Here is a 72,089-nt window from a genome sequence, read left to right on the forward strand (position 1 = left end):
CATTTATTACATAAGACAATTACATATGAGATGGTGGCTATATAAGAAACAAATGATAATGGGACAAAGGCTCATCAAATTGATAAGTCATTAGATCCCTCATGGAGCTCATTTTCAATGTAAGTGTGTCATTCCCTGAACTCCGCTGAGACGACTTTGACCCAAAATAGCAAGTCCCCTATGTAACACATCTTCATCTCCAATGCCTCTATCAATATGGTCATGGATTTTGACTGTACATTATTCCATAGCCATGAATGTTTCATATGAGCTTTGGCCGTTATGCTAGCGTAATGTAGAATAATGTCTTCGGTGACTTCCAAGCCTTCCTATTATGTTTCTTGCCTGATATGCTCATTGTATTGTATGATCTCCTGGAAGATGATTTATTTGCCTCTTATTCCTTCAAGTGTCCCTATTGAAGGCATCCCATGCTTTTTTTCTAGAGACTTGAAACCATTATGTAGTCGATTATGAGCAGTAATTCTACTAATCGATATTTCTCCAAGACACATGTAGTTCTGATGGCGGAGTCTCAACTGAACTCTGTCTATCTCGATGTAAATATTGTCTTTCCTTTGCAAATTTTGCAGAGCATCTAGATACGTGGCAACCCACTCCTGAAGATGTTTAACTAAATTTTTTGCTAATTTTAGAAGTTTTACCACTTCTTGTGCTTTCTACTAAATGCCAATGAGAGGAGCCACCAATTTTTGTAGAAGTATCATCTCATCATATAACCGTGCCATGGTATATTCCATTGGCCCTAGTTCATCTTGCATGGATGACTATCATTCTATGGTGTTGAAGCTCTGTGATGATAACCATTTATTTTCCGCTACAAGATGTTCCACTTGTTGCCGATTTGTAACAAGTTCTTTCCTAAATATAGCATTCTCATTCAACAAATATTCATAGTTGTATTTTTCCGCTATGGAAAAAGAAACATTTGTCACCATGATCGCTCTGTGACTCCTCCTGGTGTTGGAAGTTATCAAGTTCTTTATAGAAACTGAGACTGGATTCTGAGGATCATTCAAAAAATATTTATGCCTCTACTACATTATCCTCTTCTTAAGATGATCAAACGTTACATTGCACGCATCCATGACTCTATCTGTGGGTGGAGGTGTGATTTCCATTTCTATTAATGGAAGATGACCACTTGTGAGGTGAGGTTCTTATGGAAAACTTGGTTCATCATCCATGGGTTGGATGCTATCTTCTTCCTCCAACTCATCCTTTTCTATTTCTTGATTCATTTTTTCTCCTTCTAGTCTTGGTGTTACTTCTTCCTCCTAGGACTACCTTTGCTATTCTTCTTCTATTATTCTCCTCCTCCTCCTATTCTTCTTCTTGCTTCTTAAGAAAATCACCTTGTTTCCTCTTCTCCTCTTCTTCTGCTTCTCTCGTCTCCTGTTCTACTCGAATATATCATGTGTTCAAAGGATCAAATTTCCATCTCATTTTGCTTTCTCCTGTTGAATCATACTTGATCCTCTTACTAGGAGAACTATTTACTTGAGGGGTCATTTGTTCTGCCTCCTACACCTGCATGTCTTGAGCTCATGGATCTTTGCATGAACCAGTCTCCATCCTTAGATGAGCCTTTGTGTTTGCATTGTACCAATTCTTTACCTTCTCATATTCTATTGTAGATATCGATGGATAACCCTTATTGAAATTGTTCATTTCACAATGCTTCCTACACACTCTTTTGGGATCATATACATGAAATTATTTAGTTTAGAAGTGGAAGCAATCCAACTCTTATATTTTTGTTGTTGTCTCCTTGTGGCTCTTTAACTCATATAATTCGATCCTTAAAGGAAAGGTGGGCCAAGGGGCTTTCTTCCTCCCGTGAAGAACTCTTGACAATCCCTTGTCCAATTGATTTGCTACTTCCTGTATGAACACCTTATTGGTCACATATCACAACATGAGATTAGGGGATATATAACAACCAAACATAAAATGTATGTACCCTAAGGAGGTGCAAACAAATCAACGATATCTCGTAGTGACTCTTTCACCTGATTGGTCATGCAAGGAGGATCGATCTCGAATATCATGTGATAGATAACTACAAAGAAGTTCTCAATCAATTTGTCATATGTGCCTCTGAAGCTTGATTATGATAACACCCTACAATGGAAGTACATTGGAAACTTGTCCTCAAGGGTCTAGTTCTAATATAATGCTAGGAGAGCATATTGTGCGCATATTCCATCTAAACGAAACATACATATAGACCTTTGGGGCCTAGTTCTCCCTCAAAGATGCTTTTTCATTCCCCACATGTCGCTGCAAATCAAATGACAATATATCTACCAAAATGAAGAATTTTCCATGGGATATCACCATATTTAGCATATATATCCAGTTTTCCTCAAACACCTCAGCGTTCTTATGCCCATGCAACCAACAAGACATGGATATCACATACTGATATACATCTCTAAGAATATTAGTCAGATAGACTGTGGATGGGTGATGGCAAAACTTAACAGGCTCTTGACACCATGATTTTATGATGTCACTTGTGTTGAAGTCGGCCCATTTGTTGTAAAATTCAGTGTTTTCATATTCTATGGGCCTAAGAATGTTGTAGTATGCATGCGTATCTTCTCCATAATTGGCGGTGAGCTGGACGCCACTCTCACTATGAAGCACAAGATGAGATTCATCCATGTGTATGATAATCCACTCAATCACCTCTGCACAAGGGGTGACTGGGAATCTGCATGTGATTCTATGCATTCTAGACCTCTTAATGTTGATGTACTCTTGCACATCTTCCAAGTTATCAAAAAACCTCTTTTGCATGAATGTGTCTTTTATAATGCACCATATGACCTCAGTAGACTTATCAATGAAGCATTGTGTGTCTGCATAAATGGGAATGGCCTGCTTTGTTACTTCAATTTATTCCTTCATGTTTGCCTTTGAAGTTTCTTTGGAGGCCACTTTACGTGTAGAGGGAGGCATGGCTCCAAAAGATGATGAGGGGGTGAAAATATTTGTAGCTTGAACACCTATTTTTGGTAGCGCACTCATAATGAAAATATTATCTTAATACATCCTAACTATGCAACAATATCTTCATAAATCATGTACAAAGAGCCATTAAATGTATCTAAACATGAAAATATATCAATGATAGTGCATAATGACTAACATGTGTAAGAAAATCTACATGCAACAAGGAGGATGCACTTTTAAAGCATGAAATAGGGTCAAGGGTCATTTGAGGCTTTGTAGTGTGCTCATGCACTCAAGCAAGAGAAGAAAACCAATAAGGGTGCACCAGCACACTCCAAAGGGACAAAGGAGTGGGTTTTTTGGCCTTCAGGCCTTCATAGTGCACTCATATGCTCAAGGAGATAGAGAGGGTTCATTGGTGTGTGTTAACGGGAAAAGTGTCTATTCAGAACGACCCTATCCCACTAAGGTGTGACAGTGACCTTAGAAACAAACAGAGAAAACTACTTTTGTATTCTTCTTTATGAACTATAAACGAAGAGAAATAGGATGAACCAACCTGTGTCTTGCGCTAGTCCTTTGATCCAATCTCTCTCCTCTTTGACAGCTTCTAGCTACCTGCTCCCTTACTTGCCCGGCTTCACCAAATACCTGCAAGATCACAGAAGAAGGAAACTATACAAAGACATGGGTTTATATTCATAAAAAGCTTAGGATCAGATTTAAGCTAAACATACAAATGTAACAAACATCAATGATACACAAGCATGTAGGAGAAACTCAAATAGTTTTATTGATATAACAAGAAGATCCAGGAGGAGTTACAACTGATGATTCTTGATCCAGCATCAACCTCCCAGCAAAGAAGCCCCTCTTCACCTCCAACAAAGCATAAATCACCCAATACTCTGATATCTATCTCAAAACCAACAACAATTCTTTGCAATGTCCAAAATTCCAGCCTCTGGATCTCTGGGATGAGGGATCCATATATAGATGTATGCAAGGAGGATGAGTCAACTTATGATTTGACTAGTGGCTTCTCTCTGTCAGTTCTTGCTTCCACTTGGAGACTGAGAGCCTCTTACTCATCCTTGGTCGAACTGAGTGAGGCAAGTGTCATTGGAGAAGATTTTGGAAGCTTCCATTGTCTTTCCACCTCGCGGAATGGCACTACCATTCGTAATTTCCCGCTCAACGCACCCTGGTAGTGCATTTAGGTGCGTTGCAACGCACCTAGCTAGTGTATTTGGGTGCTATGCAACGCAGCTAGCCAGTGGAGGAGCTGAAATGATCCTGATTTGACTGATTCTGAGCAGTTTCTGGTGGAGAACTTCTGGGAGAAGCCGTAATTTGTTGACCTTGTTCCTTTAGGGGCCAGAACAACACTTTTAGGGACTTAGGATCCCTTGGTTTATGGACATTTCATGCTTAGAGCTGTAAGGCACAAAAATGTCTATAACAGTTGCCCCCTAAAGTATGAGGCCGTTTATCGGGTGAAATGCTTTATTAGGAGGATCCGAAGTTCTTTCACTGCTGGGAGGAGACCTGTAATAAGATACAATACAATACATTATCTTCATACTGTTTTCATGATCTAGTTGAGGCGGGCATTCCCATGCTCAGCTTTATAAATTCATTTTCATGTACATAAGACAGACAATCGTTTGATGGTAGACTGATGATTCTGATAGAGCCATCATCCTTTTGGTAGGATGATTATCTGTGCTGCAATACTATACATTTCAATGTCTTTATTTTCCTGAATATATATCGCAGCCCGGATGGATGAAACTAGATCCGGGTCCTTCAATCTCGTCCAATCTTCACTCAAAGTACAAGTCAATCCATGTGAGAAATGTTTTGAAGTCGAACATGGAAAGACATCGCTTGATTACCAGTCAATGATGTAAACTGTTAACAAGCGCGAGAGGAATCACCGATAATGATGATGACCCTCAAGGTACTACAGTACAATTCACGTGGTGTGAATAAAGGATTTGGCATCGAACACCACGCAAAATATTTCGGTCAAAGGTCATTGATGTATACCTATCGCCGGAAGTGAGAAACTTGCCATTGAGGCATGCAAGCTTCAAAGTACTGAATGGGGTGTTCCTAGATCAACTTCTTGGATAATGAGCTGATGTCGAAAAGAAGCGATCCGTCAAAGGAGGGCCTTAATGAATCCCACATCAATGACACGGAACGGAGCAAATGATTTTGATGGAGGTGAAAACGATCTGATGATATATGGTTCAGGATGGCAGTCATGAAAGAATGAAGTATAATGTATGGTAGTGGATGGGACACAGGTGACTTCTCTGGATGACTTCTCTTGAACATGTCGGCGACACTTATGTGATGGATTGGTAGCATTTACCCCAAATGTGGATGGTATGGCGTGACCATGGTGATGCGACCAGTGAATGAAACAACCCAACCCAACTCGGACACGGAGTGGAAGTGTCATGTTCAAGAGCGACTTGCTACCAATAAAGGTTCTTTGAGTTTTCTTCCCAATTTTTCCCCAGTCATTGCTGACCAGTACCTCTTTATTTTTGTCAAGCTTGAGGAGGATAACATATGCTTGTTTTATAATTTTCCCTTTGGGCAAACCCATCGCTATGTTTTAACGAGCCTAGCGATAGTGAAACTCGTTCTCGTCTAAAGACAAGTTTGTCGCTATTAATCTTTTTAACGAGTTTAACGACAAAGATAACTCGGTCCTTTTCATTTTTAGAGAGTCTGAAAAGGTACGTAAAGGTAACTCCAAAATTCCTTTTTCATCATCTAATCCATTAAGTCCGAAAAAGTATAAAACAATACAGAAGGGATGAATTTTCGATAGTTTTAACGAGCCGAACAAAACAAGCGCTCGATCTTTTTGTGCAATAATCCCTCAGGTCCAAAAAGATTAAAATCTAGAGGAGGGATAGCACTTCCGGTTGCTTTAACGAGCTGGAAGGCCAAAACTCGGCAATCTTTTCATATTTTACGAGTCAGTTGAAAAGAGCTTAAAGAAGACTCGTCTTTTGAGGAACGAGTGATAAAATGGGTAGCAGCTGATTCCAGGTAAGGTTTGGAATTTTCCAATCACGGCAGTGTCACAAGGATGGCTAGTGAAATCACTCTTCGCAGCTGTCCCTCAAAATGGGTAAACAATCAAATGGAGGTGAATGATCGGTTAATGGAAAAGTGGAGGTGACGGTGCAAACACGACCAAGGCTTTAATGGCTGAAATGCTACATTCACGGTGGTTATTTACCAGGGAATAGTTCATTTTTTAACGAGCTTAAATGCGGGTGGAAACATTTGCTCATGTCTTATGTTTATTTTTTAACGAGCTTGAACTATGTGCTAAAACTGCTCGATCAGATGGTCTTGTTTTGATTTTTTACCATAAATAGCTTCGTCCTTCCAAAGATCGTACTGTATTTTCAACTGCTTCATCAAACTAGTTAGAAATGAACAATATTTGCTTGAAAACGAGATTAAAACGCTAATATTTTACTTTGAACTACGTAAAAGTAATCAAAAAGTGTTTTTACCTCTCATTTTACCATTTCATTTGAACTTGTTTTGTTAGATCTTTGGAGGTGCTTTTCCCCCTCGATTTCCATCAGTTGATTTCGGGAGATTCTGTGGACGATTCTCGGCGCCGTCTGGACCAGGTAGGAGCTAAACCTGAGCTCTTTCATTTCATGGTTTCCATTTTGCTTTTTGACCCTGATTCCCTGCTTTCCTGAGCCCCTAGGGTTTGAGGGATTCGTTCTGCCATCAACGCACCCCCAATGTATCGAAACCTGTGTTGAATGTTGGCTTGTATGAAGGCAGTTTGACATTCAACGCACCTAGAACACTGCTGCAGGTGCGTTGGGCGCAGAAAGGGAATTTGTTGCACAATTTTTGATGGAAATTTTGCCTGTTTCTCACCAAAATCAGGATCTAACTCCTCTCTTGTTTGTTTTTTCAGAGATTTGGGAGCAAAATGACCCTTACATGGCGAGAACGTGAGCATGAAGAGGAGGACATGATTGCCCTACATGATCCGGTTACCGTGAACGCGCTGCGGAATTGTGTCTTGCTGAAGTTCTTCCGCATTTCTAGCATGAGACAGCAGATCAACTTACTGCAGTATTTTCTCGATGCTTGGGATCCTATCAATCAAGTTTTCCAGATTAGGGGAAAATCTATCCCCTTGACTGCAGTAGACATCTATTTCTTGACTGGCTTGTCGAGGCGGGGTGCCCCCATCTCTTTGTCAAGTTCGGTCCGAGGAGGCGATTCTGTGAGAGATTATGTCCGCGGGTATTGCAGAGAAGGATCTAAGCCGAGTAAAGATGGCAAGATCATCATCCGTGATGTCACTGACAGGTCCCTTAGGGCTATCGTGTTTACTTTTGGTAGGATGGCCGGTAGTGCGTCTCTTCATGTAGCCAACAAATCCTATATGCAGCATGCCTTGGAATGCCTCCAACCAAAGGTGTTCAACTGGTGCGACGCAGTACTCCTTGTGATGAAAGAACAATTGACCACGATAAAGAACGGGAGGTTGAAGAACTTTGGGTTCGGTTTTATTTTGACCGCCTTTGCCTTGGAGAAGATACCACTGATGCAGCCGCAGTACATTGCACTCGATTTACCTTCTCCTACTGAACCACGTATGCAGAGATGGGTTGACCATATGTCTAGGCATGCTGGCCAGTCTCAGATTTCATTTTTTGATACCTTCTTCAGGTGGTTTGATCGTCAGGAGATGGTTTATTCCGAGTATCCATATGCTGGCATGGATTTCCGGGGTGATCCAGATTTAGTACTGCCAGATGGTGAGCAGTGGGGTGCTATTGGTAAAATCTCTGACCATATTGTTGTTTATTGTTTTTGTTTATAATGTCCTTGTGCTTTATTCTATCAAGACTTTAATCAAACTCATGTGTACATGCAGATGTTGGTCCTGTTCGTCTAGTAGTTCGCCTGAGAGTACCAGCTGTTGCCCCAGCAGGAGAGGCCGCCAGAAGGGCTATTCTTTGCGACCTCGATGTGGCCGAGACTCTCTCAGCTTTACAGGAGTAGGTTGAGGGCCTCACTCTCGGTATACCAGATGTGAGGACTGACGAGCTACCTTTGCAGTTACAGCGGCATACTACTGGTGTGCCCAGACGATGGACTCGTCTGTTACGCATGATCGCACAGGCTGTGACTTGCTATCACAAGCATCATTAGACTAGGGTGCCCCCTAGCATTTCGAGTTTTTGGGTCGTGTGACCGATTTTGTCTTGGTTACAGAACATTATGTGTAAACCATAAACAGCTATATATATTTTTGATTTTCGGGGTTTTATTTTGGTTGAGCTATATGATCCACATGTAAAACATTGATGATGTGTTTCTTTTTATAAATGTTGCAAATTTCTATCTAACACATAGTTTGCTAATGAGTCGGTTAATGTGTTTGAGTTTCTGGAAATATGTTGGTATTGAATAAGATCAAATTGTCTTTCCAAAATCTTAACCCTTAGGAACATGCGATAAATAGCTGGGTTTCAGACGGAACATATACCATTGAGTTGTAGTATTACGAGTTGTGAGTCTAGCTTGACAATTAGTCGGCGTATACCATGAGTGATGGCATCAGAGAGAAGTTCTATCAATGCGCTATACTCAGCGATGTTATTCGTTGATTGACCAATACATACACCTCTGAAACTTACTAACTCGCCGCTTGGATCAAAAATGGCCCAGGCTTTGGAGGACAGGTTCTGCGAACTACGACTCGCTCCGTCGGCATATCCAACACATGGCTCCAATAGGTTTGACATCTGCAATAAGTGTAAAAAGTGGATTACTCGACCAAAACAAACACTTTAGCGAAAACAAAAATATAACAAAAGCATATTGGTTACTATTTATGCATAGTAACGCTTGAGGTACAACCCATTACGAGGTTGCGCCAGTGGAATTCCGTCATAATCCATTAACTCGTAGGTTCCTTTCACTAACACTCGTTTAAAAATATAGGGGCCCATCCATAAAGACTTAAATTTACCTGCTCCCAATTTATCGGATTCTTGGTCGTAAAGTAAGACCAAGTCACCTTCCGAGAAGACACGGGGTTTGACATTTTTGTCGAACTGCGCCTTGAATCGTTTCTTATGCACTTCGTTAGCCAAAGCAACGTCACGACGGGTTTCATCCAATTGGATTAATTCCAAGAAACGAGCCTCTTCTTCTGAAGTTCCGGGGAGGAGATCAATTGCGAGTTTGAGAGACGAGATTTCACACTGGACTGGTAAGACTGCTTCCAGGCTATATACCAGTTGGAAGGGTGTGAACCCGGTTGCATTCCTTACCGATGTTCGGTAAGCCCACAAGGCTGAGTACAGCATTAGGTGCCACCTTCTTTTGTGAACTCTGATCATCCTTTGCAACATGCGCTTCAGGACCTTGTTGATCGCCTCAACTTGTCCGTTGGCTTGCGGATAATACGGAGTAGAGCTGTCGTGAGACAACCCTAGTTTGGCAGCTAATTCGACCATCATGTGATTGCGAAAATGCGATCCATGATCTGTGACTATCGCCTACGATATGCCGAATCTGGCGACGACATGATTGAAAAAGAAAAGGGCAGCTGTTTCACCAGTATTATCTAATGTAGGCATCGCCTCGGCCCGTTTGGTAAAATAGTCAACTGCGACTATGATATACCCATGCCCCCCGGTCGAGGTGGGGTTACATGTCATGAAATCGATGCCCCATTTGGCGAACGGCCCAACAGCAACTATTGGCTGTAGAGGTGTGGGTGGTCTTCTGGTTTTGCTATCAAAAATTTGACAAGCATGGCAACTTCTGACTGCGATTATGCAATCTTTGAACATTGTCGGCCAGAAGTATCCTGCTCGTAAGATTTTTTGTGCTGTAGCATATCCAGATTGATGCCCCCCACACGCGCCTGAATGACACTCATTTAGGGCTTTTTCGGCCTCCTCATGGGTGAGGCACCTTCTCAGAACTGTATCGATACCACGACGGTAAAGTGTATCACCGACGATCATGTAGTCTTTTGCTTGGTATCGAATACGTTTTTGTTCAGAGTGGGAGGTGTTTGGCCTAAATTTTTGGGTTTGGAGATAAATGATTATATCTCCATACCACTCATTGCTTGTAGATATCAGAAACAAATTCTCATCCACGATTTATTCTTCGGATGTTTCATCGTTGGACGACGATGGGAGATCGCATAATAATTCTGCAAAAACTAGAGCTTTCTTTGACTTGGATTTTACAAATTCCAGATCAAACTCTTGAAGGATCGCTATGCATTTTGAATATTTTCCCCCCAGCAACTGTCGCGACAATATATAAGTCATGGGGTTGCAATTTGACAGAATGGTAGTTTTTCGAAAGAGGACATAGTGTCGAAATCTTTGTATTGCTTGAACAGCTGCAAGCGCTAGTTTTTCAACATAAGAATATTTGCTTTCTGTATCATTTAAGTTCTTACTTAAATAATATATAGGATGTTCAATTCCATCGACTTCTTGAACTAAAACCATTGCGATGGTCGTATCTGCTGCAGCCAGATACAAGTTAAAGTCTCTTTGATAATCAGGGGCGTACATTAATGATGCTTTCATCAGGGAATCTTTCAAAGCATCAAAGGAAGCTTGCGCAACCTGATCCTAGACAAAGGGTACCTCCTTTTTCAAAAGACGGGTGTAACCTTTAGCAAGTTCGGCGTAATTTGGAATGAACCTCCTCAGAAAGTTTGCTTTCCCTTGGAGTTTCTGAATCTGAAGCAAATTTGAAGGTGGAGGCAAATTTATGATTGCCTGGACCTTACACGGGTCGAGACGAATCCCATACTTGGAGACTACAAAGCCAAGTAAATGACCAGAACTGATGCAAAATACACATTTGTGCGGATTGAGTCGTATCTTGTAGTGTCGGCAACGTAGAAATATTGCTCTTAAATGCTATGGATGATCAGTCCGTTTTCGCGAATGAGCCGGAAGGTCGTCGAGGTATGGTTGAACGATGTTTTTTTTGTCATGGAAGGCATAATTCATTGCCCTCTGAAATGTCGCCCCTGCGTTCTTTAAGCCAAAGGGTAATTTTCGATATGCGAATGTGCCCCATGGAAAAATGAATGCAGTCTTTGACTGGTCCTGTGGGCGGATATTTATTTGATTATACTTGGAGAATCCATCCATGAATGAAAAGATTTCGCATCCGGCGCATTCATCAATTATCTGGTCAATGAAGGGTGTAGGGTAGTTGTCTTTTGGACAAGCTTGATTTACATCCCTATAATCGACGCACACTCTAATTGTCCCTTGTTTTTTCATAACAAGGACAATGTTCGATACCCAATCGGTTAGAGGAACCGGGTAGATGAAACTAGCATGGAGAAGTTTTTCAACTTCTGCCTTAATGGCAGCGGCTTTCTTGTGGTGCACCTGCCTTAGCCGTTGTCATACTGGTTTGACATCTGGATACATCTTAATTTCAACGATACTCGAGTCAATGCCTGGCATTTCATTGTATGACCAAGCAAAGACATCTCTGAATTCGCGAAAAAGAGCGTTATATATTTCCAGTTCTGAAGGAGAACAACATTTTCCAACATAAATATTCTCTACAACATCTGTTTTGGTCGAGATATTTATGGCTATAGTCTCTTCAATGTTGGATAAGTTTCGTTCGGATCCACCGTATTTACAGTATTTGACAAAAAGTCAAAGACTGAAGGATGATAAAGGTCATTTTGAGTATCTTCTTCACAATCCGGAAGAAGGGAACGATGGTGGGAATCATTCCATGGTGCTCCTTCAATTACCATAGATTGGACAATTCCTTCGTCGGTGACATGCACTCGCGACCAAGGATCTAAAGGAGTACCATATTCTCTAGACCTATCTATCCAAACGCTGGATGAGTGTTGATTTGGGTTTGCCTCCCATGCTAGAAACATTGATTGCTATAATATTTCTATTGGGCTTGGGGGCAAAACCATTGCATGATCCATGTTGATATCGTTTTCTGAGATCTTTGTAGAAGATATCATGTTGCAGGTTCCTATTGACGCTACTTCTGCCAGATTGATTGGAGGTGGAAGAGCGAAAGTTCCCATTAGTATAGGATCTTTTAGTAGGCCTACTTCGATATTCTGAAGCGAATGGGGGCTTCCATGGATCATGGGAATGCTTCCTGTAACTTGAGAACCATTGGGGAGGAAGTTTTGCTGATCGATGATTGTAATTCCTCCTTGAAAGGGAAATGCAATCTTTCTAAAATAGGTCGACACAACAGTTGCCATGGCATATATCCATGGTCTTCCTAGTAGGATGTTGTAATCAAGATTCCCATCGATGACTTCAACATCTATTTCTACCGTTTTTCCCCCTAGTTCAACTTTCAAGTTATTTAGGATACCATATGGGGTATATGTCCTTCCGTCGAATGCTTTTAACGTCGTCGCAGACCGCGACAAGGTTGGAGATCCTAAAGTTTTCCAGCAACTCATCGACATAATACATGTAGATGCCCCCTCATCAATAATTGTTCGATGAACAGTTTTGTTGAGGGCTTTCACTTGAATAAGGAAAGCTAGTTGAGCTGGTAACTGAGGATCGTATCCTTTATGGTCGAAAGATACAAGATTGGAATCCTTTGGGTCAATCCCACCAATGGCTGATAATAAAGCCTGCCTTTGGGATGGGCAATTTTGTAGTACTTCAAGAGTCGACATAGCGGATGGCGATTGGGCCAAATCTTCCACTATGTTATAATGCTGCGCCACTCTAGCGCGGGGATTAAATGTCGACTTGTGTACTACTCCCTTTGGCGGTTTTACTGTTAATTCAGGAATGGTGGGTGGCACAACTTCTGTCGAAGTTGTTGTCGAACTACTTGGTTGATCTTTATCCTTGTTGTTCGACAGCTGTGGATTCCCATAATCTTTGTTCCTTGTCGATATCAAAGCATCATTTTGCTGTTTTGAAACCGACAACATTAGCACTTGAGACGGGGAAGCATTTCCACTTTCAACCAGATTTGTTCCTGGATTTGTAAACGGATCAGTTAACACTGCTGAGGTTTTCGAACTCTTAAAGAATTTTTTAAGCTCAGCTCTGTGTGGAAAATCTAAAGTCCGATGATCCTCATCGCATATCATGCATGGATATTTTTGTTTCCTATTTCCAGGTGGGTTTGAAGAAGATTTTTCAGGTGATGATTCATCTTGTTTCTTCTTCTTCCCTTTTCCTTTCTTCTTGCTTCCTGGTTGCTTGGTTTCTTTGCCCTTATCTGTCGATACAGCATTTACTTCCGAAGCAAGAAGTTCGTCTTTTGCATTTTGATCTGAAATCTTACGGGCCTTCTTGGAGGTAGCCTTTGTCGATTTCGTGTCCGTCGTGCCAATCACGCCATCGCCGGCATGAGAGTCATTGTTTGATTTAGGAGGAGGAGGAATTGAGAATTCCGGTCTAGGGGCGTCAGGTATTTTGTCGTAGAGCGTGCCGGACTGAGTATAGATCAAGTCCAGATATTGTGCATGAGCGATAACTTGCTCTTCCGTGACGACTCCCCCCTTTGCCACATCTTCTGTGATGGAAGGTAGTAATGACTTGATAAACCATTCAGCTAATAGCTGATCGGGGATGTACGTTTTTACCATCCTACGACGACGTCGCCACTCATGTATATGATCAGATATGTGAGTGGCCGTTGTCTGTTTGAAGTTGGTAAGGAGTTCTGTTCCCGTTTCATACCTTATCGGTAATTGAAAATGGGTTAAAAAGGTTGTGGCTAAGGTACTGAAGTTGTCGAACGAAGCTCTAGGCAATTCAATGTACCATTTTGCCGCTGGGCCCGTTAACGTCCTCTGAAAGAGGCGAAGCCTTATCGAATCATCATTTAGGGTGTTTGACGAACACCATAGATGAAATGTCATCACGTGATTCGATGAATCTTCACCCGGATTTCCATTAAATTTAGGAATATCTGATGGAAGTTTATGCGGAATCGCTGGCCACCAAGGGGCGTAAGCAATTGGATTGTTTGTTAACCGGTTTAAATCAGGTAACTCTAAAGTTGCCACGAATGGTAACTGCTGATTCAGATTAGGTGAAGCATACCCAGGGTAAGATGGGATTGCCTGAGCAGTTGGTCTTTGCATGCCAGCATAATGCATTTGATGCTGGTATGACTGATAAGGTTGGTGGACATGATCATTGTAAAATGGTTGATTTTGACCGTTTTGAATGTACTGTTGTCCACTGTTCGCAAAGATTTGCTGCTCAGAACCTTGGTATACTTGTTGGAATTGTGGTTGTTGGTATTGCACCAGCCATGGTTGTGAAGCCATGTGCTGTTGCGCTATACTAACCGTTGGACCAAGGTGTGGGGTAATTGTACCCGTCTGGACCTGTGTCGCCCCGCTAGTTGGCGATTGTGGTTGAGTCGCAGGGTCAAGGGGCTATTGCATTACAACTTGAGAAATCTGAGGTTGGCATACAACAGGTAGCGTTTGAACTTGTGGCACCGTCACAATAGCTGGTGTAGTCGGGATATTCGACATAGGTACACATTGTTGCATCGAATACACAACTCTTGGTTGTTGAGGTAGTATAGGTACCCAACCACTTGAGGTAATTCCAGTATAACCTGAATATTGTTGTGAACTCCCATATGGATATCCTCCCGGAGGGGATAATGAAAGGGCATACTGCCCCCCATACGGTGGTAATCCAGAACTCAAGGGAATTGTTTGCCCTTGGGGACCGGACTGCCCAAATTGACCTCCAAACGGATCAATTTGTTGAGACTCAACATAAGAGTTTCCGAATATTATTCCGGATGAACAAATAGGAACGGACCAGACTGTCGAAATAGCCCCTGAGTGGGCTCCTTCTAGTGGTTGAGAGCTAGTCGAGACAGATGGTATGCCGACGAACATTGTCGGAGTGACAGCAGGGAGCTTTGCTGTCGCTGTGTCAAATGACACAGTCCTAGATGTTGACGGTTGTTCAGACATTTGTAGTCTATCCAAAAGATTACCTAGCGATTCTACAGGAGCTTCCGCTGGTGGTAGACCAACTTCTGATGAAGAAGGATATAGAGTGATCCCGACTCCAAAATGCGTTGGAGTACTTGTTTGAGGATCTTCTACAATTTCTTCAATTGCAATCAGACCAGGTGGAAGGGGAAGACCGTCAGGTCCGTAAAATATTTCTGGTGTCGAAGAAGGTGTGGAATTGACAGCGACAGGTGTTTGAAGAGCAATACTCTCCGAACCGGTTGTAGATGGAACTGGTTCGGTAACACAAGTGTTTACTCTCAGACTAGGAATAGTATCACTGTCTCTCTGTGGCTGTTGAACTTCTTCTGTAGAGGCAGGGATTCCAGAAATGTTTGGAGTAACCGGAGTCTCTGATGTCGTTGGAACACTTGTTCTAACTTTAATAGGAGATTTAGAACCGGTTAAATGAGTTCACTTTGTCCGTACTGGTTTCGATTCCGGAGACAAAGACGGTTGACTCATAAGCCTCCGCGAATGACGGGGTTTAAATTGACTTTCTTCCACGATTGCGGATTACTCGATCAACTAAAATAAAAAGGGGAAGTATGTTTCCGAATTAAATGAATTTTAGACGCTTTTGACACAAATTGTTTTTTTAGTTTTTAAGAGTCGAGAAAAAACAAAAGATGACTCTAGTCTCCTTCGATTTTTAATGAGCCTGAAGTGACAAGTGCTCAGATGGACCTTTTCCGTTAAGGAGTCTGAAAAGGAACGAAAGGGACTGCTCTGGAGAGCTAGGTAGAGGGAGTACCAAACCAATCGCAAAACTGCAGAATACTTTTTACGGTACGACAGTCAATCTTCCCGAATGCTGTGTTCGGTGCATTGCGATCAGTAGGGCGGCCGACACGGCTTCCTATGGATAAAGGATTTAAGCCTATAGGGGTCTCCCAATATATACTCGACAGTACGTGGGAGCACAAGTCCGTACTGGCACTTATCGTCTCAAAGTGGAGGAATCACCCAACCATCAGTGAGGACAACAGTTACCAGGCTTTACGATGCCGGAATACGTATCTAGCCTAGACCTCTAAATGTTGTGCGTTAAGTTCCAAAGCGTTGTTAAGTTCATTGAATTTATTTTAAGTTGATCTTTCTTAGAAGTTTGCCTTTTGGGATCACCACGAGATGTAGATGTAATTCCTAAAATGAAATCTAAAGATGATAAGCAAACTTTTATCTCTTTTCAGCAATGAAAATCCTAGCTACAAGGGGAAAAGAAAGACACAATCTTTTCACAAAGAGCAAAAAGCACACTGTAAATGCACTTTCCTAAATCAAGCCAAACAAACTGTCAATATGCAAATGCACATGTGCATGTATTTTTTTTTCACTTTCTTAATATTGATGCCTAAAAAGAAAGTTGATGTACAAATCTGAATTTGCTTTCAAGTGACAAACACAAACAAGCTTCTTTTCGAAATCAAAAGGTAGAGATGATTACGACACTTTATGATTTTGAAATAAATACTCGTTTCGACACTAGAAAGTCACAAATTCAAACCAAAAGCAAAAGTAAAAGCATAATCGACTGTCAACATTAAATAAACTTTCTCCTATGATCAAAATTGACACTTGCGACAGATCTAAATCAAAGGACGACAGTATGACTATTCTACTTTTGCAATGGAAAACTGTAAATGACGCAACAAACACACAAAAACATCTACAGTCTTTTTGTGCAAAGGAGGCGGAATTATGGCAAGGAAAAGGGGTTTTTAAACAGACACATACACTGATCAAAGGCTGCAAAAAAACAGAGACAAAACTGGAAAGAATGAAGCACAAGAACCTCAGCTGCACAGGGCTAGGCTGATCAGCGCACATGTTACACAGAGAAACTGCATTGCAGCACAGGTAGCCCTCTCGGGAAGTGCGTTGAAATGCAGAACCTCTTCACAGAGCCTGCGCTGGGGCAGAAACGAGAATTCTATCCGGGTTCTGGGTCACGGTTTGCAGTTTAATCTATGGTTTTTGGCTGAGTAAAAGCAATCAGTAATGCAAAATCAGAGGGTAGATTTAAAGAAGGTCTAAGAGCTATCACAAAGTGCAATCAGATCATTTGTGAATCAACTGTTCAGATCATAAACAGATCCAGTGAATGGATTGAAGTAGCAAATATCTACTTTGCATTTGTTAATGGCAAATGCAGTTCGATTACTACTTCTAAGTTTATGAAACAAACAACAAGAGAAACAAAAACAAACTAATTAGACACGATCCCCAGTGGAGTCGCCATTTTGTTAACGGGAAAGTGTCTATTCAGAACGACCCTATCCCACTAAGGTGTGATAGTGACCTTAGAAACAAACGGAGAAAACTACTTTTGTATTCTTCTTTATGAACTATAAACGAAGAGAAATAGGATGAACCAACCTGTGTCTTGTGCTAGTCCTTTGATCCAATCTCTCTCCTCTTTGACAGCTTCCAGCTACCTGCTCCCTTACTTGCCCGGCTTCACCAAATACCTGCAAGATCACAGAAGAAGGAAACTATACAAAGACATGGGTTTATATTCATAAAAAGCTTAGGATCAGATTTAAGCTAACCATACAAATGTAACAAACATCAATGATACACAAGCATGTAGGAGAAACTCAAATAGTTTTATTGATATAACAAGAAGATCCAGGAGGAGTTACAACCGATGATTCCTGATCCAACATCAACCTCCCAGCAAAGAAGCCCCTCTTCACCTCCAACAAAGCATAAATCACCCAATACTCTGATATCTATCTCAAAACCAACAACAACTCTTTGCAATGTCCAAAATTCCAGCCTCTGGATCTCTGGGATGAGGGATCCATATATAGATGTATGCAAGGAGGATGAGTCAGCTTATGATTTGACTAGTGGCTTCTCTCTGTCAGTTCTTGCTTCCACTTGGAGACTGAGAGCCTCTTACTCATCCTTGGTCGAACTGAGTGAGGCAAGTGTCATTGGAGAAGATTCTGGAAGCTTCCATTGTCTTTCCACCTCGCGAAATGGCACTGCCATTCGTCATTTCCCGCTCAACGCACCCTGGTAGTGCATTTATGTGCGTTGCAACGCACCTAGCTAGTGTATTTGGGTGCTATGCAATGCAGCTAGCCAGTGGAGGAGCTGAAATGATCCTGATTTGACTGATTCTGAGCAGTTTCTGGTGGAGAACTTCTGGGAGAAGCCGTAATTTGTTGACCTTGTTCCTTTAGGGGTCGGAAAAACACTTTTAGGGACTTAGGATCCCTTGGTTTATGGACATTTCATGCTTAGAGCTGTAAGGCACAAAAATGTCTATAACAGTGTGCTATGAAGGGATGAAGGAACATGTATTTAGGCCTTTAGGGTGCACTCATACACTCAAAGGCAAGGGCGGTGCATTGGCACATGTCGAAGGGACAAAGGAAAATCATTCGAGTCTTTGAGGTATGCTCATGCACTCAAGTGAGGGTGCAGTTCTTTGTGACGAAGGAGTGCACTTAGGAGGGAAAATTGGCCATTTTGGGCACAATTTTCAAGGTTGATTGGACTTAACGTTTCAAAAGTGTGCTCTGCCTATGGAAGTCTCTAGAATATGTTTGAAAACAATATTTCATGATAGGAATGAGAAGAAGAAGGATTTGCAAGATTATATGGATCCTATCGCAATCATGGTGGAATGTGAAAGGTTGAGGAATGTGCAGAGTTTCAGCATGTGACAACAAATTAATACTTGCAGAATCAAGATTGAACATAAACACCAGTAAATAAAATTAAAAACAAAGAAACGCCAACAAGAAAAGTAATATCGACAATGAATTGATGTTCAAAGCAAATGAATAGATTCAACATGAAAACATTACTTGTAATGCAAGATAATGAAGCGTTTCTTGATCAACAGTTGTGTGCCCAACCTAAATGAGTATGATTATTAAAATGAATTATTAACTAGGTTAATTTAAAAGATTTTACATGCAAAATTATTTCATGCATTATCGTGACTTGTCGATAACTGAAAAGATTAGTTAAGAGAAGTTAAGTGGGCTCCTATTTTCTAGGAGTACATCCACATTGTTATTGTGTTTTGTTCTTGAATGTGTACGAAAAGAAACCACTTTATGCTGTGGATGAAAAAAACCATAGCAATAAAAATGGCTATTAAACAGTGTGGATCTGCAGCAAATGATAGAAACAAAACCTACCAAAGCTCTGATCTGTGCAACAGAACTAGTTAAACAACAAAATAGAATAGTAAAATAAGCGCAAGCAACTCCAATAATCCAATGGAAATGAGATATATAAAGAATGTATTTTATTAAACAACACATGTGAAGAGAACAAATAATGTTGTTAGTCACCCTCTATGGGATGGGTTCTTGGCTATCGTTAAATGTCTTCAGCTTTTTGTAGAGTCTTTCTCCTCTATAATGTATAAAACCCAACAACCATAGAGAAAAAACCTACTAAAGCCCTGATCTATGCAACAGAACTAGTTAAACAACAAAATAGAATAGTAAAATAAGCACAAGTTTCTCCAATAATCCAATGGAAATGAGATATATAAAGAATGTATTTTATTAAACAACACATGTGAAGGGAACAAATAATGTTGTTAGTCCCCCTCTATGGGATGGGTTCTTGGCTATCGTCAATTGTCTTCATCTTTTTGTAGAGTCTCTCTCCTCTATAATGTATAAAACCCAACAACTAAAAATGTTTGAGCTCAATGAGAACTCAAATGAAAAAGAAGATGGTGTGCAACAATGATAATAATCAGAGGTACAAGAGTGAGTGCAATAATGAAAATAATCAAAAGTGAAGAATGAATGGAAAACCCTTCTATTTATAGCAATATATTAGGTTATCCTTGAATAGTGAGGAATAATAAAATATTATTAACCCCATTCTAGAATTAACCATTTGGAATATTTTATTATATTTGGTTTGGAGGGAAAAGCATTTAAACTTTTATTTAGAAATAATAAATAAATAAATGATTTATTTATCATCTCAAAAAATATGGTTAAGGAATAATAAACAAATAATGATGTATTTAATTATTCCTAAGGAATTTAGTCAAACTTGACAAGGAATAATAACTAGTTAGTGATTAATTAATTATTCCTAGAGAAAAATAAGATAATTAATGATTTATCTATTTATTTCTCATAACTGGGTCAAATGTGACAATGAATATTAATTAAACAATGGTTTAATTAATTATTCATAGAAGATAATTAAATAAATAGTGATTTATTTAATTATTCTTTAGGGTTTAATTATAAATGACTTAACAAATGTGGTTTATTAAGTAATTTCTCATAGCGAAAGCAATTTTACTATGGTAAAATTTTCCCTACATGGTGTACTTCAATCCATTTAGTAAATTATGGCTAGATGATCAATTTTTTGTGATAACATATTCCCCCCCAATGTACAAGTGTTAGGAGAAAAATGTATGACCGAAGTACATTGTAAGGACACAATCACTAGACAACGAAGTGGAGTTAGAGAGAGAGAGAGAGAGAGAGAGAGAGAGAGAGAGAGAGAGATCGATGGAGCTGAAGTGAAAGGGGATAGTGACATAGGGGCGAGACCAATGCAAGTCTCCTTTTATGTTGTGGTACCATATCTAAGTGAGGCGGGGGAGGCATACCTATGCCTGTCGAGATAACTTAGTACAAAAATAATGATGCACCCAAAAACATGAAACTGAGAAAGAAAATACATGTTGAATGGTACATGACATGTTGTCATAAATGAGCTAGAAAATAATACAATGTGTGCCATATACATAATGAGCCTGGAAAAACATGAGCCAAGACTGAATACAACAACATCTGAGTACATGAGATATAATGGCCCCTCCCTCAAAAAAGGGGTGGGAGGGAGGGTATAACAACCAAAGAAGCCCTGCTGAACAGGAAAGGTCTTTGCAAAAATTAATGGATCATCTGAAGGAGACATGTATGTAATGAGTGCTACAAGTGGCAGGAACCGAACCCATCAAATTTGCAGAATTGCATATGAGGCCATAGCATAATATGAAGGAATCCGGCATGTGGGGGGCTACCTGAAGGGATACCCCCTCATGATATTTGAAACATCTCACACACACTCAAGAATCACTAGTAGAATATGCTGCATCACTAGACCATCATGTGTATGAATTAGGAGCATGAAACAACCAAGTAAAAGGGAAATGATGATTCCATTTTCTTGATCCGAGGCACCAAACAAGAGTGGAAGCTAGAACCAAGATTGACCGCCCTTTAGGTCGATCTTCTGGAATAGATGCGTTGATGTCAATAGAATAGGGCTCGCCATAGGTGAGGCAATGAGGATACTCAACTAAGGCATGAGGGAAAATAGTACTGTGGCTGATGGACTGACACTAGGGAAAATGGGGCTGAGGGACAAACAAATGACTTCCCTTGTCTGAGCATAAAGTGCATGGTTGACCTCACAACAACTGACTTGACTCCGGAGGGGATGGTGGACAGTATGACTAAAGGCCAAAATGGGCAATATGGGATGAATGGTATGCAAAGATAGATGGAATACTGTGACATGATATAATGGGACGTGAAACAAACTCCATGGATACAAAGGTGACTCATCATGGATGCTCTAAACAAGGGTGATTCGATGACGCTACCACATGGAATAGGTTCAGTGGGGACCTTGAACACATGAGCAAATGATGTTTACTCATGATGAAAATTGACACATCAGGCGACAAGCACTAAGGGGAGGTGGCCCTCGAGGTACAAGCGTTGCATATGAAGAAATTTGATTTTAAGAGGCAACGAAGTAACCCTTCTTGGAAAAATGGCTTCTAGGTGAAGTGTCAAATCATCAAAAACTGAGAAAGACCCATTATAGTTCTTGATGAGATATTTCCAATGGTACTAATGATTGATAAAAATGAGCTACGATATGGTCGCAATGGGCGGCAGAAAAAAGTGTGGGTTTTTCTATAAAATGATGTTTTCCCTCCAATTTAAGAGAAGGAGAAGGCCTTAAATTTTGTGGATATCGTAGTGGAAAAGCCAACCATCAGAATTGAGATCTGCAACTTCTAGGAAAGTGGCCTTACTTATCTAAAGATGGCCTTAATGCTTCTTGGAATGATGGCTCTTGGTGAAGATTTAAGGGAAGGGGAAAACGAGAATGACCAACTAGAGAAGGTCTAGAATCATCCTCACCCACTAAGTCAAACATGGGGACTATGTGGTAAAGGTGGTATGACATAGAGTAGAATATTTTAAGATATGGTATCAAACATCTATGATATGTGATGTGGATATGGCTCACTGGAGAGGTCGGTAGGACAAACTATCTAATGAATGGGAGGATAATCAACCATGCCTAAATTCGATGGGATCTAGGCTAAGACTTATGTTAATAAATTGAGAAGATGGCTAGGGGAAAACCATCATGCCCCCAAACATGGGATACTTCCCACAAGAATATGTGATAGAGGGGACTGATTTGGTATTCAAAGGTGGGAATGATTCCCCCTACTAGGAGGAGTTTTTGGAGTGCCATTGTGTTCTGAGTGCTCGAAAAAGGGATTCAAGAATCTCGGCCCAACTTGGCACGAGATCCTCTAAAGACTATGCAGGGGTCTATGTGCCCCCTCAGTATGCTATGGGCATACCAGATGTATGCAGGAAGTAAGCACCATGGTGCATATCACCCCAAGGATAACCAGGGGTAGACATGGCTTCCATGATGTCCTCATCAGAATGGAATATGGGTGGGTGGGAGTAATACTGACTACATGATGTGGCGATGGTACCTGGTGCATCATCATGAAAAATAAAGTTCACATATGCATCATCTGGAATGGTAGACGATGAACTAGTAGATGGAAAATCTACAAATGTTGAGACTTGGGTTTCCGACGAAGGAGGTTTGATAGAGGCACACACAAAAACCTCAAAAAGGTTTTCCTGTGAGGAACTCAAGGATGAAAACAGGTAAAGGATATGGACCATGGAATCTGTCATCTGGACATCAAGGGGAGGGATCATGATGGTAGGACCAGAGTCCCCTTGTTCTGGTACACTAGTGGTACCAGAATCCACAGGTAGAGGAGTAGGTGATCCACTATGAGTGTCCTCGTACTCGAAAAGAGCTTGAAGGCAATCACGAAATTCATTGAGATGAGGGAAACAATGGGAATAGTGACCGTAATGATCGCACAAGGCACAAGGGTGATTTGTGTGCAACATTTTGAGTTTCTTGGTTGGTCCCAGTAAGGTAACTTGGACCTCAGGGATATTTTACTAAGGAAACGTTTCATGAACCAAAGGTTTGAGACGAGGAAGCTCAGGACAATTACTGGTGGCATGCTGAATAACTTCACACAAAGCGCACGGAGGTGTCAGCTTTGGAGATTTCGGAGCAGAGTGTTCTTGGGAAACCTTGTCCTTAGGTTCCTTCTTCTTGGATTCCCCCCCTGTCCAGAGGCTTTCGCAATAGGAATGGGTTGCTATTGAGGTTGCGGTGGAATTGGAGCAATGACAGGGGTTGTAGGGACTGACTGAACTGGGGTCAAAGCATGATATGGTCTGAGCTAACCAGGAGGAGTGTTCGCTAGGGGATGAATGTACCACACTGGGATCCCCAAATTCATATTAGGGAGAATCAATGAATCCATAAAAGGGATAGGAAAGATTCCAGGAGGAGGAAACAAGAAAGGTATTTGTCCTATAGGGTAATGTCCTGGCGGAACAACTCTTGGATGGTTGAGACCTGGAGGAATAGTTCCTGGTGGAAACAAAGGGGAGGCACCCACAAAAGGAGGAGGTCCTGCGGGGGTGGATATGGATGGATTAGTTGAGATGGTAACAACAGGCTGTTGAGGAGCTGGTTGTTGATAAGATGTACTAGACTGCTTTTGAGCAGCCCATGATGCTTGTAACATGAAAACACTTAAATAGCTAGGCTCAGAGATAGGAGGGGGAGGACTAGGGAAAACACCTAATAATGAAGAATCTTTGTAAACTCCAGGTGAAATATTGGTGAGAGGGTTAGAAGACTGCGTGTCAGACATCAAACAGATAATGGACTTAGGGGAGGTCAAGGATGATGGCTCATAGTATGTCAATTGATTGATAATGACAATCTTCTCTTCATGGGGGAAACACATCTTGCGAAAAACCATAGGCGCGATGGCTGACATGGCATAAGTGTAACTACGACCCAAGAGAATGTTGTAATCTAGAAGGGAATCAATAACCTCGATGTCTACATGAACAATATTGCTTGCAAGAGTCACTGGACAATTTCGATACATGCCGAGAGGATGGGAGAAGTGACCATCCCAAGCACACAAAGTGATGGTGAATGGGGATAACTCAGGTGACTTGAGTTGCTTCCAAACGGTAGCAGACATCATGCAGGTGGATGCACCTTTGTCAATAATGCATCAGGAGATGATACCTTTACGAAATTTGACTGGTATCTGGAAAGCAACAGATGAAGGTAATGGAAGATGTTTTGTCTTATCAACAGGAAAGACAATAAAATGATCGTCTGAAGGATGTACTGCACCAAAAGCAGTTAGTAGAGATTTATTTTGAGATGGGCACGACTGCATAACCTCCAGTGTCAACATGGCACAGGGGATTGCGCTAATTCGTCTACAATACTGTATGTATGGTTAGCTTGGTTAGAAGCTAGGTTACAACATAATGGTCCCTTGGGGATCTTGGGAATTGACTCAAATTTAGGTTTAGGGATCTGTAGTAGATCATTTAGTGTCATAAGAGGCTTAGTAGATGCTTTGGTTTTGGACTCACTGGAGGACGAAGTTGATGGCCTATCATATTGACGTGATCGAGTTTGCAAGTGTTAGAAAATTATATATTATAGAGCAATGGAACACATAAAATATATTGCAGAAATATAAACACAGAAACACATAAAACAAGAGAGACATAGATATACGTGGTTCACCCAATTTGGGCTACGTCCAAGGAGAAACAACCAATCCTTCCTTTTATATTATGTAGCAAACTGAAGAGATACAACCTACAACAGATCTGCTGTAATTCCCTCTTCGCTCTCACACAATCTCCTCTCTCTTTCTCACTCAGAATATAGATCTACATAGACACAATACAATTCCCTCATATATAGCGAGGGGTTGCCTTCTAGGGAAGAAAACCTTACATTAAACATAACTTCTACCGTCAGATCTCCGTCTAATGAATGACCCAGATTGACTATGAAATTACAACATTTTACAAGGCAAATTTACATCTATTTTTTGCTTCAGGGGCACTACTCCTGATTCCCCGCCAGGCGGGGGCCTCCTAAAGATAATTCCCCCCCGGACCCCCCTCGCAGTGCAAATATTACGGGCGACATTACGAACTGGGGTCCAATGCGGTGATACCTTTGAATAAAGAAGATAATCAGGCTCCACACCCAACAATCTCCTACTTGGAGGTTGATTATAGTAACTCCACCACTGCTTCATTTGCTGGACAATGACTCCACTTTGGACCTGGCTGTTTCTCATCTTTTTCATCATACTTGAAGACCAATTGAAATTGAGCATAATCTCAGTTTCTCCCTAGTTACAAATTTTGTTAACATATCTACATGATTCTGGCTAGTGTGTATTTTTTCCAACTTCAACTGTCCATCTTCCAACGCTGACTGTATGAAATGGTACTTGAGCTGTATATGTTTAGTCTTGGAATGAAATGAAGAGTTCTTTTCAACATGTATGTCACTCTGGCTGTCACTGTATAACCTTCCCAACTCCTGCTTCTTACCCAATCCATCTAGAAACGTTTGTAACCAAATCATTTCTTTACTAGCCTCTGTAGCAAAAACATACTCTACTTCCGTTGTTGAGAGTGCAACAACACTTTGCACTTTTGAAACCCAACAAACAACTGTTCCACCTATAGTAAACACATACCCTGTTGTGCTCCTCCTGTTATCTCTATCACTCGCCATATCTGCATCAACATATCCCTGTAGAGCAATGTTTGAACCACCAAAGCATAATGCTTGACTTGTGGTACCTCTCAAATACCTAAGAATCCACTTCACTGCCATCCAATGTTCTTTTCCTGGATTGTTCATGTACCTACTTACAAATCCCACTGCATGTGCAATATTAGGCCTTGTGCAGACCATTGCATACATTAAGCTTCCAACTGCTGATGCATATGGAACTTTAGACATATAAGCCATTTCTTCCTGATTCTTTGGACACACCTCCTTACTTAGTTTGAAATGGCTAGCCAAAGGTATACTAACTAGTTTTTCATTTTGTATAGTAAATATTTTCAACACCTTTTCTATGTACTCACTCTGAGACAATGTTACTTTTCGATTCTTCCTGTCTCTAGTTATTATCATACTAAGGATTTGTTTTGCAGCACCCAAATCCTTCATTGCAAATGAGTTCGCCAATTTTCTTTTGAGCACATTTATTTCCTACATGTTAGAACTTGCAACAAGCATGTCATCTACATACAATAACAATATAATATAGCTTCCATAATTTTTCCTTTTGAGATAAACACAATGATTAGAGTGACATCTAGTATAACCTTGTTTAGACATAAACCTGTAAAATTTTAGATACCACTACCTTGGACCCTGTTTTAAGCCATACAATCTCTTTTTCAATCTGCACACTAGTTTCTCCTTCACTTTTACCTCATATCCTTGTGGCTGCTGCATATGTATCTCTTCCTCCAAATCCCCATGGAGAAAGGCTGTCTTTACATCTAACTGCTCAATATCCAAACCTTCAGCTACTACTAGACTTAAAATAGTTCTGATTGAAGTCATTTTAACAACATGAGAAAATCTCTCATCAAAATCTATACCCTCTTTTTGTGCAAACCCCTTCACCACAAGTCTAGCTTTATACCTTTTTCTACCTCCATCTTCTTCCTTCAACCTGTAAACCCATTTATTCTGAAATGTTGTTTTACCTACATGTAACTTGACTAAGTCCCAAGTCTAGTTATGTGCTAAAGGGTCCATCTCTTCTTTCATGGCTTGCTCCCACTTCTTCCTGGTTTCTACCTACATTGCTTCTTCATAACATTTTGGTTCACTAGAATCAATCAAAAATACATAATATAATGAAGGAGAGTATCATTCAGGGGGTCTACTTATCTTGGTAGATCTTCTAACACCACTTTCAGGTGTTTGAGGTGCTTGTTGTTGTTGTTGTTATGGTTGTTGATAATTATGATTTTCTGTGATCTCATCAAGCACTGTGTATTCTCTGTTTTCTTTTTCCTATTTCTTTTCCTACAATTGATCCTTATACAAAACCTTTTCATTGAATATGACATCTTTGCTTCTAATGATTTTAAGTTTTTCATAATCATAAAAGCGATAACCAAAATCATTAACACCATATCCAATAAAGGTACATTTCTTTGATTTTTCCTCAAGCTTTGTTCTATTCTTTATTAATGTGGACAAAGGCTTCACAACCAAAAGTCTTTAAAAATGAGTAGTTTACTTTTATTCCTATCCATGCCTCCTCTAGAATACCACCATCCAAGGAACTTGAAGGCCCTCTGTTTATTAGATAAACAACAATATCTACAGAATCTACCCAAAATTGTAAAGGAAATTCTGCATGCAACCTTATGCACCTTGCACGCTCCATGATTGTCTTGTTCATCCTTTCTGACACACTATTTTCTTGTGGTGTTCCTGGAACTGTCTTCTCTCTACAAATTCCATTCTCTGAACAGTACCTGTTATCACTCTAGGAAACTCTCCTAGGTTACAGCTCGGAGATGCCTGGTAACATAAAATCTTCAATATTGTTCTCAAATTTTTTGGAGTGGATGATGGTTTGGATCAAGTCAGATAATCATTTAACCTCTGTTCTCACTCAAGACATGTATGAACACCCTCAACAGTACAAGGATTTAGACCACTAATGCTCAATAGTTTATAGATTCAATGGATAGATGGAGAATACTGACTGTACCAGTAGATGCATACATAAACACATATGAATGGCCAACTACAGGAAGTCAATGAAACTTGCAAATCTAATTTATCAATGCAGAGATAAGATGTCAGTTATCTGGCATTAGATACAACAGAAAACCTGAATAACCTATTCAAGTGCAAGCATAGAACAACAGAGAAAATGGATATTGAACATATAATAGCAAAATAAGCTTATATTGCTAGAATGAAGATGAGAAGCTTGAAGGAATAGAGGAGGAACAATATCCAGAAGTTGAACCCCTATTACATTTTGCTTTCAGATATTTATAGATTTTTACAATGATGCTGAGTCTTCTGAGGCTTGAGAGGTCTTAATCTATCCCTTTGTCTTGTTTAACTGTTTGATCTCTGACTAGGCAAGCATGGCTCAGAGGTTTCTTCTTCTGACAAAAGAATAACCGCATTCAGATATTTTGGGTAGTTTGCTGCGCTGTCTGGGAGCTCTCTCATGCTAGAGATGCCCCATAATCATTCTATTTGTTCTGGCTGTGTCGTGCTGTAGCTCCATGATCTCTTTGGGTTGATTCGACCTCTGCTCTCTGGTGGAAAGGCTCTTCGGGCCTATGAAATCCCTTTAAAATGCGGACAATGACTGATTTCTATTATGAAAAGGGAAATGATGCAATACTGTAAATTCCTGCCTTCTCTGTGTATTTTGGAAATACGTGAAAAACACTGAAAAATAGGAAAAAATAGCTTCGGCAGACTTGAAATAATATACAATTTCATTCCGGAAACCCATCGGGTCCATCTTTCATCACTATCGCACCGCTCCAAGGTTCCTTTGTATTTCGTTTAAACAACGAAAACACACAAAAAAACATTGAAAATGGGCTTTGGCGGATTTGAAAGATTATATATTTTCATTCGCGAACCCTTTTGGGTCTGGGCTTCATCGCAATCGGCGCTGCCCTGTTTCCTTTTGTTTTTCGTTATATAATGAAATACACGAAAAATGCATTAAAAATGGCTTTGGTACGGACCTGAAATATTATGAAATATCATTTATAATGCCGTCAGATCCACTAATAGTGTCGCATACATATATATGTAAAGGCTCCACCCCTTAAGGTTTTCGTCGACAGTGATCCGACAATGTAATGTGGGTCATCGATCTGCGCGCGCGATTGATGGTCCACGTTTAATCGCCAATCACAATCGCTCATTCCCCCTAGTTTGTACTGATAACCGCCAACTCACCTCCGTCGATTGTGACTCGCTGATCCTATCGTCGGAGATCGCTGATCGGCAGTGCCTTCCGCCCATCTTGAAGTCCCTCTCTACTTGCTGATTTGCGATTCGCCGCTTAGATTTGGGTCGTTGATCGGCCAGATCTAACGACTGCTGTGCATTGCACTGTGTAAGCCTGCGATAATGGTTTTTCATGGTTTTCAAGCATTTTTTGCCTCTCGATAGTGATTTTCCACCCTTCCAAGGGCTCTTGGCATGCGACTGTTGGGATTTTTAAATGATCTTAAGAAATATTTGAAGACTTTGGGGCATACTTGGATCCTTTGGCATGATTTTAAGCAAACTTCGGAGACTTTGGGAGTGTTTTGGGTCCATTTTTGGGCCAAATGCTTCCAAGGCTAACACTGGCTCCTTCTAGGGATGAAATCCTCCCTGTGAGGTTTCAAGGATCACAGATCAATGCCTTTCCTGTAAAACAAAAATTAAATATTCCTTCTAGTGTTCCATTGGGCATGGAGTCTATTTTGTAATGAAATAAAAACTAGAAAAACATATTTACAATGATAAGGCTTTAAAGCCTTAAACGAAATAAAGTTTCAAGAACCACCCATTTACTGGGCTACCAAAAGTATCTCCTCCTTCTAGACTATGCAGAATGAATGTATTATTCTGCTGAATTTGAGCGATGACAAACAGACCTGTCCATAGGGAGTCAAACTTGCCATGATTACCTTTCTTTTCCTTAAATGCATCCCATTTAAGCACCCAATCACCAACTTGGAAATTGTCCACTTTTGCCTTCCTGTCAAAGGTTTCTTTGATTTTCTTCTAATGAGCCTTTGACTTCTCAACTAGCTGCTCTCTGATCTACTGTAGTTCAACCAGGTTATTCATTCTTCTTACCATGTCATTCTCTTTATCTTATTCTTCTTGCAAGAATTTAGACATAGGGAGAATCAACTGGATATGGAAAACAACATCAGCACCATAAACCAGTTTAAATGGAGAATTTCCTATGGAATTTTTGACGGTAACTTTGTCAGCCCATAGCACAAAATTCAACTTGGAATCCCAGCTCTTTTTGTTGTCCTCTAACAGTTTTTTGATTACCCTTACCAGAATCTTATTAGATGATTCTTCTAGGCCATTGCCTTGAGGATAATATGAGGTAGAATGCACTACTTGAATGCCCATGGATTCAGTCATGTCCACCAATTATTTTGCTTTGAAAGCTGATGCATTATCAATGACTAGTTTGGTTAGGCAACCAAATCTAGTGAAAATATTCTCATTCAAGAACTTTATGACAACTTGGTGATTGGCATTCTTAGTGGGTATTGCCTCAATCCACTTGGTGAAATAATCAGTGGCTACTAAGATCCATTTGTGTTGGCCACTGGAATGTGGGTTGATCTCACCTATAAAGTCCAAGCCTCACTGCTGGAAGGAACCATTGACATGTACTAGCTTCAAGGGCAGAGATTTTAGCTGCTGTCTTCCTGCAAACTTTTAACACTTGTCACAAGCTTTCACAAAAGAAAACACATTAGAGAACAGAGTAGGCCAACAACACCCAACCCTCAAGATTTTATGAGCTGTGGTTTTCCAATAATGATGCCCTCCACAGATGCTAGAATGGAACTGGTGTATGACTTCCGCAGATTGTTTTTTATCTAGACATCTCAAGAGGATTCCCAATGGGTCTTTCCAATAAAGCAGATTATTATTTATGCAGAATTTGGCTGATCTAAGTTTAATGGCCCGGGCTTGACTTCAGCTAAGCCCTGGAGGGACTGCTAGCTTCTGCAAAAAATGAACTATGCTGGAATACCATTCACAGGTGGCTATATTTTTAGCCAGAGACTAATTCTACTTTTTCTCTTCTTCTGATCCCTTTGTCTGCTCATCATCTGAATTTAACCCATGCAATTTATGTCTAACAAGCTGCAATTTTCTTCAGCCATAAGTTTAGCCAAGCCCCGACCCTTGACAAGCTTAGTGGGCTTTACCTCTATGTTGAACTCTATGAATTTTGCAATCCATTTAGCTCTCTTTCCGTCAATATCTGGCTGAGTTAAGACATATTTTACTGAGGCTAAAGGTACATATGCAACCACTTTGGAATGCAGAATATAAATTCTGAATGCCTTTAAAGATTTTATGAGAGCATAAGCTTGTTTTCCAATAAGGTCATACCTTAGTTCAACATCCCTTAGAGTTTTACTGAAAAAGGCCACGAGGTGCTCTATGCCTTCATCATTTTTCTGCAACGGAACTACTGCAAGTGTATCATAAGAGGCAAAAGAGAAGATACAAAACTCCTTAGTGTAATCTGGGCTGATTAGAGTGGGAGCTTCAATGATAGCTTGCTTGGTGGCTTCAAAAGAGCTTCTTGAAGTATTTGTCCATTTTATTTCTAAACCTTTCTTCAACATGGAAGTGATGTGCTTTACTAACTCTGCAAAGTTTGGAATGAACCTCCTTACAAAGTTAATCTTACCCAGGAAGGATTGAATGTCCCTTTTTGACCTTGGGATGGACAATGTCTGAATGGCTTGAACTCTTGTTGGATCAATCTTCACACCTTCAGTAGAAACAATATGTCCTAGAAGTTTTCCTTCTTCTAGAGCAAACTCTGACTTCTTTGGGTTCACTGAAATTCCAAAATGTCTGCACTTTAGGAAGACCTTATTCAAATGCTGTGAATGGTTTTTGTGGCTGCTGGAGAAGACTGTTATGTCATAAAGATAAATAAGGACAAACTTGTCCTTCTCTCCCACAAAGGCTATGTCCATGGCCCTCTTAAAAGTAGCCCCAACATTCATCAGTTTGAAAGGCATCTTGGAGTACACGAAAGTGGCCCAAGGATTAGTGAAGGCAATCTTTTCCTGATCTTCTGGATGTACAACAACCTGATTGTAACATGAAAATCCATCTAAGAAAGACATGACTCTGGCCCCTAAAACTCTTTGCAGCAAGTGTTCCATCTTAGGAAAGGGGTAGTTATCTTTTTTAGAGCACTTGTTCAGATTTCTGAAGTCAACACAAAGCCTGATTTCTCCATTTTTCTTTCTTACTACCACAAGGTTAGCTATCCACTTTGAATACCTTAGGGGAACTATGATTTTGGCATCCAATAACTTCTTGATCTCTTTCTCAGTCAAAGGTAATAAGAGAGGGTTGATAGGTCTTAACTTCTGCTTAAAAGGGGTGGTATTATTTTCCAGTGGAATCTTATGCTGAATGATGTTTGTATCATAGGTTTTGAGATCATTCCTAGGAAAAAATATCAACGAATTGCTTCATGGGGGTTCAATGCTCAGAATTCTGGGCAGAAGACAAATGAGTGGACAGATTGATGAATTTTGGATGGGTTGGGCTTCCTATATCATGTTTATAAACAACATACTCATTTTCTGTCTTGGCAGGTTTATAAGGCACATCGTTATGATCGAATAGCTTCTCTAGAGGCACCAATCCTTTTGGTATATTATTACTAGGCAGCTAGACAATGCTTCCTCAGCCGATCTCGTCCTTTAGCTTGGACTGGCCGCATTCTTCCATGGTTTCATTTTCTTGGTCGATGTGCATTTTAGCAAATTCCTCAACGACTTGTAAAAACCTGTTAATTTCCTCATCATCTTCAAAAAATCTCCAATATTTGACATTGTCAGGCAGAGATGGTCTATGTTTTACCTGAACTTCATATGTCAATTTAGGAGGCAAAGGAGGAATAAACGTGCTAGAAGACACAACAAGGGAGTCAGCAAGCTGGTTCTTCATTCTCGGAATATAAGAAATGTTGAAATTAGTAAAAGAATCCTTGAGCCTCCATACCTCATCTCTATATGCTTTCAGCCTTGGATGCTTTGCTTGGAATGCTTTATTGACCTACTGAATGATGAGGTCTGCATCTCCAAACACTTTCAGGCCTTTGATACCCATTTCTTTAGTAGCGCTTAAGCCCAAAATCAAAGCTTCATATTTTGCTATGTTATTTGTGACCTAAAAGGTTAGTTTGAAAGATAAATGAATGTATTCCCATGTGGGGGACACAAGGACTACACCTGGCCGAGTAGCTTCCTTAGATCAAGCTCCATCAAAGAACATGTCCCAAATCTGTGGGCCTTCTTCCTCAGTGATCTAGCAAACTGGTTTTTTAAGCTGTGTGGAGGTCAACTGGGATTCTTCAATATGAAGAATACATGCTCCAAAATCAATGTCAAAAACATAGATGGGATGATTAGTGGGATTCCTTTCATTGCTGATGATATAAGCCAACTGAGCTTCTCTGTATAATCTCTTGCTCTCACCTCCGAAGACTAGGATAGTAGCATAGGACATATCATTTTGTAATGATCCACCTAAACTCTTGATCCAGCCTCTGGAAAGTAACATGCCAAACTTGGGGGGTACATTTGCTACCACAATATCCATCATTATGATTTTCATGGGCAGCTGAGACAAAGTGATGGCTAGGTCCTTGATTAATCCTAGACATTTCACTTTTCTAGAGTCAAAAGAAAATAGGTCATGATGAGGCTTGGTAATGTCAAGACCTAGCTCATCCATGATACCCTTGGGCATTATATTATGGTTGGCTCCAGTGTCTAGAAGGCAGTTGTGAAGGATTTTATCATGAACAGTCAGAGAGACATAGAATGATGGGGAGTTGTCTTCACAATTTTCAATCATTGGGATGAGAATAACAGCTGGCTTGTCATCTTGCAGATTTACATAGTCAGTGGAGGCTTGGATGGCTTTAGGTTCAAGGGCCTCGAGGATGGATCTTTTGAAGGACTCATTCTTCACTAGTTCAATCAGAGGCATATGTATTCTTAGCTTCTGAATTTCTGATTGAAAACTGAAAGGAGAAGGAGACTTGTCAAGGCCTCTTACCTCATGAGCTGGATCTTTGAGGATGATGGGATCAAATGTTGGTTGCTTTTGCTTATTAGATTGCTGTACTGCAGGGACATTAGCTCTTTGATTAGGAGCTTCCTTGGCATTATTCATCTTTGACCTCTGATTATATCTTTGCTAATCTTCAGTTAGTAGAACAGCTTCACCATCCCATTCTTGGTTGATCTGTTCATTGAATAATGACTTTTCATAAGTAGCTAAGGTTAAAAAGGAAGAATTTCCTTTGTCTTCCAAACAATGGATCTCATCATCTTCTTCAAACTACTCTTCTTCCATGACTACATTTTGAAAAGGGTAGCCTCCACCCTTTGGTCTTCATTGGCATCATTGCTTTGCAAAATCTACAACTGCTCATTAGTTCTTCTATATGGATTTGGATTTGGATTTCTAGGAGCAAAGGTATTAGGAACTCTTCCTTTCACAGGGTGCTACTCAACCTTTAATTTGGAGATTTTAGAGGCTAATGACTCTATCATTTTGGTCATTTTATCTATCTTAGGATCAGAGGATGGTGAAGACTCACCCCTCTGTCATCTTCTATCAACATTTCCCTTGAGCTTCTCTACAACCATGATGTTTGATTCCACTTCCAAGGCTGCATCATACATGTCAACCAAAGTAGCACATCGCCTCTCTCTCAACAATAGGTAGAAGTAGGAATCAAAAGCACTAGCATAGGTGAGTTTAGTAGAGGTAGTAGTGGGTTTTACTTCAACTGGTATCTTGCTATACATACGGTTAAATATCTTATTAAAATTAGACAACAACTCACCATTTTCTCTCTTTAAGTTTCCAAACTTAGTTTGGTAGTAGAGGAGATCCTTCTTATCCCCCCAATGCTTTATAAATGCATCATCTAAAGCTTCAATATTTGCTATAGATCTTGGGGTTAGTTCTCTGAACCATTTTCTAGCCTCTCCATCTAGGCTTTGGACAAAGACTCTCATCCACACATCATCTTCACTAATGTCTAGGTTATTATCATAGCTATATAATGACTCAAGATGTTCTTCAACAGTAGCACCTTCAGTCCTAGTGAACTTAGGCCTATATTTATGATATTCTCCAATAGGCATGGAATTCAAAGGAGTGGGTAGTATTATAGGTCTATACCTAGCAGCTATGATTCTTTCCATTTTGGTAGGTTCTTGTGGACTTGCCATAGCTATGGTGGCTAAAAGAGTTGGAAGTCTAAATGATAGAGGGTTGAGGAGTGATTGATAAGAATAAAGGAGTATGATGGATAGGAGGTGAGGTTTCCTTTGGGTTTACAACAAAAGGAGAACCTAAAGAATAAGGAGCTTTATGAATCTCTGAGAGTTTTTATTCACTGCTAGTATTAGATTCTATACTCTCAACATGTATTTGTTCTATTACAGGCCATTCTTGAAGAGATATAGGAGATTGTTTAGGTTTACTTGAATCTGATGCTCCTTTCTGCAATACCTTTCTCTCTTTGATGATTTTTTCAGGGTCAGGTACTGGGTCAACGTGTAGCTTCTAAGGATTTCTCTGAGTATGCCTCACAAATTGAGCCAAAACTATGAAGTGGAGTCACTAAGAGGTTCGGCCTCCAATAGAGTCACCAGATAGATGATTACAACCAAAAAAGTGCCCAGACTTTGTCTATCATCAAAGCTGGATCTATGTCATTTCCCAGGGAAGCTGAGCTTCAGTTTCCTCTCCCCAGCAATGGCACCAATTATGTTATCACTCCAGGAAACTCTCCTAGGTTGCAGCTCAGAGATGCCTGGTAACATATAATCTTCAATATTGTTCTCAGAACTATTGGAATGGATGATGGTTTAGATCAAGTCAGATAATCATTTCAGCTCTATTCTCACTCAAGACATGCATGAACACCCTCAACAATACAAGGCTTTAGACCACTAATGCTCAATAGTTTATAGATTCAATGGATAGATGGAGAATACTGACTGTACCAGTAGATGCATACATAAACACATATGAATGGCAAGCTACAGGAAGTCAATGAAACTTGCAAATCTAATTTATCAATGCAGAGATAAGATGATAGTTCTTTGGCATTAGACACAGTAGAAAACCTGAATAACCTATTCAATTGCAAGCATAGAACAACAGAGAAAATGGACATTGAACATATAATAGAAAAAGAAGCTTATATTGCTAGAATGAAGATGATAAGATTGAAGGAATATAGGAGGAACAATCTCCAGAAGTTGAACCCCTATTACAGTTTGCTTTCAGATATTTATAAATTTTTAAAATGATGATGATTCTTTTGAGGCTTAAGAGGTCTTAATCTATCCCTTTGTCTTGTTTAACTATTTGATCTTTGACTAGGCAAGCATGGCTCGGAGGTTTCTTCTTCTGACAGAAGAATAACGACATTTAGATATTTTGGGTAGTTTGCTGTGCTGTCTGGGAGCTCTCTCATGCTAGAGATGCCCCACAATCATTCTGTTTGTTCTGGCTGTGTCGTGCTGTAGCTCCACGATCGCTTTGGGTTGATTCGACCTCTACTCTGTGGTGGAATGGCTCTTCGGGCCTATGAAATCCCTTTAAAATGCAGACAGTGACTGCTTTCTGTTATGAACAGAGAAATGATGCAATACTGTAAATTCCCGCCTTCTCTGTGTATTTTGGAAATACATGAAAAGCACTAAAAAATAGGAAAAACCGACTTCGGTGAACTTGAAATAATATACAATTTCATTCCGGAAACCCATCGGGTCTGGGTTTCATCACTATCGCACTGCTCCAAGGTTCCTTTGTATTTCATTTAAACAACGAAAACACACAAAAATACATTGAAAATGGGCTTTGGCAGATTTGAAAGATTATACATTTTCATTCCTGAACCCTTTTGGGTCCAGGATTCATCGCAATCGGTGCTGCTCTATTTCCTTTTGCATTTCGTTATATAATGAAATACATGAAAAATGCATTAAAAATGGCTTTGGCGCGGACTTGAAATCTTATGAAATATCATTAATAATGCCATCAGATCCGCTAATCGGGTCGCATACATATATATGTAAAGGCCCCGCCCCTTAAGGTTTCCACCGATAGTGATCCAGCGATGTAACGTGGGCCATCGATCTGCGCACGCGATCGACGGTCCACGTTTAATCGCCGATTGCAATTGCTCATTCCCCCTGGTCTGTGCTGATAACCGTCGACTCACCTACGTCGATTGCAACCCACTGATCGAATCGTCAGAGATTGCTAATCGGCGGTGCCTTCCGCTTAGCCTGAAGTCCTCTCTACTTGCTGATTTGTGATTCGCCACATAGATCTGGGCCGTTGATCGGCTAGATCTAATGGTTGCTATGCATTGCACTGTGTAAGCCTACGATAATGGTTTTTCATGGTTTTAAAGCATTTTTGGCCTCCCGATAGTGATTTTCCGCCCTTCCAAGGGCTCTTGGCATACGACTGTTTGGATTTTTAAATGATCTTAAGAAATATTTGAAGACTTTGGGGCATACTTGGATCCTTTGGCATGATTTTAAGCAAACTTTGGAGACTTTGGGAGTGTTTTGGGTCCATTTTTGGACCAAATGCTTCCAAGGTTAACAGTACCTATCAAACTCTTTTTTGTAATATTAACCTCCATTGTCTAAAATGAGACACTTCAACCTTTTTCTTGTCTCATTTTCAACCAAAGCTTTCCATTTATTGAAAGTATCAAATACATCAGATTTTTTTCGAATACAATAAATCTAGGTTTTTATGGTTGCATCATCAATAAAAGTAACATAATAACGAGAGTCACTGAGAGATGATACCTGAGTAGGTCCCCATACATCTATATGCACAAGCTCTAATTTTTCTCTCTTCCTTTATTTCCCAACTCTGAGGAATCTGACTCTCTTCTCTTTTCCATAAGCACAATTCTCACATAATTTTAAATCAACATGCTTCAAAGCTGGCAACAAATTTCTTGAGTGAAGAATCTGAATCCCCTTCTCACTCATGTGCCCAAGCCTATGATGCCACAATGTTGTATCTTCTCCTGTAGAGGTTAAAGCATTAACATAATTAGAAATATCATTGCATAAATACAATCTACCAACCTTTTCTCCTTTTCCTATTACCAGAGATCCTTTAGTGACCTTCCAGGTTTTATCTGTAAAAGTAGTCACACAACCTTCACCTTCCAACTGCCCTGTTGAAATTAGATTTTTCTTCAGATTTGGCACATGTCTTACCTCCTTCAATAGCCATTGATTTCCATTTTGATGTTTTATGAAAACTATACCTATTCCAATGATTTTACAAGGTTTATCATCACCGAATCGAACTTGTCCAAAATCTCCTTGGACATAATCATGAAAATGTTTCCTATCAGGTGTGGTATGGATTGAGGCCCCTGAATCTACCACCCAGGCATCAATAATATTTTCTAATGAAAGAATCAAAGCATCTTGCAACACATCACCTGCCACATTCACTTCATGATTATTTTCTTACTGCGCGTCTCCTTATTTTCCCTTCTGAGACTTGTAGTCTTTCTTCAGGTATCCTTTCTTCTCTCATTTCTAGCACACTATCCCTGATTTGGACTTGGATTTACCTTTCCTTGACTTGCTGTGATATCCTGAGCTCTTTTCTCTTTCCATTTTTCTTCCCTTAGTCTTTGCAGTCAAAGAATTACTTGATGTCTCACCGGAGCTTTTCCGTCACATTTCCTCACTAAGGATTGCACCGACAACATCATCATTTTCAAAGTACTAGATCTAGAGACAGAGTTACTAATGGCCATAACTAAACCATTCCAACTTTCTGGAAATAAACACAGAAATAACAAAGCCTTAACTTCATCATCAAAAGTTACCTCTACAAAACTTAACTGATTGGTAATTGTATTAAATTCATTTAAATGATCAACAACAGATCCACCTTCTGACATCTTCATATTAAATAAACACTTCATAAGAAATATCTTATTTGATGTTGAGGGTTTTTCATATAGTTTGGCCAATGCCGACATTAAACCCTCTGTTGTTGTTTCCTTTGAAATAATAAAGGCTACTGACGCCTCTAGGCATAGTTGTATTGTTCCAAGTGCCTTTCTGTCGAGAATATCCCATTCTGTGTCTGTCATACTCGTTGGCTTCTTTGTCTTTTCGCTCAATGGTTGGGACAAGTCTTTCTAGTACAAATAATCTTCCATCTGCATCTTCCATAGCTGGTAGTTTTGGCTGTTAATTTTTTCGACCCTAAACCTACCATATTCCGCCATTGCTCCCACTCGAACCAGGAACCCTTCTCTCCTGCAAGTTTATCAACCAAATAGATATTTGGCTTTGATACTAGTTGTTAGAAAATTATATATTACAGAGCAATGGAAGACATAAAATATTTGCAGAAATATTAACACAAGAAACACATAAAACAAGAGAGACATAGATATACATGGTTCACCCAATTTGGGCTATGTCCATGGAGAAACAACTAGTCCTTCCTTTTATATTATCTAGAAAAATGAAGAGATACAACCTACAACTGATCCGCTGTAATTCCCTCTTCGCTCTCACACAATATCCTCTCTCTTTCTCACTTAGAATAGAGATCTACATAGACATAATACAATTCCCTCATATATAGCAAGGGTTGCCTTCTAGGCAAAAAAACCCTAAATTAAACATAACTTCTACCGTCAGATCTCCGCCTAATGAACGACCCAAATTGACTATGAAATTACAACATTTTACAAGGCAATTTTACATCTATTTTTAGCTGCGGGGGCACTGCCCCCAATCCCTCACTAGGGGGGGGGGGGACCTCCTAAAGATTGTCCCCCCCCCCATAGACCCCTCTTGCAACACAAATATTACGGGCAACGTTGCCGCCACATTACGAACTGGGGTCCAATGTGGTGATACCTTTGAATAAAGAAGATAATCATGCTCCACACCCAACATCAAGTTGATATCAGAGGTACTTAACTCGTCAAAATTCATCATGAGGATCTAGTGGTCACCAAGACCAGAAGATTGGGGAGGATGGGCTGCTTGACCTTACTGAGGTTGAGTAATAACAAATCCTTGTTGAGCGAAAGGATTTGTGAGCACGATCAATTGAGATGGCACAGGATTCTGAGGTGGTTGCTACATGAGCGGTTGACCTCTAGAAGCTACTTGGGCATCCCACATTTGGCGCATCTGGGGTAAGAGGGGACACTCATGGGTATAATGACCAATCTACACCACAACATGCACGAGGCTTGTTTGTACGAATAACCTTGTTTTTCTTGGGCTGATCGCCTTGTTGTTGGTTGTTGGTGTTAGGTTGGTTCACTTTGGGTTCATTACCTTGGCTACCTTGTTTACCCTTGTTACCCTTCCCCTTATTAATTTTCTTTGACTTTTGGGGATTTCTCGCACTATGATGTGCAAACCCTTGACCCTGAGGGGGCGGTGGCCACTGGGGCTAGGGATGCATGGGAGGCTATGGTGCTAATTCATGAGGGGCTGGAGTGCTCGAAAATGCATAGGCATAAGATGGTGAAGAGGCAATAGTCTGGTAGAGAGGTTGAGCACTAGCTTGCCCTGAAATCTGCTGATATGGTTGGGTAAATGCATAAGATGTGTTTTGTCCTAAATGCATGTTGTTGGCAGGAGGGGCATAAGTGTTGGAGGAACTGGTGCCCCCTGCGGATAGCCATATCTCTGCTGAGTATATGGTGAAGGATGTGAAATGGCTCCAACGTGAGATGCCTTAGGGTCATTGGCACCACCAGGATGAGGGAGGTCTGGTATAATAGTATAGACATAACCAGATTGAGCATAAATCAAGTCATATCTCAGAGAAGTTTGGAGAGCCTCTTCCTCTGTTTGAGGAAAGTGAGACATGAAATCTTTGGCAATAGGTGCTAAAATAGTCCTAAGAAGCCAATCAAGGTAGACATAGTATTCGAAGGGAGGAGAACGACACATGCTTCTCCTTCTACGCCATTCCTGAACATGATCGGAAAGATGGGTGTCAGAGGACAGAAGGAATGCGGTCAAGAGCTCTGTACTGGTGTCGTATCGGAGAGGTAACTGAAAATATGTCAAGAACACTTTAGAAAGTGTCAAGAATGTGGAATGAGAGGCGGTGAACTCATTGACATACCACTTCACATCATCTCTAGTGAGCGTGCATTGGAACAACCGAAGACAAATGGAATCATCGGTGATGGAGTTGGATGAACACCACATATGGAAGGAGCGGACGTGATTGGTGGCGTATTCTCTAGAATTACCCTCAAACTTGGGAATGTCGAAGGGAAGCTTAGTCGGCATAGCTAACCAACCAGCATCATGGTGTATAGGGTCATTAGTCAACTGGCTAAAATCTGTGAGGGTTAACCCAGCCATGAAAGGTAGCATGGGGGCTATCAGAATGGTTCTTGTAACGGTTCTGCTAGATGTGACTACTACGGTAGAACTAGAGCCAACACCAGGTTAGTCTCTTGCACCTATAGTTGGTCTTGACATGATGATAGTATGCGGTGAAGGAGGCTAGGAATCAGATGGACCAGAAAAAGAGTTGGTATGGGGACTCAGGGGAGGATGAACTCGAACCCTACGGGGAGGAGTAATATGTCCAAGCGAAAATGGGGATGAAGGCATAAAAGTCTCTATGACAAATGCCTTGGTGGAACAATGTTGGTAAGACACAAGTGACATAGAAATTGTGAAGGGAGATCAACAAGATGTTTTGTCTCAATGTAAATTCCAAGAGATCTAAGCGTCAATGTGAGTGGGATCAAATGACACTATGCTGCTAGAAAGTGGTGCAGCAACAACAAAAAACTAGGGAGGAAAATCACTGCAAAAAGATAGAGATATGGGTGTGAAACCTAGGGAAAATAATGAGACCAAAGGCAAATGACCAAACAAGATTTAATATGAAACTTTGAATGGAAACAACCTATCTTTGAAGATATGAAACAAGAAGGTATAGATCTAGAAAATATGGCTAAAAGCTCTGTAATAACTCATATTTCTTACTCAGCTAAAACTCCTCCAATAAAGGTGGAAGCATACTAGAAGCCCTAAGGGGCTAAAGTCCACTTTGACGAGAAAAATGGAGTAGATCAAGGCCTAAGCATACTAAGACATCTTTCAACCCACCCAACAGACAGCTCTCAGAAAAACCTAGAAACAAATAAGAAAAAATCCCAAAAACCCTAAAATCACAGGTACTGACAAGTTTAGGGGGATATCACAGTTTTTGGGTCAAAAAGTGTGCTATGGACCTCCAGATCACACTTTTGGGGCATAAAAGTGTGATTTATCCTCCTCATTTCTCAGGCGGCAAGTCTTAGAACAATTTGTTGTCTCTGTCTCGGCTGGTTCTTGTGACTTGCAAAAATGACCAGAAAACTTGTGGAAGTTAGAAATTTGACTGATCTAGGGTTAGAATGCTAGTAAACAACATTAAGAGACTGAAAAATAAAAATCCTAAGCTAAAAATTGAATGTAACCCAGCGTTTCGGATCAAAATTAAAAATGTAGTGGAGCTGCCAAATTGTTAGCGACAATTAGAAAATCCCTAGTGGAGTCGCCAAATTGTTATTGTGTTTTCTTCTTGAATGTGTACGAAAAGAAACCACTTTAGGTTGTGGATGAAAAAAAGTCCTAACAATAAAAATGGTTGTTAAACAGTGTGGATCTGTAACAAATGCTAGAAACAAATCTTGCCAAAGCCCTGATCTATGCAACAAAACTAGTTAAACAACAAAATGGAATAGTAAAATAAGCACAAGTAACTCCAATAATCCAATGGAAACCAGATATATAAAGAATATATTTTATTAAACAACACCTATGAAGGTAACAAATAAGGTTGTTAGTCCCCCTCTATGAAATGGGTTCTTGGCTATTCTCAAATGTATTCAACTTTTTGTAGATTCTCTCTCCTCTATAATGTATAAAACCCAAAAAATAAGGTTAGTCAAGAATGTGGAATGAGAGGCGGTGAACTCATTGACATACCACTTTGCATCATCTCTAGTGAGCGTGCATTGGAACAACTGAAGACAAATGGAATCATTGGTGATGGAGTTGGATGAACACCACATATGGAAGGAGCAGACGTGATTGGTGGCGTATTCTCTAGAATTACCCTCAAACTTGGGAATGTCGAAGGGAAGCTTAGTCGGCATAGCTAGCCAACCAGCATCATGGTGTATAGGGTCATTAGTCAACTGGCTAAAATCTGGGAGGGTTAACCAAGCCATGAAAGGTAGCATGGGGGCTGTCAGAATGGTTCTTGTAACGGTTCTGCTAGATGTGACTACTACGGTAGAACTAGAGCCAACACTAGGTTAGTCTCTTGCACCTATAGTTGGTCTTGACATGATGATGGTATGCGGTGAAGGAGGCTAGGAATCAGATGGACCAGAAGAAGAGTTGGTATGGGGACTCAGGGGAGGATGAACTCGAACCCTACGAGGAGGAGTAATATGTTCAAGCGAAAATGGGGATGAAGGCATAAAAGTCTCTATGACAAATGCCTTGGTGGCACAATGTTGGTAAGACACAAGTGACATAGAAATTGTGAAGGGAGATCAACAAGATGTTTTGTCTCAATGTGTGGAGATAAATTATTTAAGTTAAATCTTATCTTAGTAGTGTAAAAAAAGCCCCCTTCGCTTAAGGTGTGCTTGTGTATGTAAGTGTGTTTATTAATTAAGCCCAAATCATGTTTCAAAAAAGAAAAAAATTGCTGAAGCAAACTAGAATTAAAAGCAGAAAATGAACAACAAATCAACTCTCTAAACCCCACCCAAAATGGGCTTGCAAACATTGTGTTGGTTGGCAGTGAAATCAACTAAAAGCACACAAAAAATTCCAATAGATCTAAGCGTCAGTGTGAGTGGGATCAAATGACACTATGCTGCTGGAAAGTGGTGCAGCAACAACAAAAAACTAGGGAGGAAAATCACTGCAAAAAGATAGAGATATGGGTGTGAAACCTAGGGAAAATAATGAGACCAAAGGCAAATGACCAAACAAGATTTAATATGAAACTTTGGATGGAAGCAACCTATCTTTGAAGATATGAAACAAGAAGGTATAGATCTAGAAAATATGGCTAAAAGCTCTGTAATAACTCATATTTCTTACTCAGCTAAAACTCCTCCAATAAAGGTGGAAGCATACTAGAAGCCCTAAGGGGATAAAGTCCACTTCGATGAGAAAAATGGAGTAGATCAAGGCCTAAGCATACTAAGACATCGTTCAACCCACCCAACAGACAGCTCTCAGAAAAACCTAGAAACAAATAAGAAAAAATCCCAAAAACCCTAAAATCATAGGTACTGACAAGTTTAGGGGGATATCACAGTTTTTGGGTCAGAAAGTGTGCTATGGACCTCCAGATCACACTTTTGGGCATAAAAGTGTGATTTATCCTCCTCATTTCTCAAGTGGCAAGTCTTAGAACAATTTGTTGTCTCTGTCTCGGCTGGTTCTTGTGACTTGCAAAAATGACCAGAAAACTTGTGGAAGTTAGAAATTTGACTGATCTAGGGTTAGAATGCTAGTAAACAACATTAAGAGACTGACAAAGAAAAATCCTAAGCTAAAAATTGAAGGTAACCCAGGGTTTCAGATCAAAATTAAAAATGTAGTGGAGTCGCCAAATTGTTAGTGACAATTAGAAAATCCCTAGTGGAGTCGCCAAATTGTTATTGTGTTTTCTTCTTGAATGTGTACGAAAAGAAACCACTTTAGGTTGTGGATGAAAAAAAGTCCTAACAATAAAAATGGTTGTTAAATAGTGTGGATCTGTAACAAATGATAGAAACAAATCCTACCAAAGCCCTGATCTATGCAACAAAACTAGTTAAACAACAAAATGGAATAGTAAAATAAGCACAAGTAACTCCAATAATCCAATGGAAACCAGATATATAAAGAATATATTTTATTAAACAACACCTATGAAGGTAACAAATAAGGTTGTTAGTCCCCCTCTATGAAATGGGTTCTTGGCTATTCTCAAATGTATTCAGCTTTTTGTAGAGTCTCTCTCCTCTATAATGTATAAAACCCAACAAACAAAAATTTTGAGCTCAATGAGAACTCAAATGAAAAAGAATATGGTGTGCGACAATGATAATAATCAGAGCTACAATAGTGAGTGCAACAATGAAAATAATCAAAAGTGAAGAATGAATGGAAAACCCTTCTATTTATAACAAAATATTAAGTTATCCTCGAATAATGAGCAATAATAAAATATTATTAACCCCATTCTAGAATTAATCATTTGGAATATTTTATTATATTTGGTTTGGAGGGAAAAAGTATTTAAACTTTTATTTAGAAATAATAAATAAATAAATGATTTATTTATCATCTCAAGAAATATGGTTAAGGAATAATAAACAAATAAGCATTTATTTAATTATTCATAAGGAATTTAGTCAAACTTGACAAGGAATAATAACTAATTAGTGATTAATTAATTATTCCTAGAGAAAAATAAGATAATTAATGATTTATGTATTTATTTCTCATAACTCGGTCAAATGTGATAAGGAATATTAATTAAACAATGGCTTAATTAATTATTCCTAGAAGATAATTAAATAAATAATGATTTATTTAATTATTCTTCATGGGTTTAATTATAAGTGACTTAACAAATGTGATCTATTATGTAATTTCTCACAGTGAAAGTAATTTTACTATGGTAAAATTGGACCTACATGGTGTACTTCGATCCATCTAGTAAATTATGTCTAGATTATTAATTTTTTGTGATAACACACATACAACAAAGATGATCATGCGTGTATCCAGGAAGAGCACATATCTTCAATACAAAGGAGTACGCTCAAGGAGGGTACACTTGCTCAGCATGAAGGAGTGCGCTCAAGGAGGGTGCACTTATTCATCCTGAAGGAGTGAACTCAACACGAGCACATGTCTTCATACACTTAGAGTGAGATTTTTCCTTAAAGAGCACTTTCTTGCTTTTGTTTTCTTTATTTTTTCTTTTGAGTGATTTTCAAGTGTTTGCATGGTGAAAAGGCTAGTTTCTAAGTTGAGATAAGTCATGAGTTCACCTAACCATGGACTAGATAACATAAGTGATTCTAAGGGTTAGGTGAAAACATTTAGAAAACATTGACTTAGGAAGATGTGACACTAGGAGAAAACACACAAATAACAAATAAAAAAACATGATGACATTAGGGGGCTTGAAACAATGGTTCATGTAAGCTCCAAAATTGACTTAGGAAAAAATTTTGGAGGGTCGTTGTCACATCAATAACACTTTGAAACACACTCGAAGAAGCCCAGCTTCTCTGAAATGGTTTCATTTAGGTGAAAAGTCTCAATTCTCTACGAATTTTTGATTCAATCAAAAAGTTATCTTAGCTCCCCACTCTTACCAGTTTAAAGATATAGTTTTCCAAGTTCCACTTCTCAGCGTAACACCACATAAAACAACCCATATCATTATCTTGTTGATGTAAGTAAGGGTAATATAGAAGAAAAAGTTAAAACAATTAGAGTATGAGTTTTATATCTTTGGCATTGCTTTGCTTCCAATAGGTCTGGATGGTACCCCGAAAGAGTTGCTTTAGGAGCACAAGCATTACTTCACTACCAGCAAGCCTGTACAATACCCTGAAAAATTCGCTTGCTTCACCTCCCTACGTAGGAACCCTTTCTCTTCTTTCACCCTTTATATTTTCTTTCTTTTTCATAGGTACTTTTCATAGGCACTTATTCTTTTTCAATGGGCGGAAGAGGGATCTCGATTTATTGAGAGCAAAAGAGGTTTCTCCTTCAGAGAAACGTTTAAGACCTCTGATGCTTTGGTTTCTAAAACTTTTCCCCTTATCTTACTCTACTTAGATAGATAAGAAAGAACACAATATTCATAAACATGACCAAGTACAAGAATGAGAATCCTAATTAGGTATGGACATCATGGTCCACTTAGAGCTTCTCGGCTGAAGAATCATATTTTCCAGCGAAAAATCATTGACTTGCAAAGATGTAAACCAAATCAAGGAAGAGGGTAACATGTAATCCAAGGGTTATGTGTTACTACAACTTCCCTTTCACAAAATATTAGCCACATTCTCTCGAAGCTCAAATCAACTTTATTTAAGAACAAATGAAAGAAAAAGAATAGAAAAAAGGAAAAATGAAAACATAAAATATGAATGTAATGCATCTAGCTAAATGTCGCATAACCTATCCTAAGCTAAATAGTACTGGGTTTGGTCATTTGAAATGGAACTTCCAATGTAGCCATTGAAGCTTCTCTCTACCTTTGGGTTGAAGGATATGATTATGTAGAACAAAAACAAAATGTAGTGCAGTGAAAAGGACAAACCATGAAAACATCCACATTGACAAATAGGAACAGTAAGTGCAATCGCAACAGTGAAAAAATCTTGACTTATCTTTGAAACAAAAAACTCCACAACAACAATAATTACCAAGTCTATGACCATATAGGACTCGATGAAGCGCATGAAAGTACAGGCCACGAAACATGGGTCCAAACTGATAAGATTCTTCTAGGGACTCTGCAATAGGATCATGGAAACAACCTTTAGGGAAACTTTGACAAAATAAACTGGTCAAAGATAGATCCACGTCATAAGCGACATTAGTAGGCTGACCACAATCCATGTTTTCATGTGAGTGAGATTCTTTGATGGATGATGTAGAAGATAGGTTAGATTGAAATATTTAACATTCATTGAGACTATTATTTGTTTCCAAATTATAGAATAAAGATATTCTTTATGTGGGATGTAGTGGTGAAAGTTATACTATCAAATTAATATTTCTTCCTTGAGGGTTGAAAAAATTTATGTGAAGAAAATGAGCATACCTCAAGAGAGAATAATCATCCCATATGATGACATTAATGACGAAATGGTGCAAAATAATTGTGGACTGATCGAAACTACAAATACCATCACGATGATAGGAACCTGACATAGCCATCAACTTAGGATGAAGTGTTCTATTCACCTAACTTAACCTTAAATTTTTAGAAAGCATGATCAACTACTTATCAAAACAAGATTCATCATTCAGATCAAGATATTTACCATAAATTTGATGTTGATAAGATAGATTCTTGAGATTACCACAAAAATATTCAATGATAACCATCTCCTCTTCTTGATCTGAAGGAGATATACATGAAATAAAATCTTCTATAATCACATTAGACTCCATTTGAAATTCCTGCAAATCCAAATCTTCTTGTAGGAACAAAGATTCATCCATGTTACTTGAACAATCATTACCATATAATTCAGAGAAAAGGAAATAATCAGTGTGATGGATGTCCAAGGGTTCAATTTAATCAATGGATAAGGGGTCGAATGGTGAGATATTAAGGTTAAAATATGGTTGATTGATAAGATTAAATGAATCACCATCAGGGAGAATATGTGAAAGAAAAATTGATTCTTCATCAACAAATTGATCTTCCAATTTAGTGATTGGTTTAGGATCAAAAGATGGAACATCAAAAGGAGTGGGACATTGAAGAAAAGGGATATCTAGTTCTTCCTTAGGATGGTGAAATTATTTTTTGATTTTAAGGACATAACGAAACAAATTCAAAATATTTTCTTGACATCCGAACTACGAAATAAAACTTCTCATCCAAGAAGTTCCAGTCCACATCCTCATCTGGGAATTCAAAACAAAGATGGAGGAATCAGTCAACAAAATCTTTAAGAGATTCATTTGATTCAATTGTAAGTTGATGAATTTCGTTATCATCTTGATATTCATATTTGTCGAAAAGACGACGGATCTCATTAATCGATTATTTAAAAGATTAAATAGAAGTAGTGGGTAGAGAATAGCACCATTGGTTCGCACGACCATCCAATCTAAGGGTAAACAACCATGCGAGGATTTTTGAGTAAAAACCACTTTAAAAACAAAATTTAAAAAACTTAATTACATAATCAAGGACAATTGTTGTACCCTTGCCATCGAATTTAAAATGTGAAAACTTATGTAAAAATTCTACAGGGTTTGAAAGATCTAAACCCTTAGAAAAAAGCTCGGGATTACGATCTAGGATGAAGCGATTAAAGGAAAGATATTTGAATAGAATTCATAGGCTTAGCTTTTCATCCTCCCTCCTTCTAATGCCAAAAATGTTGACAGAGATAGATGTTGCCAACATGGTAAGGGGATCCCCCTAATGTGAAGTCCCAATTAGACCTCAGATCATTTGGTGTAGGATTCCCATCTGGGCATATGATCGAACCACCATTGGAACATTTTCAATGGTATGACTTGGTTACACACACATAAGATATGACAACCCCTATTTTGGAATAAAGTATGCAATCTTTGTTCCACTACCAAGTTATGACTTGGTTCCACTACCAAGTTGTGGCTTCATGTTCCACTACCAATGCAAGGTGCATGAGGGAATATCCATGACTAGAAAAAGGAAAACGAGGCTCCAGTTAGAAAAGTAATAGTACTATCCTAAAGGGGGACTGAGGAATGAAGATAAAGACTTATTGAATACCTGTAGATTAGTCCACACAATAGACAACAATCACAATAACATAACAACACCTATCCAATAATAAACATAGCTAAGCAATGAAGTAGTTAATTAACTTAGTATATAACTAAAGCAACATATGTCATAAACATAACAATAATAGTCCTACTGTATCTACGATACATGTATGAAGAAGTGTTGGCTCATAGAGCATCTAATTAAGGGTGAAAGATCCAAAGTACACTATTGCATGAATGAAAAACAATATTTGGTAGTGGAACATGAAGCCACAACTTGCTTCTCCAATGAATGATCTATATCCTATGCACTGCAAGAGAAGCCAAGGAAATATTCCAAGAATCCAATCCTTTAGCTTGAGTTATCAGGATCTATTTATATTAAAAGACAATGAATTTTGAGCTTCCTCTCAACTCTTCAACTCCTATGACCGTTCATATTCTATACATGACCTTTTACATTCCATTTGTGGCTATCCACATTCCACATGTGTCCCTTGGAATTCATTATATACCATTTATTACATAAGACAAATTACATATGAGACGGTGGCTATATAAGACAAAATTGATAATGGGACAAAGGCTCATCAAATTGATAAGTCATTGGCTTCCTCATGGAGCTCATTTGTAATGTAAGTGTGCCATGCCCTGAAATCCATTGAGATGGCTTTGATCTGAACTGGAAAGTCCCTTATGTAACACATCTTCACCTCCAGTGCCTTCGTCAATATGGTATTAGAGTTTTGACTGTACATTATTCCATAGCCATGAAAGTTTCATATGAGCTTTGACTGGTGTGATGGTGTACTGTAGAATAATGTCTTTGGTGACCTCCAAGCCTTCCTATTTTTTTTCTTGCTTGATCTACTCAATGCATTTCTTGATCTCCTGGAAGATGATTTATGCTTCCTATGATTTCTTCAAGTATGCCTATTGAAGGAATCCCATGCTTCTTTGTTATAGACTCAAAACCATTGTGAAATTGATTATAAGTAGCAATAGTATTATTTCATTTTTATCCAAGATGCATATAGTACCAATGGCAGAGTCTTAGCTGAAATATATCTATCTTGGTGACAATCCTATCTTTCCTTTCCAAATATTGCAGAGCATATGGATACTTGGCAGCCCACTCGTGAACATGATCAACTGATTTCTTTGCTCCTTTCATAAATTTGACCACTTCCTATGCTTTCTTCTAAATTCCAATGAGAGGATCTACCACCTATTGTAGAAGTATCATCTCATCATATAACCACACCATGGTGTCCTCCATTGGCCCTAGTTCCTCCTACATGGATAACTTCCATTCTGTAGTGTTGAAGCTATGTGATGACAACTGTTGATTTTTCGGTATAAGATGTTTTGCCTATTTATCCATTGCAACAAGTTCTTTCCTCAATATAGAATTCTCATTCAACAAGTATTCAGAGTTGTCCTATGTCGCTGTAGAAAAAGCAACATTTTCCGCCATGATCTCTCTGTGATTCTTCCTGGTGTTGGAAGTTATCACCTTCTCTATAGAAATAGGACTAGATTCTAAGGATCATTCATAAAGTATCTATGCCTCTGCTACACAATCCTCTTCTTAATTTGATCAAACGTGACACTTCACACATCCATGACTCTTTCTATAGGTGGAGGTGTGATTCCCATTTCTCCAAATGGAAGATGACCACTTGTGAGGGGAGGTTCTTCTAGAGAACTTGGTTCATCATCCATGGGTTAGATGGTATCTTCTTCCTCCAACTCTTCCTCTTCTATCTCCTAAGTCAACTGTTCTTCTTCCAGTCTCTGTGCTACTTCTTCCTCTTGGGACTACCTTTGTTGTTTTTCTTCTATTATTCTCCTCTCCTCTTCTTCTTATTGTTGCTTCTAAAGAAACTCATATTGCTTCATATTATCCTCTTATTTTGCTTCTCCCCTCTCTTATTTTTCTTGAATAGCTCCTGTGTTCAAAGGATCAACTTTCCATTTTCTGTTGCTTGCTCATGTCGAATCATACCTAATCCTCTTCCTATCAGCACTCTTTACTTGAGGGGTTATTTGTTTTTCCTCCTGCACTTGCATGTATTGAGCGGGTAGATAATTGGGTAAACTGGTCTCCATCCCTGAATGTGCCTTTGTGTTTGCATTGTACCAGTTCTTTACCTTTTCATCTTCTGCTATAGATATCAATGAATAAATCCAATTGAAACTGATCCTTTCACAATGATGCCTGCACACTCTCTTGGGATCATATCCATGAAAGTATTTAGTTGTGAAGTGAAATCAATCTAGCTCTTGTATTTCTGTTTTTGTTGCCTTGTGTCTCTTTAACTCATATAACATGATCCTCAAAGGGAAGGTGGGCCAATGGGCTTTCTTCCTCCTATGAAGAACTCCTAACAATCCCTTGTCCAATTTATTTGATACTTCTTGCATGAACACCTTATTGGTAACATATCGCGACATGAGATGAGGGAATATCTAACAACCAAAACATCTGATATATGTACCCTCCAGAGCTAAAAACCAATCCACAATATATCGAAGTGACCCCCTCACCTGATCGGTCACACAAGAAAGATCTATATTGAATATTATATGAAAGATAACTACAGAGAAGTTCTAAGTCAATTTGTCATATGCGCCTATAAATATTGATTCTGATAGTACCTTTCAATGGAAGTACACCATAAACTTGTCATCAGGGGTCTAGTTCTAGTATAATGTTGGGAAAGAATATTGTGCATAGATTCCACCTAAAAGAAACAAAAACATATAGAATTATGGGGCTTGGTTCACCCTCAAAGATGTTGTTGCCCGCCCAACATGACACTGTAACTCAAATGGCAATATATTTTCCCAATTGAAGACTTTTCCATGGGTTACCACCATATTGAGCAAATATATCCAATTTTCCTCAAACACCTCATCATTCTTACGCCCATCCAACTAAAAAAACATCACTATCAGATATTGATATACATATATGAGAATATTGGTCGGATAGACTGTGAATGGGCAATGACGAAACTTAGAAGGCTCTCAACACCATGATTTTATGATCTCACTTGTGTCGAGGTCAACCCATTTGGTGTAAAAGTCAGTGTTTGCATATTCTGTGGTCTTGAGCATCTTGTAGTATGCCTGAGTATGTTCTCCATAATAGGTGGAGTGCTTACCACCACTCTCACTATGAAGAACAAGATGAGAGTCATCCATGTGTGTGATAATCCACTCAATCACCTCTGCAGAAGGGATAAGTGGGAATCTGCATTCGATCCTATGCATTTATGACCTCTTAATGTTGATGTACGCTTTCATGTCTTTCAAGTTCTAAACAAACCTCTTCTGCATGAATGTGTCTTTTATACTACCCCATGTGACCTCACCAGACTTATCAATGAAGAACTGTGTGTGCATAAATGGGAATGGTAAACTTTGTTAGAGTCAACTACTTCCTCAATGCTTCCCTCTGAATTTTCTTTGGAGGCTACTTTACCTGTAGAGGGAGGCATGGCTCCAACAGATGATGATAGGGTGATAATAATTGTAGCTCGAACACCTGTTTGTGGAAGCAAACTCATAATGACAAGATTAGCTTAATGCAAACTAACTATGCAGTAATATCTTCATAAATCATGTACAAAGAGCCATGAAATGTAACTGAACATGAAAATCTATCAACGACAATGAAAAATCACTTGCATGCGTAAGAAAATTTACATGAAACAAGGAGGGTGAACTTTCAAAGTGCCAAAGAGAGTCAAGGGTCATTAGGGGCTTTACAGTGCACTCATGTGCTCAAGCAAGAGAAGAAAACCAACAAGGGAACACATGTGCAATCTGAAGGGATGAAGGAGTGGGTTGTTGAGCCTTCAGGCCTTCATAGTGCATTCATGCACTCAAGGATATGGGGGGAGTGCACTGGCACACTTCGAAGGGATGAAGGAACATGTCTTCAGGCCTTTAGGGTGTGATCAATGGAAAGGGGGTCACAATGGCACATGCCAAAGGGACTAATGAAAATTATTATAGTCTTAAAGGTCTGCTAATTTTCTCAAGGGAGGGTTTAGTTCTTTGTGATGAAGGAGTCCACTCAAGAGGGAAACTTGGAAATTATGGGCATAGTTTTCAATTTTGATCGAGCTTCAAGTTCCATAAGTGGACTTTGCCTATGGAAGGCTTAAGAACAAGTTTGACAACAAGATTGCATGATAGGAATGAGAAGAAGAAGGATTTGCAAGCTTATATGGATCCTACCACAATCATGGTTGAATGTGAAAGGTTGAGGAATGTGCAGAGTTTTACCATGCGACCAAAAACTAACACTTGCAAAATCAAGATTGAACTGAAAACGCCAGTGAATAAACTAAAAAACAAAGAAACAACAAAAAGAAAATCAAGATCGATAATGAAATCATGAATGACAATTAATATTTTTAACTTGAAAAAATTACTTGTAATGCAGGTTGATGAAGAGTTTATTGATCCATAATTATGTGCCTATAACAACGTGGGTTAAAAATTCATGTAAAAGAAATATAAGACCAAGGTCATGGGATACGTATTCCAAACTGAATGTTGGGAAAAATTGTTAGTGGGTGTTCATTTCGGTTATTATGGCTAAGGAAATTGGAAAAGGAAATGGAAAAGGATTTGGAAAGGCACAAGGCATTAATTAGCTTTTTATTTATGGAAATAATGGAAATTAGGAGAAAAGTAAGGTGAAAGGTCACAAGTTTCATGTGAGGAGGAAAATGAAGGAAAATAATGGAAAATGAAGAAAATAGAGACCTCATTGATAAAAAGGTTTCCGAGGATCATTTAGTAACCTTTTGTCAATTCAGTTGTGGATATCTCTCTCTTTATGCTCTTTCTCTCACACTCTTGGACACTTAGAGTTTCCTTGGAGCACTTTAGCTTTGTATAAAGGAAACAAAGATCAAGGAAGGAAGAACATGATCAAGCATCTACAAAAGGGATTATTTGCAGGTATCGATTTGCATGTGTTATTTCCTTATTATATTTGGCATGCATGGTACATGTATGTGTGTATTTGGTTCTCTTGCTATCATTGGCATGGGTTTTGCAAGTTATGACAATGTACTTCAACCTTGCCTTGCCATTTCCAAATAGTCATGGTATGATGGGTTTTCTTACATGAGTTGGTTTGTCGGATAGTTTCGAAATTGAGTGAGGTGGTCTTTGAAAGAAAGAACACATGGCCTAGGAATCCATGAACTAGACTGGGATTGCGATAAAGTCTGATTTTGAGCACCTCGTTGGGCCTAGGAATCCTTGACCGGTGAATGAAAGGATATACAGTAAAGCCTAGTGGTGTGTTCCCTTGATGAGGCCTATAAATCCTTGACTCGTGAATGACGGGATATAAGGTAAATCCTAGAGGATGGAGTCATGATTAGGCCTAGGAATCCTCGACTATTGTATGGTGGGATATAGAGTAAAGCCTAGAGATTAGGAGACAAGAAAATTCCTCAAAGTGTAGGTGGATAAATCTAGTGGCATCCATGCTTTTTTAGGGCCTAGAGATCCGACGGGGATTATGATAAAGCTTGAGAAAACCTGGTTTGGTTTGGTTTTGAGTCCCACATTCATGCTTGGAATATGGCCCGAGGGTGATTGGATGAAAGAAATATTTGGTTCAACCAATATATGGTCGGGTGGTTCGTGGAAGTCCCATACCTGGTTGGCTTTTTTATTCATTAATAATAGCTTCTTCACCTTGGTATTTCATTTGTAAATGTATTGGATTATATGTTGATTTTATAGTTGTTATACCCTTCTTATTTATGTTGGTTATATGTTCGTTATGAGTATGTTGTATGACAAACTTGATGTCTAGCTCTCATCATTTTTTGAGTAGTGATTGAATGTATAATGAATATATGACCTAATAGATGATAATGAAACTATTTTTATATGGAAACAATGTTTCTTTAGTCTCAAATATGTATGAGAGCCCTATTCTCAGATATGTTGTTATGACCTATAGACTACATAGTTGTGACATGTTTGGCAAAATGAATGTCATGGATAGTAGGGGTCCAGTCAAGTCATTGATAAAGTGTTTGGATTACTACCTTGTTCCATTTTTATTATCACTTCTGAAAGTTTCATGAAGTTCTGGGCAGTGGCCTGAGCCCTGGCCCTGAAAAAGTGGCACAGAATCCAGGGTCGCTAGCTCAGAACTAGCAGAATAAGTCCATAGTCATCGGCATGCCCTTGTTGTGGGAGAGATTGGAAGGCCTCAGTCACATGCATAACTTTTCATGGGAGTGGTTGGGGGTCTAGATTAGTGAAATGTCAAGTTTCCTTAGGGGTTGGTCACCGAGAAGGGTTGGTTGGCTCCTGAAGGTTCTGTAGCATGTGTTGAAGGTATGATTGGGTTGATTTTTATTGGTTCCACTTCCTTAACTATAGATGGGGAGTTGAATCACATCATAGTAGCATCTCTTCACATGTTTACCTCGACGGATCAGTTAACTTGGGTAAATGTGGGAGGAGGGTGTTATAGAGTGGTATGAGAGCATGGTTCACCCCTTGGACTAGATGGGCTGTGTGTTTGCCATGCATGCATGTAGTATGTATATTTTCTTGTTATGTATGCATGGTAGTGGTCATTCTTACAACTATTTTTCCATGTAGGAGTTAATGATGTTGTTGGGATGCTGTCAGGCGGAAAGAGTCGATTGTGCAGACACAACCAACCTCCCTAGGAGCCTAAGACTCTCTAGTGAAAAACAAGACAAACTAGAACTATCCTTCTCTAAACATGCATTGTGATATGAGAAATCAAGTGTTTCGTTCTTACCTTTGTCCAAACGCTGTTGTAGAAGTCCAAGCTTTGTTGATCTGGATGAGTTCCTCCTTTTCTCCAAAACCTGCAATCACCAACAGTCAAACAATTGAATAGCACCTGATTATAACATAAAACAAAGCATATTCAACATATAGACCAAGGAGTACATGAAATAACCCATAAACAACAAGTTATTGAGAAGAATGGACCAATCTGCATTAAAGGTAATCAAAAGGAACCATTATAACCTGAGCCTTGGTGTTGTGCAAGCTCCTTCCAGGGTCCACAAGAGTCTTCCTCTACTTTGACAAAGCTCACCCACTTCCAAATAGAACAAGCAAAGATGGCAATCTCTCCTCACAAGCTTCTAAATGGGAGTCCTAATTCCTGCAACATTTACCCTTAGAAATGTATAGCTTTCAACCTCTCCCTCCTTCTGGCTCAATGCCTTTATTTATAGTGCTGTAAAGAGGTTATTCAGGTCCACCATCAATGGGATAATCCCCCTCTTTGGATGGGATAGCTCCCTTATTGATGGGATAAGTTCCTCCTTAATAGGGATACATGAACCAACTGGAGGCGCATCCATTTCATCAAACCGACCTCTAGAAAGTTCTAGAAGTAACCACAAGTAACTTTTTTAAGATGAAACTTGCGCATTTTTCCTTTTACAGAAGGACGCACCTGTCCCTTAACATACAGAGCGTCCAAGGACGCAGCCTTTGTGAACATTGTGAGCGTCCCCGCAGGTAAGGCTTGAGAGAATCTGCGTCCCCAGAGATAAACACATTTTTTACAAGACTTTCTCTCTTCTTTGAGTTTGAGATGGATAGCAGAGGCATAAGACTTGCCTAAGAGGGTAGCATGACTGTTGATTGAGCCATACTAACTGTAAATAGTCATGGTGACATTTTTTAGTGTAACAGATTTCCCCCTAAAGTGCGAAGCCTGGAATAGATTAGGGTTTTGTAATTCTAGGAAGGGTGAAGCGCTTTATCATTTCAAGGATTGTCTTGTGGATGACCTGGTTGGAACCTGCAATTTTCAACACAAAATACATGTATAAGATTATATCATCACTGAGGTAGGCATTCCCATACTCAGATTCAAAACTTTAACTAATGGACTAACTACTCTGATACAGGAATGATCTTGCAGTACATCATTTTTATAGACTTTTGTAGACACAGTATGGATGCAGCCATCTGTTTATGATTAGTCTACATAGATAATGAATACAAAACTCCTCGCAGCCTGGATGGTAGAAACTAGATCCAGGGTCTTCACTTCTACTTCCCGAATTGGTACGATTCTAGCCATGTGATTAAATGATTTGATGTCGAACATGTTAGAAACCACTTGATTACCAGTCGATGATGTAAACTGTTAACAAGCGTGAGAGAGACCACCAGTAATGTCAATGGTTCTCAAAGTACCAAGCACAACCCGTGAAATGTGAATAGATGTTTTGATGTCGAACACTTCACGGAATCCTTTGATCGAAAGTCAATGATGTAAACTGACGTCAAAGGCGAGAAACCTGCCATTGATGCATGCAGACTTCAAGGTACTGTCGATTCCTAAGTCATCTTTCTAGATAATGTGCTGATGTCGATAGAAAGCGACCCGTTGTAGGCAAGCCCGCAACACGAAATCATTGTTCAAGTTGAAGAAATGTTGCTGTGAGGACTGACTCAGGGATGGTCAAATGGATGACAAGTATTTTGCAGATGAAAGTTTTGCTTGCAGACCTCTTGAACACATAACGACACGAAAGATGGCTTGGTGACGAATAACTCAAAGTTAATCCCCGAAACCCGGTTAAAGACTTTCAAAGTGGTTTGATCAACTGTGAGGTAAAAGATTTCCCAACCCAGGTGAATGAAAAGTGTCGTGTTCAAGAGTGGTAATAAAGTTTCTTTTGAGACAAAAGGTAACAAACAGGTTCATTCTTCTCTCTTTTCCCCCACCATTTCTGGCAAGTACCTCTTTATTTTTAACAAGCTTGAGGAGGATAACATATGCTTGATTATAAGCTCATCCTTCGGATGAGTCCAACCTAGTTTTGATTCGAACCCTAGGAAGGAGTGGTTCGTTCCTGTTTGTAATTGAACAGGTCCTTTACTGTGAAATGTTTAACGAGTCCAGTATAGGAGAAACTCGGCGTTTTTCAATTTTAGAGAGTCTGAAAAACTTAAGAAGGCTCCAAGTTGAACTTTTTCGTAGATTTGTGTCCCTCAAGCCCGAAAAAGTATAAAATAATACCTGGGGGAATCGCTTGATCTTGCGACCAAGGAGTACTTTCATAATAGTGTCGTTGACCTGAAAAGTAAAAAGCGATCAAGGACACGTCGTTTTATTTCCTTATCGAGTTTGAAATGACAAAAACCCGGCAATCTTTTCCTGATTTTGCAGTCAAAAAAGAGCTAAAAGGGGACCGTCTTTTAATTCCATTTTAACGAGTGTAAAAGAAACGCTCGACAATCTTTTCATGTTTTAGGAGTCTAAAAAGGGCTTAAAAGATGACTCTGAGGTTTCACTTTTTCGTAAGTTTTAACGAGTTCGAAAAAATGATAAAAATGTACTCATGGTTTTCACTTTTTTCGTAAGTTTTAATGAGTTCGAAAAAATGATAAAAATGTACTCATATGGCCGACTTTCAATTTAATTTACGAGCAGGAAAAGACGGAAAGAACTTGGCATTTTCATTTGTTTTACGAGAATGAAAGATAGCAAAATAATCTCGGGATTTTCATGAGTTTAACGAGTCTTGAAAATAACTGAAATTGACTCGAGATAGGTTTCATTTTTACAAAAGCTTGAAACAGACAAAAACTATGCTTCAAAGTAGTTTCATTTTTACACAAGCTTGAAACAGAGAGAAAACTGTGCTTGATGCCCCCTAAGCATAACTGCTAGAGCGCATGCCCCCCCAGCTTCATTTCATTCAACCAGTTGGATGAAATGAAGGTTGAGTTACGAGATCATTGAAAGACTTGACCCAAAACTGTGAGAAAACTATGCAAAAACTGAAATAACTAACCTAAAAATACAACTTAACATCTATGAGGTCTAGTCAATCTCTCGACTCAAGTAGAGGAGGATTTGTTTCATTTTTTAACAAGCTTGACACAGGAAAAGAACTATGCTCGAATTCGGTTTCATGTTTACGCAAGCTTGAAATGAAAAACTATGCTTGTTATAAGTTCACATGCCCCCAGCATAATGACGCAAAACGAGGTACATGCCCCCCAAGCTTTATTGCATTCAATGAGGTGGATGGAATGAAGCTTTACTTTCAATATCTTGGAAAGACTGGTGGGAGTTGTTTCATTTTTTAGGGAGGTTGACACAGGAAAAGAACTATCCTCAAAATCCTTGTTTCATTTTTTTAAACGAGCTTGACACAAGATAAGGAACTATGCTCATAACTACTCTACAATCTACCTAACAAAAACTCTACTCTAAAAACCTTGATTCATTTTTTAACGAGATTGACACAAGACAAGGAACTGTGCTCTAAAATCCTTGATTCATTTTTTAATGAGCTTGACACAAGACAAGGAACTATGCTCTAAAATCCTTGATTCATTTTTTAATGAGCTTGACACAAGACAAGGAACTATGCTCTAAAATCCTTGATTCATTTTTTAAGGAGCTTGACACAAGACAAGGAACTATGCTCATAACTACTCTACAATCTACCTACTTAACCTACCCTTGTTTCATTTGTTAACGAGCTTGACACAAGACAAGGAACTATGCTCAAAAAATTCGCATGCCCCCAGCATAATGATGCAAAGCGAGGTACATGCCCCCCAGGCTTCATTGCATTCAACCGGCTGGATGAAATGAAGGTTTACTTTCAATATTTAACTTGAAAAGGGAGTTGTTTCATTTTTAAGGAGGTTGACACAAGAAAAGAACTATCCTCATACCTGATTCATTTTTTAATGAGGTTGACTCAGTAACAGGAACTATCCTCATACCTGATTCATTTTTTAACGAGGTTGACTCAGTAACAGGAACTATCCTCAAAACCCTACTTTTTACAGTCTACCTACATAACCTAAAATCTACCTGATTCATTTTTTAATGAGGTTGACTCAGTAAAAGAACTATCCTCATTACAGCCTATTTCATTTTTTAACGAGGTTGATACAGGAAAAAACTATCCTCGTACTCACTGATTCATTTTTTAACGAGGTCGACACAGTAAAAGGAACTTTCCTCGTACCATCCAGTTTCATTTTTTAACGAGGTTGAGAGAGGAACAAACTATCCTCGTAACATTGATCATGGCTTCCAACTGGAAGAAAGACATGTCAATGGACACACCTTGATCATGGCGTCCAAAAGGTCTTCGTCCGAAGGAAGAATAGTTTTTTGGAAGGAACACACGTCAAGGGACTCAAAAGGGATAAGAACATCGTGTTCAAATAATCCCATAGAGTTTTCCATGTCAATTACCGGATCTAAATCAACAGTGAGAGGCTCACTTACATCGGTAACTGAAAACATGGGACCAGTTGCCACATAATTAACCCATGGCGGGGTAGATACCACTTTAGAATCAGGAACATTTAGGGGTGTCATATTATTGGTAGTTGAGACAAGACTAGGGAACGAAAGCTGGTCTACAGTCACAATACTGCCATTGTGAGGGAAAGACATCACGCGAAAGAGTGTCGATACGACAGCTTTCATTGCATAAACATAGTCTCGCCCAAGGAGTAAATTGAAATCCAAGGGACCTCGAACTACCATAAGATCAATACAGACAGTTTTACCTTCCAAGGTAATAGAAAACTTAGGAAGAATCCCTAAAGGTTCACTGATGGTTCTGTTAAAAGCTTTCAGATTCTGCGTAATAGGCGCAAGCTGAGGGGAACCCAAAGCTTTCCAAACAGTTGAGGATAAAATACTAACAGAAGCACCTTCATCTACCTGAGTACGATGTATGTCCCTACCACCAGCCTTGACAATGATTTGGAAAGGGATGGAGGAAGGAAGACGAGGTTCTGTCAGTCTATTCCAATCAAAGGAAAAGACCTCAGTACTTGGAGGGGGTTCTGTAGAAACAGGTGAAATGCCCCCCGGCATAGAAGAATCCGATGTAACAAGAAGAACATCAGCGATATGAAATTTACTCTCGAAAAGGAGTGTGTGATCGACCGAATGTGAAATTGAATCGACCACTTGATCAACTAATGGATCATCAACCTGAGTGACATGAGTTTCACTCTCCAATGGGAGAGTGTGATCGACTGTACTTGAATTTAGATCAATCACTCCGTCAGTTGACGGTAGGTTGGGAGAAAGTTTACGATAACCAGTTGGAAATTCTTGCTGTGGAACAGTAAGGTTTTCCAACAATGTTGAGGCTTCATCCATGTGAGGGCAAATGTGAGTTTGATGACTCCCTTTGCATAACTTACAAGGAAACCTAACTTTACCCTTTTTCCCAGGAACCTGACTATCACTGGTTGATGGATCAATGGAAAGTTGATGAGATTTTTCTGACCATACTTCCAAGACCTTTGGAATACTAGGACAATTGACAAGGAAGTGGTCACCCTTACAAAGCCTGCAAGGGTATTTGGGTTTACGATGCATGTCGGAATTTTCCTCAACACAACTAACACTTACAGCCATGGTTGGTTGGTTGACTTCTTTCTTATCTTGCTTCTTTTTCTTCTTTTTCTTCTTCCCTTTCTTCTTCTTCTTAGCCTCCTGGTTACTAGCACCAAGGCTTTTACCAGGCGAAGAGGAAGAAATGGAGGAAGAAAAATTAGGCGAAGAAGGTAAAGGGTCAACAGAAGGTTGGTGATGTTGAGATGGTGAACTCTGTTGAGATGGAACAATTGGAGTATTTTGGGCCAACGAAGTTGAAAATAACCATATCGGTAAACCTATTGTAAACCCAGGTAATGACAAAGTAGCCATATAAGGAGGACCAACATTTCCAAAGTAAGGAAAAGTACTAGGATTCTCATTAGGAGGGGTTCCTAGGTCGATAAATTCCGGAACATTTGCCATTATATTCAACTTCAGTGAATTTTATTAACAATTTAAAACTAAAATTAACAATTCACAATTCACACCTAACAATTAAAATTCACAATTCACACCTATGGTCTCTAAAAGTAAAATCAAACAAATTAACACGCGCTATCAAATCTAGGAGTCAAACCACACACAAACAGTAAGCTCTCCGGACCGAAAACACTAGTTGGTGATGAAGCCCAACCTCGCAGAATCCAGTACAGAAATAGTGGGTGGAACAGTTACCCCGACAACCTGCTTAATGAATAGACTGGACCAAGTTCCTCCACTTTAACCGTCTCGAGTGAAGTGAACCCCCCAGAAAATCCAAGTGAGTATAGCCGACGTCTGCTCCAGGTACAGTGGGACCTTCCCTCCACCGTCACCTTGGGTAGAACCCTAAAGATAATGGTCACTAAGGTTACCAACAGCAACAAATGCACCTGGGGGAACAGTCTACACTCCGACAGCACGCAAGGGCAGAGTATCAAGCTCAATCCCCTTGCCGGCTCCTTGACAACAATCCAAGGTTTACCGATAAGTGACCCCTGGCTCCTCGACAATGGTTAATCCAAGGTTTACAGTTTGTAATACGTACTGTCTGGCATCGTTCCCAACGAGGGGGGAATGATCCCCTCACTGGTTCGGACACGAGCTCGTGCTTCTCCTTTAAGAGGAGCTTTCCCAGAGTGCAATTGAAACAATTGGATTTATTCTACTCAAGATAAACTATCTGTTTGGTTTTGTAGTCTTGGAGAGTTAAGTACTCACCTACTCCAAGACCCTAGCCTAAGCTATGTTGGTGTTTCAGAGCCCTAGAAATGTAAAAATTACTAGGTGAATTTTAATTAAGCGCTGTGTTATTAAGGCTGTTATTACTCAAATGGGTAAATGGAGATGAAACCAATGGTGTTATGACCCGACTCAACTGAATGCAATCGAATATGATAATGCAATCCTTTCAATTCGATGAATCCTAACTAGAGTAAGGAGAGAGTTTCCATTCACTTCCAACAATGCAAAAAATTGATCATTAAGAGAAAATTTAACAAATTCTCTAATGCACTAATTTCATCAAGAAAAACTAATGCAAATCAATTCCAAACCAATTTTTATTTTTATTTTTGTGTAAATTCAAATCAAAGAAAGCTGATCTAAATCTACGATTGATTTTTCAGAATGTAAACTATGCAATTGTAATCTATGCACAATTCACATGAAAAGTATGTAAATGTAATCTATGCACATTTTTCATTCATATTCTGAAACTGAGAACTCTAATTATGCAAATGTGATCTATGCAAGAGAATTCTCAAACACAAGATGATTCTAATGTAATCTAAGAACCAATCAAGTGCAAGTCGAGAAAATTGGGTGAGAGTTCCAAAGATCAAAACATAAAAACACTCAAAGGCGATTAACACTCATACACAATTTAGCCCCCCCCGGCGAATGAGGGGGAATTTTTTTTGCAAAAACAAAAGCAAAAAGATGCAAAATTGTGAAAAGACTGAGAGAAACCTCCAAGTAATGACCAAAGGAAATCAAATTAAGAATTTCTCAAAAAAGAGACTCAAAACACCCAATTGATGAAAGCTAAAAGCAGGAATGCTAATGAAACAAGTTCAGGTGAAAATTTTTGACAGGGTACTAAAGGATCTGGGCAGAAAACACTAAGAAAAACCAAAATCTAAAAGAAATTAAAGCAAAAATGGAGTTTTCCTAAATTTTTACAGGAAGACGCAGGCAACCCGTTAGAACAGGCGCGGGCCCGCTCTGTGCAAACGGCAACAGCGCGTCCAAAGACGCACTGTGCAGTACTCAGAGGGTGCGTCCTTCTGGAAAAGTTAAGAAAAACCAAATCTAACTAAATCTAAAGCTAAGCCACCCAAATACTAATTCTCACAGTCAAAAACCAGAAAATAAAAATGATTTTCTCAGAGCAAAGTTCACACAAAGGAAAAGACTTTCACATTAATGGATTCCCCAGCGGAGTCGCCAATTTGTCAGGCGGAAAGAGTCGATTGTGCGGACACAACCAACCTCCCTAGGAGCCTAAGACTCTCTAGTGACAAACAAGACAAACTAGAACTATCCTTCTCTAAACATGCATTGTGATATGAGAAATCAAGTGTTTCGTTCTTACCTTTGTCCAAACGCTGTTGTAGAAGTCCAAGCTTTGTTGATCTGGATGAGTTCCTCCTTTTCTCCAAAACCTGCAATCACCAACAGTCAAACAATTGAATAGCACCTGATTATAACATAAAACAAAGCATATTCAACATATAGACCAAGGAGTACATGAAATAACCCATAAACAACAAGTTATTGAGAAGAATGGACCAATTTGCATTAAAGGTAATCAAAAGGAACCATTACAACCTGAGCCTTGGTGTTGTGCAAGCTCCTTCCAGGGTCCACAAGAGTCTTCCTCTACTTTGACAAAGCTCACCCACTTCCAAATAGAACAAGCAAAGATGGCAATCTCTCCTCACAAGCTTCTAAATGGGAGTCCTAATTCCTGCAGCATTTACCCTTAGAAATGTATAGCTTTCAACCTCTCCCTCCTTCTGGCTCAATGCCTTTATTTATAGTGCTGTAAAGAGGTTATTCAGGTCCACCATCAATGGGATAATCCCCCTCTTTGGGTGGGATAGATCCCTTATTGATGGGATAAGTTCCTCCTTAATAGGGATACATGAACCAACTGGAGGCACATCCATTTCATCAAACCGACCTCTAGAAAGTTCTAGAAGTAACCACAAGTAACTTTTTTAAGATGAAACTTGCGCATTTTGCCTTTTACAGAAGGACGCACCTGTCCCTTAACATACAGAGCGTCCAAGGACGCAGCCTTTGTGAACATTGTGAGCGTCCCCGCAGGTAAGGCTTGAGAGAATCTGCGTCCCCAGAGATAAACACATTTTTTACAAGACTTTCTCTCTTCTTTGAGTTTGAGATGGATAGCAGAGGCATAAGACTTGCCTAAGAGGGTAGCATGACTGTTGATTGAGCCATACTAACTGTAAATAGTCATGGTGACATTTTTTAGTGTAACAGATGCTTTAGTCATGGATGCATGTCAGTTGTATATGCATTTGTTATGCATGTCAGTGTCTATAGGTTGTTATGCATGCGTTGTCATTGTTATAGTTATGCACGTATAGTAGGTCAAACATGCATTGTGAGGTCATTGTATGTGTTTTGTGTGATCATGATGTTGTTGGTTGTTATGATGCTAATGTGTGTTGAAAAAGGTGTAACCAAGTTCGGTATTCATAACGACAAATGTAATTGTGATTTTTATGTAATTGATGTAAACAAGAAAAATAAAATGATTATAATACTTGCATCATGGGTTCCATGACCAAGAGATTTTATTTTTAGTTAAGGCTCCCATTTAGAGCCCTTAGGGATATTGTCATTTAGTCATAAAAGTCTAAAGAGTCATTGTCATGTAATGAAGACATGTTACACATTGTACAGAGTCATATTTGTCTTTGTAAGTAACCCTCCAAGAATTTGTCACTAGTCCTCACTTAAGTAGGCCTACGACTAAGAGATAAATCTAGAAGATGAATTCGACCTTTCTCCAAGGGATCATGTTGGCCTTATGGACATGGAAAAACAAGTATATATACCAGTGCTCAGCCTCATTTGGAAAAAAGAATTTCGGTGAAGGAAGTCTCTAATAAGAAGTGCACAATACATCTTAGAAGAAGCCTTAAATCCAGTGAAAAAGGAAGGAAAGATAGCGAAGGAGAGGGTCATCTTTGGAGGACTATTTTGGGATAAGTTTATCCTCAAATGTGTGAGAATTGTAGGTCCGAAGTAGACAAGGGAAGATCAAAGGTTGTAGTAACATAAAGGTGACCTTGTTTAGGTGAAGATCTTTGTTGAAGGAAGCCGAATAAGAGAGGAAAGAATCTGCTTTAAGAAGGAGACTATTCAAGAGGAAAATGTGATCCATATTATCTATTGTCAAGAAAGGAGTTGCAGAACGACAAGGAGAGGATGAAATTATGAAGGAAGTCGAGAAGGAGAAGAGGAAGAGAAGCATTGAAGAGGAGGCTAGTGACTTGGTCTTGGAGGGCTTCAGTGTCAAGGGTCTTTTTCATGGTCTTGGTATTCGTCAATTGAAGATCTATAAGAAGAATTTTATTTGGTTTTTCCTCCAAAAGAGTGAGCAGTTTTGGCCATGGTTGACAAGCATATATACTGTGTCTCTTATCTCTTTATTGTTCATGATTTGGTAATTGTATTGATGAAAAGAACACAATAATAACTCAAGAAGAGAAGATCATAATCAATAATTAAAAAGTCTATCACAAGAAATTATCATAAGTAGAGAAATCAACTATCTATCGATGCCTTAGATTTCTCAACAATGTGTTGGTTGAGATAGAGCAGGAGATGTAGATCATCAAAGTGAGGTTGTAGCACTGGACCTCGGGGTAAGAGAATGTCATCATACAAGTATGTTTGGTATGCAGGTATGTGGTTGATGGTTGTTACAATAATTAGGGTTAATTATATGCTTGTCATTCTATTATTATTATGGTTACATGTATGATAAATTCTAGTTTATTAGTGTAGTCATATGCATAGGTGTCAGATAGTCATGAATGATATTAAATTGTTGTTGTATGCATTGTGGTGATATGCATGATGAGTATGCTCATTGCATTTGAGATCTTGATGTTATGTATACCGTGCTAATCTAGATTGGCTTGTGCATATGGTTATGGTTATGATATTCAGGTATGAACTGACATATTTGTGATATTGTGTTGTATTAATCTCGATTGACTACGCATATGCGATTTTTATGCATGAATGACAATTTTTTATCAGTTTATGATGTGAACATGTTAGCTAGTTACTGTCATGGATATCGTGAACTTATTTATGTTTGAATTTATGTGTTATGAATTTATATCGTGCTAATCTAGATTGATTGTGCATGTTAGTGCCAGTATTTGCATACTACCATCAACGATCAGAACTTCTCTTTTCATATTCATATTAGGGTCTCGCTCAGAATTTTTTGTCATTCCACCTAGGTCCTCATTCAAAAATTTACTCACTAATGGTAGTCCTAGTAAAAAAACCTCACTCACCTACACTCCATCTACCTCCCTTGACCATTTCACATGCCCATTCCTCTCATTTCCCTCTCCCAGGGTTTTGAGGACATTTTTCTTGGTTTCATGACTTCCATGGTTAAATCATCAATAAAACTTGTATCCTAATGCTCTTACACCTTCCCCTATCCTTAATATACCTTCCTAAACACTTCCCATCACTCCTATCCCTCAAAATCATCATTTTTCTACAAACCCTAGACTATTGCTATGCTTTTGACACTTTTCTAGACTAGGCCTGTGTTTTTCCCTTTTGGACCCCTTCCCCTCACTCAATCCTTAAAATTCCAGTTTGCCTTACTTCTTAACATCCATCCCTACCTCCCAAAATTTTCCTAAGAATTTAGAAGCCCCCTATCCCCTTTATTTCCCTTCATTCCTATAAATTTCCCAAATCCCTTGTTTTGCCTGCACTAAACCCTAATTTCCTCTCTCACTGAGCTAGGGTTGGATATGGAATCAAAGACATCTGAGAAGAGGAGGTCTAAGGGAGGTAATTTTAGAAATTATGAGGCCATTCCAACTCATAAACATTATGTCTCCATCATTTTTCAAGAAGTCAGTCCAAGGGACAAATCATTTGCCACAGGGTCAATTTTGCTTCAAAGTATGTTTCCAACCACACAGAGATGAATTTTACAAAAGTGAGAGAGGTTTGTATCCATAATAGTCCAAGGATGAAAAATGTCCTTCAGTTTTTATGCAGGTGTTATGCTTTTGGAGAAATATCAAAACTACAGTTGCTACAAGAGAGTTGTTGCACTTCTGGAGTGACCTTGGGAAAATTATTTTTTCTCCTAGCGGGAGTGTCCAAATGACTTGTGTGATGAGTCAAATGATAACTATGCAAAAATATATTTCCAATGAGATATCATGAGATCAATTTTGAGTTGAGGAAGACCTCCAAACGTTTCTTGCAAGATCACACTTCATTTTTGCACCCTCATTCTGCATTTTTTGACTAGTCTTGGGAGAATGAACTTTTGAGGGGTGAAATCAAGCCCATTTTGAAAACCAAAAGCGGTTTTGGGAAATAGTCAGGATAAGATTTCCAATGAGCTATCCCGGTATCAATTGGGAAACTGGGAAGGAAAGAAAAAGTGGGTTTGAATATGGCACTACACATTTGACACTGGTGCTGCGCGTTTGACCAGTTTCCTAATTTTTCATTGTTCTTCTCTAGATTTGATTTTCCTCTTGGGAAATCAACTTTTTACTGATATAATTGATCATGTAAATGTAATTATGGTATTTTTATTATTATCTAGGGTAAATACATTCGGTAAATGGCCTCCATGAGATGTAATGAATTAGTTCACTTAAGTTAGGGATGAGTCACTTTGACCAACCTACACTCTAGCTATCAATTCAGATTTTGGTGGAACTGCTCATCCTCTCATGGATTCGATCCCTGAGGCTAGGATGAGTTGGTATGAGGCCTATATCATGTAACTTCTTAGTTATTCTACAGGTTGGACTCCATTGGATATTGTATTAGTGTTTTAGACTTTGGCATGGAATATATTGGATGAGTTGCAACTATTTTGGTGGGATTCCTGTGGCATGGTATTTTGACATTGTTTCTTCGTCAGTTACATGTGTGTGAATGTTTTGTATCTTCCATAATCCATTTCACTTATAAATATGTTTGATTTTCAAGGTGTGATAAGGAGAATTCATCTTCTATGCTCTGTTTTGGAAAATCATCATAATTTTTTTTATTTCTTTAGTTTAAAAAGAAGTCATGATTTTCATGCTCTTTTTAGCATCTCACTAGTCTAAACCATTTCATCACTATACTATAGAGTGTTAAAGTAACTTGCCTACCTTGCCCCATCAGATGTCTTCAATTCTGATTCTCTTTTTCCCTGACCTAGTTCACTCTCTGACCTAATTCACCCATCCAGTGACTACCCCAATCAAAGAAAATCAAACAAACCCTGAGCTATTATATCTAGCCTAAAAACCTAATCCATCCAACCCTCTTGGCTATGATTATTTGGAGAGAGCCCTCTCCAGCTTGGTAGGGCTAGCTACCAAGTCAAAAGGTTGGCCTATGGTTACCTCAGCTGGACTCTTCCTCAGCCTTGGAGATCCGCAGGAGTGATAACAATGTAGACAAGAGAGCCTCCCCTGAGATACATTAAGGTATGAGTTTTCTTATGTTGTCTATTTGGTATTTGAATGTTTAATTATGTCATTAATTTGGTGTTTAAGTGTTTGGTGTCTATTATGTCATCTATTTATTGTCTGAATGTTTGACTACTTGCATGATCTGAGTATGTGTCTATGAGATTGCATGAAGAAATGATCTTGTTTTAATACGGTTGTACTAACACATGTGTGTTATGTGGAATCTACGACTACGGATAGAAGTATCTTCCCTAGGCCTAGTGGACTAACCTAGAAAAACAGAAAGACAAAGGGACTAATGTTTTCCTTAAAGTAAATAGATAATGGGATGAAGCCTACCTGGAATCTGTCATATGCTTCGCTCCTTCGTTGGCCTGAGTGCTCCAATCCTATCTATGATAGTTATTATTAGAACCTGCACAGTCAAATAGCACAAGGCAATGATCCATAGAATCTATGTAGCATCATCTAATCAGTTTATTCAATAGATAAACATGGTATTTAAATATATGAAACCATAACATCATATATAGGAAAACAAAGAGCTCTTTGCATTAATAGAAATTGAGTGAATTACAACCAAAAATAGGGGTCGATCTCATAGAAGAGCTCCTTCAAGTTGAATTGTACTTTAGTTGTCACAAAGTGCACCTCTAATCACCCTAATGCACGGAAATATATCTTTCACATTAGCAACATAAGGTTAGAATCACTCTCCAAAAGCAAACCCCTTTCCTATGGATGCTAGTAAATATATAGGTGAAGGAGGTACTTCATGAATTCTTATCCTTTTACCAATATGGGCTTGAGACCCACTCTTTAAGGGAGGATGAGCTCAAGGGATAAGGGATGAAAACTTCAATGTAGGATATGATAGGATTTGAGACATTTATCTAAGGTAAATGGTTACAAAAGATCCTGGAAGCTTATGGAAGAGGAAGCTTTGAGATTCTTTCTCTTTTTCCCAAATTTCTAGAAACATGTTATGAAACCAGCTCAAGAAAAGATAGAAAAGATAGATCAATGCCTTAGAATTCAGCCTCTTCGAGGGGGAAACCTCCTTTACCTTACATAAATGAACAATTCTTGGATGATACAAATGAAAAGACCTCCTTTCTATATATAGGAGTCTAAGGGGTCATAACATAATCAGAGCCGACATAACAATAATAATGTGAGGGCACAATAATAAAAATAGTGGGCTTCTATGGGGTACAATAGTAACAATATGGACACTACGTGGGTACATAAATATAATAAGTGGGTTGTACTAATAACAATAAGGGGTTACACTAGTAGTATAGGAGCCTAACATACCCCTCTCCTTCAAAAAGCGTTGTCCTCAACGCTTGAGTAGTTCTTGATGCTTTTGCATAAAATTCTTGTCCTCCCATGTGGAATCTTCAGCGGATAAGTTCTTCCACTTAATGAGATACTCTGAAATTGATTACTTTCGTAACTGTCAGGTTCTTGTTTCTGTGACTGCTCCAGGTTCCAATATGATTTTTCCTTCCTCTTCAATTTCTGGCAATATTGTTTGAATTGGGATCTTTTGCAGCTTTTGAATAAGTGACCATACTTCTTTGTCCTTCTTCCATTCATCCCTTGCTTCGTTTATCCAATCTGGTTGGATAATAGAAATAGCACAAAATAATGCTTCCACATCCTCATCCTTGAAGATTCTTCCCATTCGGTAAGGTCGCCATTTTTTAAGTGCATGTAGTATTGCCAACATTTCCTTCTCATAAATAGCTTGCTTGAGATGTAGTAGTAAAAATACCCAATCACCTACATCAAAACATTTTTCACTATGATGTTGATCTACTTGTTGTTTCATTTGATTTTGCATCGAAGTGGTGTTATCCTTTAAAAGTTGGAGAACTTGTTGTTGATGCTCAATGTGATCTTTCACTGCTTGAACCTTTTTCTTCTTGATAGGTCCTTCTATCTCTAGAGTTTGAAGAGTGATAATTTCTTCCAATCTTTTACAAGATATGGTCGGATTCATTTCTTCTTTCTTGATGTGATCTTTCACTTCTTGCACCTTTTTCTTCTTGATATGTCCTTTCTTGAGATTTTGAGGAGTGGTAATTCTTGCCAATGCTTTACATGATATGGTCTGATTCATTTCTTCTTTCTCTAGGGTGGGGTCCTAGTGTATATCCTCTTCTTTTGATGTTTCTTGATCCTTTTCTTCCTCCTCTTCATATTCTATGTAAAATAATTTCTTCTCAGCACACTTATGACCTTTAGTGCATTTTCTATCACAATTGTAA

Source organism: Pinus tabuliformis, chromosome 7, assembly GCF_031772625.1.
Source record: "Pinus tabuliformis cultivar Carrire ecotype Pingquan chromosome 7, CPIR1, whole genome shotgun sequence".
NCBI classification, from domain to species: domain Eukaryota; kingdom Viridiplantae; phylum Streptophyta; class Pinopsida; order Pinales; family Pinaceae; genus Pinus; species Pinus tabuliformis.